This window comes from Sorex fumeus, unplaced genomic scaffold, assembly GCF_029834395.1.
Source record: "Sorex fumeus unplaced genomic scaffold, SorFum_2.1 ptg000013l, whole genome shotgun sequence".
Taxonomy (NCBI): Eukaryota; Metazoa; Chordata; class Mammalia; order Eulipotyphla; family Soricidae; genus Sorex; species Sorex fumeus.
Window position 1 is genome coordinate 2,196,593 of NW_026606070.1, and position 69,935 is coordinate 2,266,527.

General features: G+C 51.7%; 2 protein-coding genes across 3 annotated transcripts in view; both read left to right on the forward strand.

The window, feature by feature from the left end:
* Positions 1 to 6,014: 6,014 nt before the first annotated feature.
* HSD17B11 (hydroxysteroid 17-beta dehydrogenase 11) lies at positions 6,015 to 27,289 on the forward strand. The gene is made up of 7 exons (XM_056111526.1): positions 6,015 to 6,308; positions 14,470 to 14,577; positions 17,518 to 17,649; positions 18,904 to 19,010; positions 21,657 to 21,794; positions 23,989 to 24,105; positions 26,571 to 27,289. Exons 1-7 carry the CDS (start codon positions 6,099 to 6,101, stop codon positions 26,659 to 26,661), a joined length of 903 nt encoding a protein of 300 aa, XP_055967501.1. The 5' UTR covers positions 6,015 to 6,098; the 3' UTR covers positions 26,662 to 27,289.
* Positions 27,290 to 57,559: 30,270 nt separating this feature from the next.
* KLHL8 (kelch like family member 8) overlaps positions 57,560 to 69,935 on the forward strand; it is a 12,970-nt gene continuing 594 nt past the window's right edge. The window contains exons 1-8 of one of the 2 annotated variants that reach the window (XM_056111524.1): positions 57,560 to 57,790; positions 59,080 to 59,547; positions 62,932 to 63,118; positions 65,109 to 65,252; positions 66,630 to 66,741; positions 67,758 to 67,926; positions 68,037 to 68,196; positions 69,292 to 69,493. In XM_056111524.1, coding sequence (XP_055967499.1) covers positions 57,575 to 57,790; positions 59,080 to 59,547; positions 62,932 to 63,118; positions 65,109 to 65,252; positions 66,630 to 66,741; positions 67,758 to 67,926; positions 68,037 to 68,196; positions 69,292 to 69,493 — 1,658 coding nt within the window. In that variant the 5' untranslated portion in view covers positions 57,560 to 57,574. Of the gene's footprint in view, positions 57,791 to 58,998; positions 59,548 to 62,931; positions 63,119 to 65,108; positions 65,253 to 66,629; positions 66,742 to 67,757; positions 67,927 to 68,036; positions 68,197 to 69,291; positions 69,494 to 69,935 lie in introns of both variants that reach the window. The other variant, XM_056111522.1, reaches the window with a different exon arrangement.

The window sequence follows — 69,935 nt, forward strand, 5'->3', positions numbered from 1 at the left end:
TAAAGAAACACATCTCAAATAGACAGGCCCTTCTCTCTGCTTCATAGTACTCATGGTGTCTTGCAAGAGAATATGTTGAAGTGGAAACGTTTCTTGGGGGATAAAGTAAAGGAAGAGGGGCTGGAGCAATAGCACAGCAGGTAGGGCGTTTGCCTTGCAAACAGCCAACCCTGGTTCAATTCCCAGCATCCCATATGGTCCCCTGAGCACCGCCAGGGGTGATTCCTGAGGGCAGAGCCAGGAATAAGTCCTTTACATCGCAGGGGGGTGACCCAAAAAAAAAAAAACGGAAAAATTTCTTTCTGTCGTTCTACAGTCCAAAAATGGCCTTAAAAAAATTCTTATCAGCCAGTCCTGTCCTCTCCACCCCAATGAGATCTCAAGTCATCGCCCACGAATGGCCTCTCTGGCTCCTGATCAAGCTGCTTAACGGCCATGATCCCAGAGACTCAGAAACAAATCTCGAAACCCAGCGGCTTTTGGCAGAAATGCATCCAGACCCCACAGTAGGTTACTGTCGCTTGGCCACCCCAGGGGGGAAAGGGTGCTGTCCCTCCACCTGCTTCCCCCTGGTGGCTCGCTGGTCGTCATCCTCCAAAGGCCATTGGACAGTCATGTTTGGGCCCTCAGTGACGAGACATGTGGGGCCTCGTGGGATGGGGCTGGAGTCGGCCCTTTCCTCCCATTTCAACGAGACCTCGAGTCGCCGCCGATGAACAACCTTTCTGGCTCCTGACCAAGCTGCTTAACAGCCATGATCCCAGAGACTCAGGAGCAAACCTTGGAACCCAGCAGGTTTTGGCAGAAATTCCTCTAGATTTAAGTGCTAAAATTTCAGAATTTCAAAATTGCGCGGCCACTGCTGCAGCCACATGACATCATATGTAATGTATAACCAGCAATAGAAAACAAATTGTCTACTGTTGACTTTTCAGCAGATCTGAGTGTTGGGGTAAAATCTCAAATAATAATGGTGGGTCTGGTGTCAAAACATTGAATGTGATCAAAGTAGAGAGAGAGTAATGTGGAAATCATCTGCCCCATAGGTCGGGGGAGAGAGTGGGATTGGTGTATACTGAGGTTGTTGGGGGTGGAGAATGGGCACTGGTGAATGTACAGTGTTTCATTGTATGACCAAGACTTAGACCCGAAAGCTTTGTAACTGCTCTCATGGTTATTCAATAAATAAAATTATAAAAAATGAAAAAAAAGTAAGGTGGAGCTCATGCACAATTCAATCAGCTAATCAGTGGCTGAATAAATAGCAGTACTCCTACATAAAAAAAAATTCTTCTCTTCTGATTTGGAAATCTCGTTTCCTTTTTTATGGAAGCATTTTTATTTTTATGTCTAATACAGAAAGTAATTTTAAAACGAAGCCAATAAATTACATAATATTATTTGCTTTTCAATAAATGAATTACTGAGCTTTGCAATCTGAGATTTCTCAATGGATCTTCACCTATTGTCAAGGACAACTTGTGACATTGCGGTGTAGTTTTTAATAATGATTTTTGTTTTCTTTACTGTAGACTACAAAATGAAATAATGTAATGTAACATAAGTTTTTAGGAAAAAAAAACAATACCAGAGAGAGTTTAATTGAGTCTTTTGTTTAATATTAAATAGAGAAAATGGGTGCCTTTAGGTTCAGCCCTCTTAAAAAATATCATAATAACTGGGAAATATTCCAAGAAAAACATGGGGTAATGGCATAAAATAACTTTGCCAAATAACCTGAGGCCAGCCACAGCTGCCTCTACTAGTTCCTACTCTTTCATAAGAACCCAAAGTCATTAATTGCTCCCCTTACCCCTGTTTATGTATGTAGCACTGACAATGAACCGGCATTGTTCTAAACACTTTATAAATGCTCTGAATTCTTCTCTCGGACTAATATCCTCATCCTATTATGACGTTTTCTAGGTAAGCAAACTGCAGGACTGAGAGTTAGAACGATTTGTTTGGACCAGGTCATGACACTTCAGAATGCTTTGCTTTGTCACTGCTGTCAGACTTCAGCAATGACTAGTTCCAATGACAACGCGTGTTCGGATGAGAGCAATTCGCTTCTCCTAATGCCTAAGAAGGCTGAGCCACAGAGTGTAAGAACCGTTTGCTAGCCTCCAACTTTCAGGCAGAGCACAGGAAAAGTCATTGCTGAAGGTCTAAAGGCTTTTTCCTCAATGGAGAAGCCTGTTTTCTCTCTTCAACACAGTCTTTTTCTTCTCCTTCTCCTTCTTCTCCTCCTCCTTCTCCTTCTTCTTCTTTCTCTTCTCTACAACATGGAAAGCCTATAGTTGCTGGAAAGGCACAGAAAGTATAAATATTTTCAATGTCACCAAATGAAAATTCACAGGGTTAGAGCAACAGTACAGGGGGTAGGGCACTTGCCTTGCAAGTGGCTGACCTGGGTTCGATTCCCGGCAGGGGATGCTCCTGGCTCTGCACTAGGGAATCACTCCCGGCAGTGCTTCAGGATGCTAAGATCCAGTCCAGCCCTGATCGGCCATGTGCAAAGCAAACGTCGTGCTCTCAGACTATTGCTCCAGCCTCCACACTCATCAAGTATATTTCTATACAAGATGTCCTCTAAATTTATCATTTACACGACCAGGCTATTCTCCAGATGGCATCACTGAGGTCTTGGGGGAAGTGAAATGACAAATTTCCAAAATTAGTAATAAAATTTTTCGATGACTTGGCAGAAATTCAAATTCACAGGAAGAAAGAAAGAAAAGAAGAAAGAAAGGAAGAAGAAGAAGAAGAAGAAGAAGAAGAAGAAGAAGAAGAAGAAAAAGAAGAAGAAGAAGAAGAGAAGGAGGAGGAGGAGGAGGAGGAGGAAGAGGAAAGAAAGAAAGAAAGAAAGAAAGAAAGAAAGAAAGAAAGAAAGAAAGAAAGAACAAAGAACAAGGAAATTCAAACTTCCTGTCTAATACCTGCATCCAATTTCTGGCTAAATAGGCAATTAAACTGTGTGATGGTGTGCGAGGGAGGTACGAGGCTGCTATAGGAGTTGCAAGGAGTAGGAGTTACTATAAACAGCAGGAGGCTTGATCATTTTGTTAAATTTCCAAAGTGATCTAGAACTGGTTTAGCTTTTCCTCTCTCCACTGAAAGAGGAAGCCCTGAAGCATGGTGGTAGTTGCCTATGTTTAAGTCCAGCTCTATCTTTTATTATACTGTGACCTCAGCTTAGTCCTTCAAATCTCTTCATCCTTATTTTTCTGTTTAGAGGCATCACAGCTGCACCAGCTGCTCAAGGTTATCGAAAGGATGAAGTGAACTGTGTGTGTATGAGAAGTACTTAGCTTTCTGCCCTGCCAGGGGTGTTCTCAGGACATCCCGAAAGGGCCCTCCTCCTTCCCTTTTTAAAATACCATTTCAACTGCTGGAAAGGCAACACGGAAGGAGGATACACTACCTTGTAAAAAAAAAAAATTTAAACTCTCCCAGTGAAAAGCAAATACTCATTCAGAAAACCTTTTGCATATAGTTATATTAGTGTTAATAATAATTCAGAGTTGATCAGTCTATCAAGGCCTAACATCATTCACCCCAATCCTACAGAGTACTTAGTTACATGTCGGCTTTAAGTAAAGGGAACGTGTTGGGGAAAGTGAGGCCACATACACGGGAAGGATTCAACAACGTCCACCCCAAACCACCTTCTTTCACTAGGTCTTTCACTTGGTCAACTTAGTGGCTCAAAACCAACCAGTTTTTACTGGTGAGGGGGTTGGTATGGAAACATTGTATCCTGAAACCCCATCATGAATAAATTTGTAATTCATGGTAAATTGGTAAAAAAAAAAAAAATGTTTACTCCATTTTGGAAAGCCAGTCTCCATGTCTCCATTTTGTGCCTTAGTAAGAAAAACATGCCAGCCCCCGAGGGCTGGCATAAGTGCTCAAAGTTTTGGGCAGATAACAAGGATTACTCAAGTCAATGGAACAAGATGTGTGAACCTCTGTGGTTCGCTTCTGTACACTCCACTTGCTTGCTCAAGGCCCTGCGGGTGGCAGGCGGCACCAGGCACTTGGCAGCAGGGCACTGTAGCCCTGTAGCACTGTCCTCCCGCTGTTCATCGATTTGCTCTAGCTGGCCCAGTAACGTCTCCATTGTGAGACTTGTTGTTATTATGTTTGGCATATCGAATACGTCACGGGGAGCTTGCCAGCCTTTGCCATGCGGGTGAGATACTCTCGGTAGCTTACGGGGCTCTCCAAGAGGGACGGAGGAATCGAACCCGGGTAGGCCACGTGCAAGGCAAACGCCCTACGTCGGTGCTAGGTAGGAGGGCAGAGGGTTTAAAAACCCACTGCGATCAGGGTCCCAAGGCTGGTTAACCCTCAGTGCTGACTCCCTTGTATGTGTGTGTTTTGGTGTGTGAATAAAACCTTGACATTATCAGCGGGTGGTTGAGCCACTTAACATTTGGGGGCCCCACCAAGCCCTCCAGCCTCTTAATAACTGCAGAGCCAGCTCCCAGTTAAGCACAGAAGTCACACTCTCTGGGACACCTTTTGAAATGTAAACAAGCTCCAACACCAGGAGTTCACAGTTACAAGTTGACTTGTTTTGGGAACTTTTATCATTCTAATATTTTACTGCTTTATAAAATAGGAATATAACTATTTTTTTTTCCTCTACTCCCCCGAATTTTTTTTTTCTTTTGGAAAATCAAACGAGACCATCTATGTTGGGAACAGTCTGGAAACTGGAACTTTACAAATAATTGTACAATATATTGTAAACTTGGAGGGAGAGAAAGACGCGGCTGACATTCACAGTTGTAAAGAAGGTGACAGAGGGCCATTGCCAGAGCCCACCACTGTCCTGCGTCACCCAAACAAGAGCTGAGCTGTAGGTCAGAGGGACACAAGGAGGAGCCATTTGTGAGCTTAGATTTTTCGGGACCTTCCTGTCTCCTAACTATAACTATAAAGGATGGCCATCGGTTATCGACGCGGCAGAATCTCTATCCAACCGCTGCAGAACAAGCTCCAAAGTCCAGATTTGATTATTGTCGGCGATCAAGTTGAAAAAAAAATATGCATGCATCAGTGATTAACCTCTTCCTGCAGACAAAGGCTGGAGTTTAGCTCTTCTCTTTCAGGGACCAAACCCACAACGGCATAGGGACTGTTGCAGCGAGGCGGTTCTATTTCCGTTTGTTTTGTTCTTGTTTTGCGGGCTTGGGGCCACGCCGGGCGATGCTCAGGGCTTTGCTCCTGGCTCTGCACTCCGGGATCACTCCCAGCGGTGCTCAGGGGACTCTATGGGGTGCCGGGGATCGAACCCGGGTCGGCCACGTGCACGGCAAGCGCAGGACACGCTGCCCTTGGGGGAGGAGTTCTGGAGCAGCTCCAGGGTCACAGGTGTCCTCGCTGTCCTTGGAGAGATCACTACCGGGCAGGGCTCCCGGTGCCCTCCCCTGCAGAGGCCGGAGCTGGGGGTCGGGGTGCAGGAAGCCCCTCTGCCGCCCAACCCCGCCCCGGACTCCGCCCCACGCGACCCGCCGTGGCCCGAGCCAATGGAAAGGCGCGGTCCAGGCCTAGCCCCGCCCTTAACTCCGCCCATGCTGGAACCCCGCCCTCGATGTAACTCCGCCCCTCAGAGGTCCGAGCCAATGGAAAGGCGCAGCACGGTCCAGCCCGCCCTGAACTCCTCCCATGCTGGAACGCCTCCCCTGCTGGAACTCCGCCTCTCAGAGACTCGAGCCAATGGAAAGGCGCAGCACGGCCCAACCCCGCCCCTGGACTCCGCCCCCTCCTGAAATTCCGCCCCTGCTGTAACCCCGCCCCCCTCTAAGCTGCCCGAGCCAATGGATAGGCACAATCCTGCCAGCTGCACCCTGGACTCCGCCCCTCCTGAAACTCCGCCCCGATGGAACCCCGCCTCTCTCAGCGGCCCGAGCCAATGGAAAGGCGCGTCCCGGCCCCGCCCCGCCCTGGACTCCGCCCCTCCTGGAACTCCGCCTCTCAGCGCACCCACTTTCACTCCTGCGCTGCTGCGCTCTCGGCCAGCGGAGCTGCTGGGGGCTGAGTGCTGAGTGCCCGGAGCGCGGCCCGGCAGCCGCTGCAGCACGGCCGCGATGCTTTTCTTCCTGTACGGCTTCCTGCTGCTGCCCCTGCTGCTCCTCTTCTACGTGGAGTCGCTCCTGAAGCTTTTCGTGCCCAAGAAGAAGAAGTCGGTGGTCGGGGAGATCACCTTGATTACTGGCGCGGGACACGGGATCGGGAGACTGACCGCCTATGAATTTGCCAAACTTGGAAGCAAGCTGGTTCTGTGGGACATAAACAAGGTAACGGTGCCTGCTCCGGTCCGCTTCTGCCGCCGTGCAGTCTTGTTTTGCAGCAGGTCCGGGAGGAGCTAAGTTCCTGCGTTTGCATGCCTCTTTTCGGGGTGCAGGGGAAAAGAACCAAGGATGTGTTAGCAATCACCCGGTCAACAGACCCTGAGGATTGAAATGCCTCCGCGATGATTCATCACTAGTTGCGCTGTAAATCGATCCTCTTGCCCTGAAAATAATTCGGAAAATAACCCCGAAACTGGTCCCAAACCCTCGCGACCCTCTACTTCAATCATAAGGAAATAGTTCTGCTCCTATATTGAAAGAGGTTTGTACCTATTTAAAAAAAAAATCCTACTTCCCATTTCTGAGATAAATGAATTTTAAAATATCCATATCCAACCTAGAACAATATTTATGTTTCCTTAGTGATTGCAGACAGTACATTTTTCAAATCTTAGTTCCAACACCACCAATCCCTTCCATCTGTTGTTTTTTTACCAGAAAGGTGTAAAGTTTAAGTAAAAGAGGCTTTGCTTCCCTTTATTTGCCCAAAGGCAGACAAAGAAGTTCCTGAAAGGCACCCAAGGGCTGAACCCCACCCCGTGGGGAATCAGTCAACGCCCAGGGCAAATGGAGCTAAGGGCATGCGTTGGGAGATGGGAGATAATACTGAGTGAGCGGTGATAAATAAGGGACAAATCATTGTGGGGATCCTTTTCCTGATTCTCAGACCTCTGGGGCCAACAGGCACCAGGTTGCATAGTCTCAGTCCAATACAAAGGAAAAGACATTCATTAACCCATGCTCAGTGAAGGACAAGCTAAGTCCAGCTGGCAGGCTGGGTGGGACTGGTGAGGAAGGGTGGTGGTTAGATAGATGCCTTGGGACTCTCCTCTTTTTCATGGCCCCGCACTAAGCATTGGGGGTGACTTCCTCAAATGTCAAGTTCCTTCTTTTCTGAAAAATAAAGAGAAATGGATAAAATAACCACAGAGGAATGGGGGTGGGGGGGGTGGGGGATTATACCAGATCATGCACACCAAGCCTTGAGCACATTGCCTAGCATTTTTTTTTCATCTGGCAGTATGCCTAGTTCATATTCCTTCACAAAGCGGAGCTTGAGGTAAGATTTGAGGTGCTCGGCATAGCTTGGTGGTTGCCTCCCAGCGCCTGTTGCTAGTCTGTGCACCGTTCTCTGATCCAGAGTGAGTGTATTGGTAAAGGTAAAGGCCCTCCCGTTGATCGTCGATTTGCTTGAGCGGGCCCAGTAATGTCTCCATTGGAGACTTTGTTGTTACTGTGTCTGGCATATCGAATACTCTCGAGTAGCTTGCCGGGCTCTCCGAGTGTATTGGTCCCACAAATATTTTTTGAGCACCTCCCTGCTGCCAGCCACCGTTCTAATGCAGAGCTGAGGCTACAGAGCAGGAGAAGACCGACTTGATGAGCTCTGGACGGTAGACTAGACACACAACCAGACATGTAATTGTGAGTGAGAGTGGCAGTTGTGTTTCCTTTTTTTTTTTTTTTTGCTTTTTGGGTCACACCCGGCGATGCTCAAGGGTTACTCCTGGCTCATGCACTCAGGAATTACTCCTGGTGGTGCTCAGGGGACCATATGGGATCCTGGGAATCAAACCAGGGTTGGCCATGTTGGCTGCATGCAAGGCAAACGCCCTACCCACTGTGATATCGCTCCAGCCCCAATCGTTTTTGCTTTTGGACGGGGGTTCACAGGTCACACCCAGCAGTGCTCTGGTGCTGTCCCCAGCTCTGTGCTCAAGGGTCACTGCTTTTGCTACTTAGGGGACCTTGCAGTGTCGGGGATGGAACCATGGTTGACTACGTGCCATACTAGTATCTCAGCCCATGGTCAAAACAAACAAAAAAGAACTCTGACCTGCCTCTCTGGCCCAAGAGTGATCATAATCAACGATGTCACAATAAGTGAAATTATTGGTGGTGATAAGTGGGGAGATGCAGCATGACCCAGGGGGAGGGACTGTGGCAGGGAGGGACGACAGGCAGGCAGTGGGTGTTGACCTTACAGACACCTTGCTGGGATGGAGAGGTGAGGTCCACCCAGAGGTGGCAGGGGACATGAGAAGTCCGGTGCTTATCTGCGCAGTGGTCACAGGTGGTGGAACCCTGGTTCAGAGTGAGCCCCGGGCTGGCGCTGGAGTGCTCATTCAGCAGTTGATGCGTGGCTCTTCCGGATGGAGAAGCTTTTGTATGATCAAAAAAAGAGTGCAGCATATCTCACTAAGGACTTTTATAGGTCTTACGTATTGGATAATAATACTTTGGATGCATCTAGTTAGATAAGATACATGATAAATAGGTTATGTATTCTCGGGGCTGGAGCGATAGCACAGCTGGTAGGGCGTTTGCCTTGCACACAGCCAACATGGCCAACACAGGTTCGATTCCCAGCATCCCATATGGTCCCCCAAACACCGCCAGGAGTGATTCCTGAGAGCATGAGCCAGGAGTAACCCCTGAGCATCGCTGGGTGTGACCCAAAAAGCAAAAAAAAATAGGTTATGTATTCTTAACATGGCTCATAAAAAAATCACGCGCACACATTATATTTCTAGGGGACAGAATTAACCTCGAGACTGAAGGGACAGTGGCTTCAGATCACACAGGTTCCCATGGGCTATTTTACGTGCTTCTGTTTCATCGTCCCACAGTGAAGCTGCGTTGTCTGTTAGCCAACATGTCCCCGCTTCCTTCTCTCCCGAACCCTGGCAGCCAGAATTCTACTTTCTGTCTGAAACTCCGCGAACAAGAACGGTATCCTCCTGGTCCTTGTATGTTTGACTTAGTTCACTTATTATCCTTGTGACTCATTAGCTGTGTCACAATTGAGTTCCCCCACCCCATCCGAGTGCAGCCAGTCTTTGTGCTGATGGATTCCACAGCTGATGGACCTGGACCAAATCTCAGAGCCAGGCACACGTGGTCTGGACCAAGCATGTGCAGGCTCGCCTCGTGAGGCTTCCCTCACCGGTACCATACATCTCTCACGTGTCTGCGTTGGATTCCGTCTTCTAAGTGCCTTAGGGATGATGGAAAGTGTGCAAGGGAAGGTGTGTGGGCTGGGACGCAAGCTCTGTCGCTCTGTGCACGAGCGTCTGTGAAGGATGCTGGGGTCAAACCCCATGATTACTGAGTGCATGTGTGTGGAGTGAGTGCTTGTGAGTGTGTTCGTGTATATGTGACTAAGTAGATCTGCGTGTGAGTGTGTGGTGCATGGGAGTGTGTATACGTGTAAGTATGTGTGTTTGTGTGTGCGTGTGAGTATGTGTGTATGTGTTCAAGTGTATGCGTGTGTGAGTGCATATGTGTGCAAGTGTGTGCATGTGTATGAGAATGTATGTGTGTGTGAGTGCGTGTGCATGTGTGACTGTATGTGTGCGAGTATGGGCATGTGTATGTGAGTATATGTGTGTGAGTGTGTATGCATGTGTGGGTATATATGTGAGAATGTGTGTGCATGTGAGTGTATGTGTGCGAGTGAGTGAGTGTGTATGTTTTGTATGCACATGTGTGTGCATGTGAGTGTGTGCATGTGAGTGGGGTTGATGGGTGTGTATATTGGTTTGTGGTATTGTGTTTCTGAGTGTGTATGCTATTAAATGAAGGTAAAGGTAAAGGCCCTCCCATTGATCGTCGATTTGCTCGAGCAGGCCCAGTAACGTCTCCATTGGAGACTTTGTCGTTACTGTGTCTGGCATATCGAATACGTCACGGGGAGCTTGCCAGGCTCTGCCGTGCGGGCGAGATACTCTCGGTAGCTTGCCGGGCTCTCCGAGAGGGGCGGAGGAATCGAACTCGGGGCGGCCATGTTGGCTGCGTGCAAGGCAAACGCCCTACCGCCAGCAATAGCACAGCGGTAGGGCATTTGCCTTGAACGCAGCCAACATTAAATGAAAATGTTTTAAAATGTTTTGATCATTAAGTTAATGTGGCTATACCAGTGCTGATGCTTTTGCTTTGACTGTCTCATTATTCTCGCACCCAGTGCCACTGAGGAGAGCGCTGAGGAGCTTGTGAGGGACGAAGGGCAGTGGGGGATCATCTCTGAGTTTGGTAAATCGGGGGACCAGGGCTCCGGCCAGAGGAGTGCACAGTTTGGGTAGGAGATTTCAGTAAAAGGGAAATGTCCGGTTTGCTTTCATTGTCCCGGAAAGTGTGGCTTGCACACTGCCAGCTCCTTCCAGAACTGCTCCTCTTTCTTTCCCAGAAGAAATTGCTGTTCGCTAGCGAATTTCCACACTAGTGTTCCGCTTTGCCCTTCTTTCTGTGAGTCCATGTAGTAACTTCTCTTTCCTTACAGGTAAAAGTGCTCCGTCCACTTCTGCATTGGCCAGCAGTCGTTTTTAGGCTTGCAAAGCTCACAGACTAACCCTCAATCCAACATATTCTTGGGGCACTGTAGCACAGTAACACTGTCCTCCTGTTGTTCATTGATTTGCTCGAGCGGGCCCAGTAACGTCTCCATTGTGAGACTTGTTGTTACTGTTTTTGGCATATTGAATATGCCACGGGGAGCTTACCAGGCTCTGCCGTGCAGGCGGGATACTCTCGGTGGCTTGCCGGGCTCTCCCAGGGGGCAGAGGAATAGAACCCGGGTCGGCCGCGTGCAAGGCAAACACCCTACCCACTCTGCTAACATTCTCATAAAACTAGAAGCTACAAAATTGGGTCATTAAAACAGCAGCAACAGCAAAGATAAGGGAAGGGGGGAAATCACCAAAATTATAAATTTTTAAACTGCAAAAATGATCAAAAGCAGCCCAACAAAAAAGCAAGCATAGACAGAGGGAAAAAAAAAGACAACAAAGTCTGAACCCTGTGGTCTGCTCCTGAATCATGGCCCAAATTGGACTCATCACCCTTCTCTCTCCGTGAACTCTGGAGCTGGTGTTTGCTACTGCCGGAGTTCCATTTCCCCAACCCCAAGCATGAATGTCAGTGTGGGCTCTTTCTCCCCTCTTCCAGTCCCCAAGCCCTGATCTGGCCTCCTCTAGAAGTCGTTTAAAGAGTCTCGGGGCTGGGGAATATAAAGTAACAGAATGGGAGACGAATACCCAAGAATAGTTGAGGTAAGTACCAGGAGGTTTGCTCCATGGCTTGGAAGCCGGCAGCACATGCTGGGGGGAAAGGCAGCTCAGATAGAGAGGGGACCACCAAGTAAAGAGGGTTAGGAGGGCCTGCTCAGGATGGGAGATGCGGGCTGAAAGTAGACTATAGACCAAACACAATGGCCACTCAATACCTCTATTGCAAACCACAACACCCAAAAGGAAAGAGAGCAAAAGGGAATGCCCTTGGGGCTGGAGCAATAGCACAGCGGGTAGGGCGTTTGCCTTGCATGCAGCCAACATGGCCAACACAGGTTCGATTCCCAGCATCCCATATGGTCCCCCGAACACCGCCAGGAGTGATTCCTGAGAGCATGAGCCAGGAGGAACCCCTGAGCATCGCTGGGTGTGACCCAAAAATAAAAAAAAGGGAATGCCCTGCCACAGAGGCGGGGTGGGGTAGGGGGAATGGGGTGGGGGGCGTGGGCGGGATACTGGGACCCGTGGTGGTGGAGAATGGGCACTGGTGGAGGGATTGGTACTCGATCATTGTATAACTGAAACCCAAGCACAAAAGTTTGTAAGTCTACAACTGTACCTCATGGTCTTTCACTAATAAAAAAAAAAAAGAAATAAAAGAGTCCAGGGCTGGCCTGCTAGAACAGTGGGTAAGGTGCTTGCCTTTATGCAGCCAAGCTGAGTTCAGTCCCTGGTTCCCCCAGGCGCTGCCAGGAATGATTCCTGGGTGCAGAGCCAGGAGCAGCCCCTGAGCATCGCCGGGCATGGTCCCCCCCCCCAAAAAAAAATAATAAAATCTTCCAGCTTAGGCAGCACATAGCCTGAATGAAGTTAGCATGACAGAACCACACTCTTCATGCAGGAAGCAAGCTGACGAAGCCTTCCAGATTGAATGCTTGTACTCCGAGCACCGGAGAGAGAGTCCAAGGACTGTACTTGTTGCAGCTGTTACCCAGCATTGGCAGTAGTGCCACAGTTCAAGCTCCGTGTCGTTTCCTGCTCACGTAATCTGTTGCCTCGTTTTTCTCTCTTCCTGCACTGTCGACCCGTAGGCCTGATCAAGAGTCATGAGTGGCGCACACATGTAACTCTACAGTTTTATTGAGTGGGTCCCCATTTTTCCTCTTTGCATAGAACCTGGCATGTAGATAAAAGGCAGAGAATGCATAGAACCTCGTGAGTCGATGTAGTGGAAAGAACCTAGTGTCAAGCTAGAACACCTTCTGACCTGAACTCCCGCCCCGGTCGGCCTCGAATGCCCTCCCCCTCTTCCTGACTGTTCTGCTCATATGTAAGACCCAATTCAGGGGCAGGAGAAATGACACAGCGAGTAGGGTATTTGCACCCAGGTCACCCTTGCACCCAGTTGATGCAGATCTGATCCCTGGCACCCCATATGATCCCCCAAGCACAGAGCCAGGAGTAAGCCCTGAGCACCACTCAAAAAGTATGCCTCCCCCTCCAAAAAAAAAAAAAGAAGAAGATTAAAGTCACGTCTTCTTGTCAAGTTGCATTGCTCACCCATTCTCCCGTTCCCATAACATCTGTACATAGCTCTGTCACTATCCGTGCAATATTCTGGCAGTGGTCAGCCTTGTACTCCAGTGCAGTAGCCATTTTCTGAGATCTGCCCCAGAAAGCAGACTTATTTGAAGTTTCTCCTCCATCATAAGCTCCCTGGGGCGAGCTTTGTCCCTCTCGAGTCTGTGTCCACATGGCCGGAAGCACTGTGACCTGTCCTACCTGCCGATATACGGAGGGAGGGAGGGAGGGTGGGAGGGAGGGAAGGAGATGAAGGTTGGACTCAAACCATTCGATATTTATTGTGTAGCCAGAAAATTGAAATCCGTGCATTGTTTTTCAGTGATGGAGAAAAGCTCTTTAAAGCTCCATCTGGATTATACCCACATGCATATATCACAAGGAACATAGTTCATGAAGATGAAGCTGGTATTTCAAGAGTTTTGCCTTCCCTGATAAGACTTTGTTTCCGGACTGAAGTGATAGTGCAGTGGGTGGGTGCTCGCCTTGCATGTGGCGGACCCGGGCTCCGTCCCCGGCATCTCATAGCGTTCCCGAGCCCGCCAGGAGTGATTCCTGAGTCCAGAGCCAGGAGTGAGCCCTGAGCTCTGCCAGCTGTGGCCCCCAGGCAAAAACAAAATCGAAAGATCTTGTTTTAAATTTAGTTCCAAATTTTATGACACAAAAAAACCAAACCCTGGACTGGACTGTTAGCACAGCAGGTAGGGCGTTTGCCTTGCACGCAGCCAACTCAAGTTCAATTCCCAGCACCCTATATGGTCCCCCTGAGCACTGCCAGGAGTAATTCCTGAGTGCATGAACCAGGAGTAACCCCTGAGCATTGTCAAGTGTGACCCAAAAAGCAAAAACAAAAACAAAACAAAAAACCCTATTTTGTAAAACTGAGATTACCAGGTAGTGACGGGATGGGTGGGTTTCGGGTTGTTGGTGGTGGCAGAGTGCAGTGACCACATCCAAAGCATAGGGCTTTGCAAGGGACCAGCCCAGTGGGATCCCTGGCGCCATGTGTGGTCCCCAAGCACCAGCAGGACTGACCCCTGAGCACAGGCGGGTGTGGCACGACCACAGCCCCAACCCATAAGTACATGTCAACCATAACATAAGCATGTTACCTCAACTATCGTAAGAAGCCATGGTTGACTGAGAAATGAATTTCATTCTAAATAAAAGAAACTAGGCAGGGCTGGAGTGATAGCACAGCGGATAGGGTGTTTGCCTTGCACGCGGCCGACCGGGGTTCAATTCCCAGCATCCCATATGGTTCCCTGAGCACCGCCAGGGATGGTTCTTGAGTCCAGAGCCAGGAGTAACCTCTGTGCATTGCCGGGTGTGACCCAGAAAGCAAAAAAAAAAAAGAAAGAAAGAAAGAAAGAAAGAAAGAAAGAAAGAAACTAGGCAAAGTACCAAGAGCTAAGTGTGCCTGACCCAGGTCAAAATAGGGTGCCACGAGTTCCGGCTCAGACTGCCCTGGGGATGGATGTCCAGCTGGGTGTCTAAGCCTCTCCTCTGTCCTGTTTCAGGCTGGGGTGGAGGAGACGGCCGCCGAGTGCCGGAGGCTGGGCGCCAGCACCCACAGCTTCGTGGTGGACTGCAGCAAGCGAGAGGACATCTACAGCTCCGCCAAGAGGGTGAGTGCTGGCCCTGGTGGGAACGGACGACCAGGTAGCCGAATGGGCAGCCCAGGGGGCCGGACAGTGGGGTCTCACCCCCAGCAACGTCCTTCGTGGCCAGGCTGGTTTCCTGCAGGGCAGGGCTGGCCCTGGTGCCCACTGCTCGCCCATCAAATTCCGAGATGGGCAGATTCTTGGAGGACGTGGCAGAGTGGGGGGTTGGGGGGCCGGGGAAGCCCCCTTTCATTGCACACAACCTGTTCCTGTAGAGCACATTCTGCTCTCGCCTGGTCCCCGGGGCTGTCCCAGGGGCTGTCACTCCCTATTGACCCTGCACTGTGGATTTGGCCTTAAGGACAGGGCTGCCGGGTTGCTACCCACAAACGCCTCCTCCAGCTCCTGAAGGACCATGATCCCAGAGGCACACAAACCAATCTCAGAACCCAGGGGCTTTGGGCAGTAATCCCTCTAGGCTTATGACTAAAATATCAAAACTCCAAATCTATTGCGGCCACACGACATCCTGTGGTCTTCATCATCAGCAATAGAAAACAAATTATCTAATGATGTCTATTTGGCAGGTCTGAATGTTGGGGAAAATTCCAAATAAGAATGTTGGGGGTTTTTGTTGTAATATTGAATGTGATCAACGTAGAGAGAGAGAATAAAGTGGAAATCTGCCACACAGGCAGGGGGTGGGTGGGAAGGGGGGGTATACTGGTGTTCTTGGTGGTGGAAAATGTGCACTGGTGAAGGGACGGGTGTTTGAGCATTGTATGACCGACCGAGACTTCAACTGAAAGGCTTTGTGACTGTTGTCACGGTGATTCAATAAATAAAACTTAAAAAAATAAATAAAGGACGGGGCTGAAAAATGGTGGACGGGAGTCATTCACTTGCACACACCTGGCCCTGCCACGAGGCAGATGCCGCCAGGCTCACAGCAGTGCCTGCCCCCGAGGGTGCTAATGAGGACCACCAAGTGCAGCAGTGATGTGGAGCTTTTAGGACAGAACCTGAGACATGGCAATCACGTGCCTCATGGCAGGGCCGGGCTCAGAGCCTCTGCTGCGGGAACTTGACATCTGGGGAAATTTTTCACCTGGACGATGGCATCTTAGCCAGCGATTTCTGACAGGTAGTCGGTTCGTAGGTGAGGTCGGAGCTCGGTGCGAGGCTCACCAGGGTCCCCTGTGAGGGGCACAGTGAGAACCATGCTTGTACCTGCTCACACAGGAGCACTGCCCAGTTAGCACCAGCTACAGTGCCAGGCGCCGGCTACTGAAACTCTCTGAGCCCAGTTTTCTCACAGCAGTGCCTGCCCCCAAGGGTGCTTATGGGAGGACCAAGGGCAGCAGTGATGTGGAGCTTTTCGGACAGAACCTGCAACATGGCAATCACAGCCTAAGCCTTAGTTTTTGCTGCTAGTGAAAGAACTCCCAGGATAGTGGATATGAATTACGAGGCAGCGTTAAGGGCATCTGCTAGCCTGGGATTCTTCAGTCACACTTCTGTTCACTCCCACGTGGTTTTTTTTCCCCCCACATGAAGGGGAAAAAACAAAACTCACTGTTTTAATCAATTTTGTGTTTTTTTTTTAATTCTAGTGTTCTTACTGGAATTCTTTGGTCACATAAGAGAGTAATTTCTATTTTGATTTCAGAGAATTCAGAGTCTTTATGCTATTTTTCATCAGTTGGTCTCCCAGAATGCCCGTTTTTTTTTTCCCCCAGTAGCTGACAGTCCATATTCTGATTAGTGGGTATGTGAATTGAGGAATGAAGACTGTGGACCTCGGCCGTAGAGTTCAGCTGGACTCTTCATTTAAATGCTCGTTGATGCTGGTGGTCCGGGCTGCACCTCATTACACGCAGGAGTGGACAGGCCGTTGCCGCTCGCTTCCTTCCTGTTCAAGATTGGATACTGCACTAAGCCCCGAGCTCTGGTCAGGCCCTTCCAGCTTGGCGGCATCATGAATAGCCCTGTGTCCCGGTGGGAGGTGGGGGGCATCTGTGATTCATGCATCTCAGGTTTACATCGTCTCATGCTTACTCAGAGTTGTTTGTTCAACCCTTTTGAGAATAAAATATGATGAAATAGAGACATCTTACAAAGTGTAAATCCCGGAAAAGTTCTTAGGAGGCTGTTTCCTTATTCCCTTAGTTTCACCCCCCCCAGAACTATATAAATAATTTTAATTCTATTAATAAAAGCTAAGTTGTATTTGGAATAGAATGTAAAATAAAATGTGTAACTAAGTTGCCAAGAAACTTGGTTACTCGGAGAGCCGTGGGTTTTGCAACAGAGTATTCCTGTTACTGGCTCCTGAGTCCACTGCCACCTGGTGGACAGCAGTGGAATTGGCGATAATGGCGTGAACGCAAAAGTCAGTGCATGTTCTAAGTGCATGCTAACTTAATGCATGTGGCATCTAAAACGTTTAACGCTGTTCCATCTTAAAGTCCCCGCATTTTCCAATGAGGCAGCTTTTGAAAAATCACCTCCTGAAGTCATATTTTAAGAATAAATGCTGGGGTGGGGCTGGAGAGATAACTCAGCAGGTAGGGCGTTTGCCTTGCACGCGGCCGACCCAGGTTCGATTCCCAGCATCCCATATGGTCCCCTGAGCACTTCCAGGGGTGATTCCTGAGTGCAGAGCCAGGAGTAACCTCAGTGCATCACTGGGTGTGACCCGAAAAGAAAAAAATAAATAAAAAATAAATGCTTATTTGCTGCTGGAAGCCTCCTGCCTGTAATCAATAGAGCAAAGTCTGCATTCCAAAAAAAAAAAAAAAAAAAGCTCTTCCTGGGAACCTCAGAGGCAAAGCGATATTGAACATTCAACGGTGTTTTTCTCCTGTGTTGACACAAAAATTACAAAACCCGTTCCCCTCCCTCATCTACTAGAAAGGCATGTACTTCCTAAACAAATAAACTTCTCCCTCTTATTTTTTAAAGGTGAAAGCAGAAATCGGAGATGTCAGTATCTTAGTGAATAACGCTGGTGTGGTCTGCACCGCAGATTTATTTGCTACACAAGACCCTCAGATTGAAAAGACTTTTGAGGTCAATGTCCTTGCACATTTCTGGGTAAGTGGACGTCCTGTAGAGAACCATCCCCTCCCCGCGGGATTCAGGAATCAGGAAGGCTCGGTGGGACTGCAGGGTTAGCAGAGCCAGCCCTGGGGTTGGGGCCGCGTGGTGCCAGGCCAGCCCTGCAGCCCTTTGGGAATCTCCAGAAAGATCCTCTCCGCCCCAGAAAGGAAGTATAAAATGGAACTCCTAGCAGACATGCGAATCGCTACTAAACTGTCCTGTGTAAAGCAACTGGTTTTCACACTGTGACCAGATCCCATCAGTATTTCTTTCTCTCCCCCTCAAAACTCTCAGTGATGATGATGATGATGTAATAATAAGCAGGTGTGGGGCTGGAGCCACAGCACAGCGGGTGGGGCGTTTGCCTTGCATGCAGCCAACATGGCCAACCCAGGTTCGATTCCCAGCACCCCATATGGTCCCCTGAGCACCGCCAGGAGCAACCCCTGAATATCGCTGGGTGTGACCCAAAAAGCCAAAAAAAAAAAAAAGAAAAAAGAAAAAAAAAGCATCTGCATCTGGTGGTGGCCGTGCTGAGCTGCTGCCTCTCATGTGATGCTCCAAAAAGTGCCCTCAGTTTGCTTTTACGTTCTTGGTTATTTCTGGCCCTGAAATCGCAAATTCCAAACTCACACTCGGGGCCTTGATATATTATATATTTAAGTGTATTTAAGCATATGTAGTCTATTTAGTACGTAAGACTCCGTAATATAATATATTAATCCTCTACTGACACCCCCCAAATATCAGCCGTTGTGATATTACATGTTGCTATCCAGAACTTCTTCAGAGCTCAAAAAGTGTCCAAACACCCAGTTCTTCAAGAAGCCACCAATTTTCTTGAATGTGCATTTAAGATAAGCAATCATAAAAGAATCTTGAGGTTCTTTGGAAACACGTTATGATTTTCATATTCTCAAGTTCCTGACATTGGCCTTTGTCTTTCTCTGGCGTCCCTTTGCCTCTGCTCTGCACCGTCTCATTTCTAATCCCCAGCACATGGGAGTGATCAGTGCAGTGTGGGCAAGATACTCTCAGTAGCTTGCCGGGCTCTTCGAGAGGAAAGGAAGAATCGAACCCTGGTTGGCCGCACCTGCGGCAAGGCAAACACCCGACCTTCTGTGCTCATTTTCTCTCTTATGTCAGGAACAGCATGAATGCAACGTGTCCTTGCTTTGAAATAGCTCCAATGGATCTGTGAACCAAAAATAAAAAATATTTCTCTCCCTCCATGCAAACGGCTTCTAGACTACCAAGGCCTTTCTTCCAGAGATGATGAACAGCAACCACGGCCATATCGTCACAGTGGCCTCGGCGGCTGGGCACTACGGGGTCCCCTTCTTAATGGCCTATTGGTGAGTATGTGTCTTCTGTGAGTTCCTGTGCTTCACTGCAATAGACGTGAAGTGGCTGAAGCAGCAGAGTGGCCTGCAGAGCCTCGTACACAATCGCTTCACCAGCCAGGGGCCCCTCCACGTGAGCTTGTGGGAAGTGGCTGCAGTAAATGATCCCGTTAGAAACCAGCCTCTTGAGAGCATTCCTCGACTCCTGGAGGGTGTTTTGTTTCTCTGTTTTGGTTTGGGGCCACACCCTTGCAGTACTCAGGGCGTACTCCTGGCTCTGCACTCAGGAATCACTCCTGGCAGTGCTCAGGGGACCTTACAGGAGCTCAGGGATTGAAACCAGGTCGGCCACGTGCCAGGCAGACGCCCTTGCCACTGTTCTATGGCTCTGGCCTGTCCCCGCCACTTTTATACAAAGCTGGAACAGTGTTTTTGTACTGTGATCAGTAGCTACTATTGTCACTTTTGTTGTTGTGAGCCAGGAGGGACCCACACTCGGTGGTGTGGAAATGGGGAGTACTTGGGAGCTACCTGGTGCCAGAGGTGAACCCACAACCTCACGTATGCGTGAGAAAAAAAAAACCCTGCAAACATTATCTGGTTATTTATCCCACCAAATTGAATACTCACTTAAAATGATGGCCCAACAAAAATGTTTATACTTGAAATCTTTATGCACAATCTAAAAAGTAATAATGTGGTATTCTTTAGACCGCTGAGTTGCACAAGTGAAATGTTGGGTTCTGTGGCATGTGCATTTCTATCCTAATAAACTTGTTATTAAGAAAAGAAGCAGGGGCTGGAGCGATAGCACGGCGGTAGGGCGTTTGCTTTGCACGCAGCCAACACGGCCGACACAGGTTCGATTCCCAGCATCCCATATGGTCCCCCGAGCACCGCCAGGAGCAATTCCTGAGTGCATGCGCCAGGAGTAGCCCCTGAGCATCACCGGGTGTGACCCAAAAAGCAAAAAAAAAAGAAGAAACAGAGGGGCCTGGAGAGATAGGATGGCAGGGAAGGCGCTTGCCTTATATGCGGCTGGTCCGGGTTCGACTTCCAGCACCTCCAGGAGTGATCTGAGCACAGAGCCAGGAGTAACCCCTGAGCATCGCCAGGTATGGCCCAAGAACAAAAAAAGAAACAGGTGTCGCAAGTGCCATAGCACCTGCCTAAGCTTATCCCCAGCACCCGCTTTCCGCCCCTCCCCCCGCACCACAGACTGTCACCCCATAAATAGAAATTAACTGGGTAACTGCTATTTCTTTTTATTTATTCAGTTCTTTCTGGTTCTCATTCCAAAAATGGGGGCAGTGACGGTGTGAACTGCTTTGTGTTGGATGAATTTATTTGTCGAGCAAATCGAGCAAATCGACGAATTTATTTGAAAAGTATTTACTGAGCAGGTTGACTTTAGGTTGACCTTCCGACCACTCACTACTTTCGGACTAGGGCTGGAGCGATAGCACGGCGGTAGGGCGTTTGCCTTGCACGCAGCCAACATGGCCGACCCGAGTTCGATTCCTCCGCCCCTCTCGGAGAGCCTGGCAAGCTACCGAGAGTATCTCGCCCGCACGGCAGAGCCTGGCAAGTCACCCGTGATGTATTCGATACAATGGAGACGTTACTGGGCCCGCTCGAGCAAATCGATGATCAACGGGAGGGCCTTTACTTTTACTTTACTTTACTGAGCACCTAGTATAGACCAGGTATAGACCTGTTAAAAAAAAATCACAGGACACCAAACAGCCATGGAGCTTATAAAAGAAAGTCCAGGAATGGGGAGTGAGTAGGGGGACAGGCTTTTTAAAAATCCCCCCACTTAACTATTTATTTAGGAGTTTTAGGTGAGTTCCCATGGGAACTGCAGCTGACTTAGACCTAGTTTCAAGAGAGGCTTAAAGAAGGAAGACTCCAGGGCCGAAGCAGTAGCACAGCGGGGAGGGCGTTTGCCTTGCACACAGCTGACCCAGGTTCGATTCCCAGCATCCCATATGGTCCCCTGAGCACCGCCAGGACTAATTCCTGAGTGCATCACCGGGTATGACCCAAAATGCAAAAGAAACAAAACAAAAAAAAAAAGAAGAAAAAGAAAGAAGACTCCACAGGCAAATCTCGCACTTCCACGAGCAAATCTTTGCAAATCATGAACAACCTGTAGCGGAAACAGAGAGAGTAAAGGCAACCACCCAACAACTTTGTTTTGGTTTGGTTGGGGGGACCCACACCTAGCAGTGCTCAGGGTTACTCCTGACTCTGCTCTCAGGAATTACTGCTGGTGGTGCTCAGGGGATGAGAGGGGATGCTGGGGATCGAACCCAGGTTGGCCACGTGCAAGGCAAACGCCCTACCCGCTGTGCTCTGACCCCTAAACACCCAACAACTTTGTAACAGCCACAATAAATCTTCCTCACTTCTCACTGTGGGAAGTGGTGATGGGATGCAGTGTATGCTGTGTTGTGTGCTCAGGCATGAATATTCACCTGGGAACCTTCTAGAATGTGGATTCTGATTCAGAAGCACCGGGCTGGGCTTCTGTGCTGTGCAAGCCCACACCCCCCACACACAGGTCTTTCCCAGAGACCACCATCAGGAAAACTCCCCTGAGTTCAGTAGCTGCAGCGGCTGCCCTGGCTTGCTGTGACTTCTGCTTCTTCTCAGTTCTAGCAAATTTGCTGCTGTCGGATTTCATAAGTCTCTCACGGAAGAACTGGAAGCCTTGGGGAGAACCGGAGTCAAAACCTCGTGCCTCTGCCCGAATTTCATCAACACCGGCTTCATCAAAAACCCGTCTACCAGGCAAGTGGGGCAGGAACGGGCCCGCGGGTGCTGGCCGGGTCTCTGTCCTGCGGGTTCCGGCAGGCGTTGGGGTCCGTGTCTCTGGGATTGTCCGTCCACCCCCGTCCCGGTGTCTGCAGCTTGGGAGCTGCCCGGGGCCACTGTGCTGTCACCGGCTGTGCCGCTGACTGTGCCATCTCCCGCTCCTTTGATCTCCCTCGCCGTGGCCCAGACTTTAGTTCATACCCCGTAAGTCACACCCGGAGGGAACCACGTCGGGGCTCCCCACCCCCCAAACCCTGACTTGTCAGGTTTGCTGGCATAGAGTGGTGCTGGCAAAAAGGTTACCCAGGGCTTACTCACCTCTAGTGCTCTGGTAAAGATGAGTCTGTACAGCCCTTTCCTGGGCCGGTCTAGAAACGCTTCTGCAAAGTGACAACCAGACTTGGCAAAAATCACTGACGTGTAGGGGTGGGGGAGGCAGCGCCAGGCAGACTCAAAGTCAGGTCCATGCGGGCACCCCTGGGCTAGCTGGAGAACCCCCTCTCCCCCCGCCCCCGGCCGCCTTGCCCAGCACTGCTTGGAAAATCCAGAATAATGGACCGACTTGGAGAGGGTCAGCCCCGAGGTTAATGTTTGGTGTTTCCTCCCTCCGAGGAATCGTCACTACTGACATACGCAGCACGCTGACTTGGTTTTTTGAAATCTATCGTAGAAAAGGACACACACATTCTTCTCTCAGTTTCCTTAACCTCCAGCCCACTCCCCAGCCCCTCAGTTGTGCCCAAGTTTCAGATTCCCAATTGCGGATAAACCAAGTCCGCACACTATATTGCAAAAGCAAAGGAACTTGGTTACGAGCCTGAGCTAGGGTCCAAATCTCAACCAATGCAGTGGAGTCTTGACAAGGACCCCGATTCCAAATCACAAGCAGTTTCTGTAGGGTTCTGTGGAGTTAAGAGCGGTTTACCTACTGGTCTATTTTTAGCATTGGCCTGATTACAATGATGGTCAGCAACAGTTTCTAAGGAGGGGCCAGTGACCCTTCATGGCTGGCCAAGACCCAACTGCCCAATTCCTTATCTTGGCCAATTACTCAACTGGGAGTTTACCAGAAACTGCAAGTAAGTCCTGCTTTGGGGAAACAGAAACTGAGGCCTAGCTGAGACTTCATGTTAACTGCAGCTTGTCATGGCTTGAGGATCCTGCTTTTGGGCCTCACACCTCAATGCACTGTCACTGTCCTCCCATTGTTCATCGATTTGCTGGAGCGGGCCCAGTAACGTCTCCATTGGAGACTTTGTTGTTACTGTGTTTGGCATATCGAATACGTCACAGGGAGCTTGCCCAGGCTCTGCCGTGCGGGCGAGATACTCTCGGTAGCTTGCTGGGCTCTCCGAGAGAAACAGAGGAATCGAACCCAGGTCAGCCGCGTGCAAGGCAAATACCCTACCCGCTGTGCTATCGCTCCAGTCCAAATTCTGATGAAGTATCTTTTTATGATGAAGCAGAAGATGAAAACTCAGGAGTACCTCCTGCAACTGGTACCCTTGGGGTACTTGTTCTGACACTCTTAGGACGGTTTCCACTTGGCAAGAGCTGTCTGCCAGAGTGATGGCGCAGTGAAGACGCCACCTGCAACTCAGTGCCAAGTGGGAGATGAAATTGCTCCGTAGCGGACTGAAAATTGTTGCATGCGCCTGTGTAGCCTCAGATACGACCTCGAGCCAGACATATTTCTATCATGTCTTAATTCCATACACATTTTAGAAATTGTTCACTGGTTTTAGTATCCAATTAAACTTCTATCATGATACTGATTCCCTCCCCAAGTCCTCTAAGGGTTCCTGAGTGAGCCTGTCAGTTCTAGTCTAAATTATTTTTTGAGTCCGAGTTGCTTCTGTAAATCCCATTTGCAAAATAACAACGATCCTAGTTCGCTCGCTGGGAATTTGCACGTTCCTATTGCAGTGGCCTGCGTGGAATGTTTGTTTAGCGCAGAGTGCAGTCCAGGGTCAGCACTAAATAATGTCGCCCGTTATTACTGTTATTGGTCTTCGTTGTTGTTGTTGAAGCTCCCAAACACCCGGAGCAGGCTGGGCTCCGTGCCCGGCTTGTTGCAGTTTCTCCAGTAACAGGACTTGCTCGAGTAGCACCAAACTGCCGCCGAGGCCTCAGAGCCAGGTTTTGTTCTGAAGATTCTCTCTGCTTTCAGTCTCGGCCCCACGCTGGAACCCGAGCAAGTGGTCAGGAAGCTCATGCATGGGATCCTGACGGAGCAGAAAATGATTTTCGTTCCCTCTTCTCTGAGCGTGTTAACAGCGATAGAAAAGTAAGTGGCACATTGGTCGGCGTCATCTGTTTCATGGTTTTCACTCAGATGCAAAACCTGACATTCGCCAAAGTACAATAAAATGAAATTAAAGAAAAAGAATGGGCTTTACAAATCCAGCTGTTTGGGGGCTGGAGCGACAGCACAGCGGGTAGCGTGTTTGCCTTACACGCGGCCGACCCGGGTTCGATTCTCAGCATCCCATATGGTCCCCCGAGCACCGCCAGGAGTGATTCCTGTGTGCAGAGCCAGGAGTAACCTCTGTGCATCGCCGGGTGTGACTCAAAAGGCAAATAAATAAATAAATAAAGATCCAGCTATTTGGGGGCTGGAGCGATAGCACAGTGGGTAGGGCGTTTGCCTTGCAAACGCCAAACATGGTGCAGTCTCTCCAGCCCCCTCGTTTGATTGTTTGGGGCCACACCCAGCTGTGCTCAGGACCTGTTCCTGGCTCTGTGCTCAGGGTTCACTCCCGGCAGCCTGGGGGACCATCTGGGGTGCCGGGGATCGACCCGAGTTGGCCGTGTGCCAGGCAAATGCCCTCCCTGCTGTCCTCTTGCTCTGACCCCATTTCTAAAAGACTCATCACAGATGAGACCTGGGATAGTTTGTGTGTGTGTGTGTGTGTGTGTGTGTGTGTGTGTGTGTGTGTGTTTGCTTTTTGGGTCACACCCGGCGATGCACAGGAGTTACTCCTGGTTCATGCACTCAGGAATTACTCTTGGCGGTGCTCGGGGGACCATATGGGATGCTGGGAATCGAACCCGGGTGGGCCGCGTGCAAGGCAAACACCCTACCCGCTGTGCTATTGCTCCAGCCCCCAGACCTGGGATAGTTTTAAAGCATTTTCACTAACAGAATCATGAGGCAACAGGATGGGAGGGGGCGCTGGTTACGTTTTAGCAGCTCTGAGCTCGGTGCACATTGGTAATGGACCTGGTACTTGGTAAGAGCTGATGCCTGAAACCCAAGATTCTGGTATAGTTGGGCTAGAGCGGAATTTCTAAACCTTCTTTCCCTCTGGGGCCCCCCCATCTGTGAGTTCAAAAAGTGTGGGCGCGCGCCACGTGCCATAGGCTGCCTCCCCACCCTGGACGGCTGACGCCGATGGACGCGTGAAGGAGGGAACAGGGCCCCCAGGCTGCTGGGTGGTCAGTCGCTGTTTATTCCGATCTCCGTCCGTCTCGTCCCAGTCCCACACACCCCATAAACTTCACTCTCCCCCATTCCCGTCTTCCAGCCTTAGTTCTCAAGAGCAATCACCAGGGATTGGGATAGCAGTTCCACCTAGGTGAGGTAGCACAACCAACAGATGAGAGAAAGCCCTTCCTCCCGGGGAAGCTCGGACCAAGTCTCCTCCTGCTAGGAGATCATCCTCTCAAGGGCCGAATTTCATCTCAGTGTATATTTCTCCTTTCCTTAGTCCAAATCCGTTTAAACAGTCATCTTAAATTTACTTAAACTTACTTCTTAATAAGCTTCCTAGGGGCCGGAGCGATAGTACAGCAGGTAGGGCATTTGCCTTGCGCGCGGCTCACCGGGGTTCAGTCCCTGGCATCAATCTCCAGCATCCCCTATGGTTCCCCGAGCATCACCAGAAGTAATTCCTGAGCATAGAGCCAGGAGGAACCCCTGACCATCGGTGGGTGTAACCCAAAAAGCAAAAAATAAAATTAAAAAAGCTTCCTAGTCATTTTGTATGAAGACAGTAAAAGATATATTAAGTTATCTGTATATAAGATATATTAAGACAGTAAGATATATTCAAGAGTGGCTCTCCTGGAAACACCTCACCGTATATCCCAGACTTCAGTCCTCGGGCCAGATCAGTCCTTCCTAACCCCACCAGGGTCCTTATCCACTTACTTCTTTTTGGGTTGTGACAGAGTTAGTCGATGAGTGTGCTCTTAACTTAGTATAAGTTTTATGACTCTTGGTTTGTCCCGTTTTGATGCCAGGGTAGCTTACAGCTTTCCCTGGGTCCACCCAGTCCCATTGTCAGGACCTTCCTCTTGGGGTGCTCAGAACTAAGGGCAACTGAGGCTTAAGTCAAATAAGTATTATTCAGAGTCAACGCTCAAGTAGCAAGAGCTCTGTCTCTCTGTCTCTCCTCTCTGTCTCTTCCTCCTTGTCTCTCTTTCTGTCTCTGTCTATCTGCCTTCCTCCCTTCGTCTGTTCTACATCTTAAATTTCTTTAAAATTTTGCTTAGTTTAATTAAATAGTTTAAATTTCTTTAACTATTTTGCTTTACAAAAAAAAAAAAGCTTGGATATAATGCAGGATAAATATCAAATATTATGTCTGGTCATGAGTTCAAAGCCCTGGTGTCCCACGTGAGCCCAACACTTGTGCACATGCTATAATATAATAATATTAATAATATGTGCTATTAAATAGTCATTTAAATGTAATATTAATTTGTAATTGTTATCTTGATTTTTTTTTTCATTTTTCTGTCTTCTAGGCTTCTTCCTGAGCGATTCCTGTCAACTCTGAAAAGAAAGCTCAATGTTCGGTTTGATGCAGTGATCGGCTATAAGCCAAAAGAACAATAAGTGTTTGTCTTTGTTAAAACACTAATCTACCAGATGTAAAATTATTTCATTCAAATCAAAAGCAATCTTTGGTTTTTCAGATTTGCTTTTCTTAATTTTTATCACTTTTCTTCAGTCTCCTCTTTGGGGGATGTGGGCAGTCATCATTTATTACTATTTGTTCATCAGCTGAAAACTAATAAAGAGAGAGCAATGTTAGGAAGCACCTTTACAGAAACAGAGAAAAAAAAGGACAAAACGGTTTTGTAATAATTTCTATGCGTTTGTGGCTCACCTGAGGGCTTTACAAATTTTGTACGTAGCTTCAGAGATATTTTTATTTTCAATGACACTTAAACTTTTTTTATAATCTACCTTTCCTTTTCTAGTCCATATAGAATGTAAACTTCGTCATGTCTAGGGAGAGTAAAGGGCTCTGCTGGTGGCGTCTCACAGTAAATACCTGTGCCCTGAGAAACGGCCCTGGGTTCCCCGTCCTCTGCACGACCGTCTGCTTCTGGGGTCCCCTCCCGTCACACAGTTACCAGAGATGGGAACACGATGCAAAGATCAGAGCATCGCCTGAGCTGAAAGCAGCCTTGGGAGACGGGCCAGAGGTGACGAGAATAATAAATGGACCAAAGCTAAACTCTGTGTTCCCGCCCGTTTGTCTGCAGTGGGACGTGCCTCCAGCTGGGGGGGTGGGGGGAGGATGTGCTAGGCAGCGAGAAGTCTGTATTGGATGGTGTTGTCACTGTGTTGACCAGGGAGTGGGACCAGTGCCCAGCCATGTGGGGCCGTGTGGTGCTGGGCTCTCACCCAGGCCTCCTGGAGGCCGGTCCTTTGCTCCTGACCGCACCCGTCTATAGGTTCTCGGTGTCTGAAAACGCCTTGGGTATCAGTGAGATGATTCTGGAACACCAGACCTAGAAGTGGAAAATAAGAAGATTCACTGGGTTTCCTAGAGAAAACTATTTTCTGAGATGGATGTTGGGCACATACTAAGTAAAGAGGCGAAAGTGCTGCTCATGTGCATGTCCATGCGTGTGTGTGTGTGTGCGCGCTCACACACGTGTGGGGAGGGTATGCATGTGTGTGAGCGCAGATACGTGTGTGTGCATGTGTGTGTGTGCTAGTCCTGGGGCCACCCCGGCACTTCTGAGACCTGCAGGGCTGCACCCGGTGACACTGGGCGGGGAGTGATGACCCTGCCGGCCTGTGCCGTAGCCTCTGCCTCTGTCCCCAGCACTCCCCCCTCTCCCTAATCCTTCTCCTCTGGTACGGCACCCTCCTGGAGGGGCTCCTGAGCTGTCCCAGGCCCAGTCGGTGGTGCTGCTACAGGCATCAGGGGGCCCCCTGCCCATGGCATCCACCTGGCCAATTGTGGTGCAGTTCTGGCCTCTCCTGGCTCCACTGAGACTCTTCCAGGCTGGCTTCCGGAAACACTCTCCAGCCAGGGCAGGAGTGCAGTGGGGAGGGGCCTTCTTGCTCTTTCCCGCGGTAGACCTGGGTTCAAGCCCCGCTCTCCAGGAGTCAGCCCTGAGCACTGCCAAGTGTGGCCTAGATACAAAACAGAGGCACTGATGCCGCTACCCTTCTCACTGGCCACAAGCACACTAGTGGAGGTGAGGAGCAGAAGGAAGCGGGGCAGGGGTGAGGGTCACAGGGCAGGGGGGCAGGGGTGAGGTCAGAGGAAGGGAAGAGGGGTTGGGTCAGAGGAAGGGCTAGGGGTGACGGTTCGAGGGAAGGGGCAGGGGTGAGGGGCAGAGGGAAGGTTGATCCCTGCTGCATCCTCAGTGCCGTCATGGCTAGTAAGGAAACCATCACTGCCCGGGATTTCGATGTGGGGACGGTGAGTGTAGCCTCCTAGCCCAGGCTGAACAACAACGTTTCCTTCCTTGGACAGTTCTGTCTAGTGACAGCACCGCTAGCTCCATTTCATGAGGGTAAAACTAAAGTCCAGAGAGGCTGGACACGCTTGCTAAGGTCACGCAGCTACCTGGAGGTCTGGCCGGAGGTCTGAACCGACCAGCCGGCCTCACTCTCGGCGTCTGTCACTAAGGTCTTCCCGGGGCTTCCCAAACCTTGGTCCTGTCGGCACTCAACACAGTTTGGTCCGTTTCTTCTCTCTCCTCACTCTGTCCCCGCATGGGCACGGTGATGGCTTTATGCGGCTCTCCGGCCAAAGCGATTGCTGATGTCTTAGCTGAGGACCCCACATCTTTGTCTTTGGACCCAAGATGCAAAAAGACAACATCCGGACGCTTTATTGGATGAAAACGCAGATGAAAATCAGTACAGATGGCCTTCGGGTTCCAAAGGGCTTTTAATAAAATAAGCAGCTGCGTATTAAAAATAAGAGCATGACAGAATAGGCTGGATCCGAGAACGGGTCTCTGAAGCCAGCCAACATCTCACATTACTGACATCCGCTTAGTTTCCCCGCCTGGGGAGTTTCTTTTTCTTTCTCCTCTACTTTCCAACAAACTTTCCTACCTTTCAACTGAGTCTGAGCATCGTTTTTTTTTGTTTGTTTGTTTGTTTGTTTTTTTTGCTTTTTGGGTCACACCCAGCGATGCACAGGGGTCACTCCTGGCTCTGCACTCAGGAATTATCCCTGGCGGTGCTCAGGGGACCATATGGGATGCTGGGAATCGAACCCGGGTTGGCTGCATGCAAGGCAAATGCCCTACCCGCTGTGCTATTGTTCCAGCCCGAGTCTGAGCATCTTTATTACACAATATATCTTTTTTAATTTTTATTGCGAGCGAGATACTCTCGGTAGCTTGCCGGGCTCTCCAAGAGGGGGGGAGGAATCGAACTCGGGTCGGCCATGTTGGCTGCGTGCAAGGCAAACGACCTACCGCTGTGCTATCGCTCCAGCCTGCACGGCAGAGCCTGGCAAGCTACCCGTGATGTATTCGATATGCCAAACACAGTAACAACAAGTCTCACGATGGAGACGTTACTGGGCCCGCTCGAGCAAATCGATGAACAACGGGAGGACAGTGACAGTGAATTTTTATTAGTGAAACACCATGAGGTACAGTTGTAGACTTACAAATTTTTGTGCTTCGGTTTCAATTATACAATGATCAAGTACCCATCCCTCCACCAGTGCCCATTTTCCACCACCACGGATCCCAGTATCCCTCCCACCCCCCATCCCCCCCCCATCCTCCCCTGCTTCTGTGGCAGGGCATTCCCTTTTGTTCTCTCTCCTTTTGGGTCCTGTGGTTTGCAAGAGAGGCCTTGAGTGGCAATCATGTTCGGTCTAGAGTCTACTTTCAGCATGCTTCTCCCATCCTTATAGATGCTTCCTATCTGAGCTCCCTTTTCCCCTAGAGTGTGTGGCTGGCCTCCAAGCCATGGAGCAAACCTCCTGGTACTAATCTCAGCTATTCTTGGGTGTTAGTCTCCCATTTTGTTGCTTTATGTTCCCCAGATGAATGCAATCTTTCTATGTCTATCCCTCTCTTTCTGACTCATTTCGCTTAGCATGATACTTTCCATATTGTACCACTTATATGTAAATTTTATGACTTCATCTTTTCTAGCAGCTGCATAGTACTCCATCATGTAGATGTACCAAAGTTTCTTTAACCAGTCATCTGTTCTCGGGCACTCAGGGTTTTTTTCCAGATTCTGGCTATTGCAAAGAGTGCTGCAATGAACAAACAAGTGCAGATGTCACTTCAACTATACTTTTTTGCCTCTCTGGGATATATTCCCAGGAGTGGTATTTCTAGGTCAAATGGGAGCCCAGTTTCTAATTTTTGAAGAATAGTTCATACTGTTTTTCAAAAGGGCTGAACCAGTCGGCATTCCCACCAGCAGTGAAGGAGGGTCCCTTTCTTGCCACATCTACGCCAGCACCAATTGTTTTTGTTCTTTTGGATGGGGGGCAGTCTCTGTGCTGTGAGATGATATCTCATTGTGGTTTTGATCTGCATCTCCCTGATGATTAATAATGTAGAGCATTTTCTCATGTGCCTTTTTGCCATTCGGATTTCTTCTTTGAGAAAGTTTCTGTTCATTTCATTGCCCCATTTTTGATGGGGTTGGATGTTTTCTTCTTGTGGAGTTCAACCAGTACTTTATATATCCTTGATATCAACCCCTTGTCAGATGTGTATTCGGCGAATATCCTTTCCAATTCTGTAGTCTGTCTTTGTATTTTGGTCACTGTTTCTTTGGAGGTGCAGAAGCTTCTTAGTTTAAGATAGTCCCATTTATCTATCTCTGTTTTCACTTGCTCGGCCAGTGGCGTGGCATCTTTGAAGATACCATTAGCTTCAATGTCATGGAGGGTTTTGCCAACTTTGTCTTCAATGTACCTTATGGATTCTGGCCTGATGTTGAGGTCTTTATTGTACATGGTATTACACAATATTTTCATTCTTGAAAATGTTGAAGAACCTGGGAACTGGGAACAAACACAGAGATGCGCCCTCACCATTCCCGCATCCTCTGCGTCAATCCAGCCCAGTCATGCCAGCCCTTGGCATCTATCCCCAAGGCACAAAAACGTTCATTTGAAGGGATAATGCACACATATGCTCATGGCAGCGCTTCATACAATAGCTGATTGATTACTTATTAGGCTTTCCTAGATTAACATTCTCGTTCCTGATGTTCCATTCACTCTCAACGGAACGAACATCTCTGAATGTAACGGTTATGTGTACTAGGTCAAGAAGTCAACATGATGGGGGGTGGGGGGTTTGGTGCCGCCAGCAGGTCAATCTGTAACTGTGAGGCAAGTGCATTAGCAGCCTGATGGCGCCTTCAAACTTCCAGATATCCCAAAATTGCTGCTGTGCCTTTGGCCAGACCCAAAAAACTTGGGGCAAAGTTTACCATGAAAGTAAACGGCCAAAAGTTAGGTATGTGGGAGACACACCCACAAACCACCTCCGGCTCAGCTATATGCTTGGAGACATGGCCTCTCTGGTTCCTGATCAAACTGCTTAATGGCCATGACCCCAGAGACTCAGAAACGAATCTCGGAACCCAGCGGCTTTAGGTAGAAATGCGTCCGGTCCCTGCAGTAGGCTACCGGTGCTGGGCCAACCCAGGTGGGAATAGGTTTTGTGCCTTGGCCTGTTCCCCCTGGTGGCCCAGTGGCCGCCATCCATCTGAGGCCACTGGAGAGTCACATTTGGGCCCCCAGTGATGAGACACACAGGGCCTCACGGGATGGGGGTGGAGCCGGTCCTGTCCTCCTCGTCCCAACGAGACCCCAAGTCATCACCCACAAGGAGTGGTTCCTCTGTACAGAGCCAGGAGTAACCCCTGAGAATCCCTGGGTATGACCCAAAAAGCAAAGGGGAAAAAAAAAAGAAAGAAAAGAAAATGTTGCCTGTGCAAGAAATTTTCTTATCTGTGATTGAAATTTTATTGTGGGGAAGGGGGTGATGAGCTCAGGGGCACTAAAAATCAGACCCGGGCCCTTTTCCACACGAAACAATAGTTCCCACTGAGCTACATCCAAATCCCCACTTACGTGGCTGTTTATAGCTACTACGTTCAGAATTATCTGCAACGCAAGCTTAATATTTATAAATAGAAGTATTCTTTAACTAGAATTAACCCCGTGTCTTCAAAGAAAATAAACTGCTTTAGGAGCTGGCAAATTGCTCCCAGGAGAAAAATTGAGCATCTGCTTTTTCTAAATGTGACTTCAGAGTCCATTTCACTGATGAGCAACACACATCTTCATTGAGAATAGAAGTTTTCTGTTTCAGGATCAAAATTTTATGGCCGCATATAAAACATAAAGACCTTCCTGTTGTGAAACACGCCAGTTCCGTGGGCGTGGAGGCTTGGAGCCCGAGGACTCTGTGCACCAAGCCAGAGGAATCGGTGCACAGAAGGCAGTGTGCAAAACCGCTCTAAGAAATAAAGAGGTCTGTGTCAGACGTCGAGGAAGATAAAGGGCTTTGCAATTCCGCGCCTGACAGCTTCATGTTTGCCAGATTCTTAGCGCAGAGGTGACTTTGGTCGACAGTTCCAGCCAGCCACTGGGCATGCTCAGAGAGCGCAGCCCTGAACCTACTTCTCTTTTCTCCTCATTATGCACAAAATACTTATTAACTTATATGCCACCTACTTGCGTAACCAGATACTCACATGACTTATGAGCAAGGATGAGCAACTTATATGTGTGTACAATTTTGACACCACCACAATCATGCTACTCACGCCCAATCACCTATGTGGATACCTCGCCCTTAGTCAACTCACTCCTTTAAAAAAAAAAAAAAGACTCCTGAGGGCCAGAGCGATAGCACAGCAGGTGGGGCATTTGCCTTGCACATGGCCAACCCGGTTTCAATCCCCGGCCTCCCATATGGTCCCCCAGGCACCACCAGGAGTGATTCCTGAGTGCATAGCCAGGAGTAACCCCTGAGCATTGCTGGGTGTGACCAAAAAAGCAGAAAAATTAAGTAAAATAAATAAATGATGACTCCTGGGCTGGAGAGATAGTACAGTGGGAAGGGAGTGTGTCTTCCATGTGGGCAACCCTGGTTCAAACCCTGGCATCCCATAAGGTCCCCTGGATCTGTCAAGAATGGTCCCAGAGTGCAGAGCCAGGAGTAAACCCTGAGCACCACTGAGTGTGACCCAAAATCCAAACACACAAAACTGACTCCTAACAATAGAAGAGCTAAAGCAATCTTTGAAAAAAAAAAAAAAGATGAGAGCCATCACTTTTCCCAGCTTCAACCTGTACTACAAAAGAATAATTGAAACAGCATAGCATGGAATTGAGACAGACCCTCAGATCAACAGAATAGCGTTGAGTATCCTGAGATAGGGCTGGAGCGATAGCACAGTGGTAGGGCATTTGCCTTGCACGCAGCCAACATGGCCAATTCGAGTTCGATTCCTCCACCCCTCTCGGAGAGCCCGGCAAGCTACTGAGAGTATCTCGCCCGCACGGCAGAGCCTGGCAAGCTCCCAGTGACGTATTCGATATGCCAGACACAGTAACAACAGTCTCCAATGGAGACGTTACTGGGCCCGCTCGAGCAAATCCATGATCAACGGGAGGGCCTTTACTTTTACTTTACTTTATCCTGAGATAGACCCTCAGGTGTCTGATCAGTTAATAAAGGAGCAAAAATTACAAAGTGGAGCAAGTGTAACCGGGGTGTTGGCTTAACCAAGCACCTGAGATGATCCCTGGCAGGGAACGAGGAATCTTTCTTACACCAGCTGATCAGGTCTGGGGAGTGAGGCTAGGCCAACGCTTGGAGCCCTGGAAAAGCTCAGTGGTCCCAGAGCCTGTTTTTCTTGGGCATCACTGCAAACTCATCATCACTTTGCTTCTTGCTCAAATAATGACGCAGGTGCGTGAGCTCCTGACGGCCTCTTATCAGTAGGGCTCCAGGGAGTATCCTCAATTTAACCTTTTCTCAGCAGAACAGGGAAGTTCATCTAAGTGCAGACAGGGAAGTCCGTCTTTTGTTTTGTTTGTTTGTTTTGTTTTTGCATTTTGGGTCACACCCAGCGATGCACAGGGGTTCCTCCTGGCTCTGCACTCAGGAATTACTCCCGGCGGTGCTCAGGGGACCATATGGGATGCTGGGAATTGAACCCAGGTCTGCCGGCGTCTAAGGCAAACACCCTACCTGCTGTGCTATCTCTCCAGTCCTAGAAGGACGTCCTTTTACAACTTTCCACCCACAAGCAAAATCATCACTGTCAAGTACATTCTATAAACCAGTTATAAAACCAAAGATGTAAATTTCCATCATTACGCCCTGACTCCGGGCGGCAGGGGTGAACTGTTCACTCAGGCAAGGGCTCATTTCTAAGGCCCAGCACAGCAAGCCAACATAGGCGTGGACTGACAGAGGGACTGGGGAATCCTCCTGACAGCAGAAACTCCCTGGGGGACCTCCTGTGCCTTCTCTTAGGTTCAGGAATAAGCAGGGATCTGTCCCAAGTCTCCTTTACTGCTCTGGCCTCCCTGAGACAGCCTAAAACTCCTGCTGCCTCCAGCAGCCTAAAACTGTTTCAAACGTTAATTCTTCTATTTCTTTCCTGTACCAAGTAAAAATGCTAGTGAAAAAAAATTAAACTGAGCAACCAACCAAGTTCACACCACACACACAGACACATAGACACAGATACACACACACACACAGACAGACACACCAGACACATACACACAGACAGACAGACAGACACACACACACACACACACACACACTCTTTTCAAAAGATAACTGAATGGCTGAATCATAGCTCTGCTCTCCGACAATTAGATGAATCAAAACCAATATACTTGGAGAAAAAAATAAATTTTTCTTTTTTAAATAGGAGAAATAGGAAAAGTGCAAAAGAGTCTTTTGTACATATTGCAAGTCTCTCTTCTAAAACTTTTTTTCATGCTAAATTATCTTACCCTGACAACCTTTAATTACACAGATCTACAAAAATTCCTTCCTGGGGCCAGAGCGATAGCACAGCGGGTAGGGCATTTGCCTTGCATGCTTGCATGCGGCCGACCTCGGTTCGATCCCTGGCATCCCATATGGTCCCCCGAGCACCGCCAGGAATAATTCCTGTGTGCATGAGCCAGGAGTAGCCCCTGAGCATCGCTGGGTGTGACCCAAAAAGGAAGAAAAAAAAATTCCTTCCGGTTGCATTTTCTCCCATCTTCTCACCAGCCCAGGATACCTAAATCGAGGCTTTGTGCTTGCATACTCAAAGACTAGAGCAGAGGCTGAATAATCATTAAATGTACGTCTCAAGGTTGAGCCTGAGGCTTGTACCACCTTTTCCCCCAGAGTCAAATTTCCGCTGCCAAGAGTGCAAGCAAAGGATGTGTGGACAGAGTGATGTACAGGGTGCATGGAACTCACAGCTGCCCACCCCCAGTGTGGCACCAGAGAGAAGGTGCTCTCTGCCTCCTCCATGCAGCCCTGTTTGATGTCTTCATGCATCACTGCCCGCAGTTCTGGAACTACAGGGAGTTTCAGGCAACGCTAGACTGAAGTGTTTCAAGAGTGGAAGAAGGAAACAAAAACTAAACAAAAGAACCATGCAAACTGCAAATGGAAGGATCAGCAGAAGCCTGCTGGCATAAAATCCCATTCATCCTGGCCAATGCACTAATTAACAGAATAAAAACCCACAAAGATCTTGCTTAAAATGAAGGGAGCCGGCAGCCCACACGGCAGCCCACTGCCCGAACAAGCGTCGAATGTACCCGATTGTCTCCTTGGGAGGCTCAAGGGAGGGACGGAAAATCGCTTTGCCGGAGGCTTTGACCGTTCACTGTGCCCTTTTGGAAACTAGAATTCTTACCCTGCTTTTAATGCCGAGCACATACAATGTCAAGTAAATCAGTCTTACTCCAAAACACGCAGAACTGAGCCAAAGAGTGGGAGGTGCCACTATTTCCACGAACAGGAGTCAGAGGGGGAGAGATGTGGAGCCGCAACCTCACAGTGTCAACCAGTATTTTGAAACTTTCCTTCCTTCCAGCTTGTATTCTTCTCTCTTCCTGACACAGAGCTCAGGACATTTTAGACACAGAAGAAATACGGTATTTAATAACATTCACTTAAACCTGTAACGCAAGGGAACCAGAGAGAAAGCACAGGGGTGGAGGCACTTGGCCTTGCAGGGAACCGACCCTGGTTCCACTCCAACTCCGCGTGTGGTCCCAGACGCTGCTCCTGAGCATTGGACCAGGAGTAGCCCCTGACCACCAGCAGGGGTGACCCCCAGATCCAAAAACAAACAAATCAAACCATCACCTGGGATCTAACTCAACAGTCAAGCACATGCTTTGCGTGCATTGGACCTGAGTTTGATCTCTGTCCTCCTGGCCCCTTCTCACCCCTGCCCCGTACACTGTCAGAGTGAACCTCACTTGTTTGTAGTGGCCCCCTCTGCGCAGATGTAAGGTGGACATGGCCAGGCTCCCCAGTAGGACTCAGCCCAGTCTGCAACGCCGGACTCGGCAGCTGTGAACGAAACTCAGCCCTTGTTAAGATCCCGGTCAAATACCTCATCCTGTTCCTTTTCCAACTTCACTTTCTATCTCTAATTCCGTTGAGCACTGCCAATAGAACTCAAAGGTTTAGCAAAAAAACACTTTCCAAAAAATAATTGATTATTGGGACCAGAGGAATAGTACAGCAAGTGGGCGTTTGCCTTGCACGTGGCTAGCCAAACCAGCTTTACTCCCCAGCACCCCATAGGGTCCCCCAACCCTGCCAGGTGTGATCCCTCAGTGCAGAGCCAGGAGTAAGCCCTGAACATCGCTGGGTGTGACCCCCAAACCAAAAGTTAATTAATCTACTAATTATTTATGGAAGGTGTGCCTTTGCATGCTGCCAGCAATATCTGGAAAAGTACATGCCAGCAAAGGACTTTCCTGAACCAAGGATGATGAATAATAACTTGCTTTATTCTCTTTTAGATGATTGCGTTTTCTAGGGGCTGTAGAGATAGTACAGCAGAACAAGCCCTTAGCTTATGCATAGATGACCCGGGGTTTGAACCCGGAAACCTTATAAGGTCCCCCAAGCGCCACCAGAAGTGGCTGAACAATGCTGAGTGTAGCCTCGAAACAAAAGTATAGGTAAAAGGCGAAAGATTTATGCAATCTGAAGAGAAACCAGAGTATTCTGCAAACCACAACACCCAAAAGGAGAGAGAGAACAAAGGGGAATTCCCTGCCACAGAGGCAGGGGGGATGGGGGGGATGGGGGGGTGGGAGGGATACTGGGATCGGCGGGGGTGGAGGATGGGCACTGGTGGAGGGATGGGTACTCGATCATTGTATAACTGAAACCCAAGCACAAAAATTTGTAAGTCTACAACTGTACCTCATGGTGTCTCACTAATAAAAGTTAAAATAAAAGAAAAAGAAAACTATGTGATAATGCCATTGGACACAAAAAGAGAATTTGACAATACCGAACTTCCATTCCTGATAAAATTATAATAAAGTGGAATTAGAAAGAAAAAAAGTATAGGTAAATAATTACATTTTCTAGTCCTCTCTAGAATGCACAATAATTTTGTCACTATGAGGGATTTGTGGGGCTGGAGCAATAGTATAGTGGATAGGGTGTTTGCCTTGCATGCGGCCAGCCCGGGTTCAATTCCCAGCATCTTGTATGGTCTGTGTGTGTGTGTGTGTGTGTGAGAAAAATAGTTTTTATTGAACAAAACTTATAATTCCTAGGACCGGGATCAGATAAATAGAAGTTTTTGCTCTGGATTGTGTTATTTAGATCACTTTTTTTTTTTCTTTTGAAAAACTATCTACCAGGATCCTAATAGCCCAAGGAAAGCGTAACACCTCCATCCTCGACATTTCACCCATGTGGCATTGTACAGTTGAAGTAAGCCCGGAGACTAGTTCTGTGATCACATATCCAAAGAAACTCCAATAAACTTTTATTTAGCTCTTGGATCTCCACAAGAAGAGAACTGGATGTTTTTGTTTTTGTTTTTCAGGGCGATTTTTCCACTCCTAAAGAAGGCCATGGCTTGTGTTACCCCTGCCTTCAAAAAGTTGGTCAAAGCCTGTCTTTCTCTCACAAGCTTTGAAAACAAAAAACAAGACATATTCCAATGAATGAAGCACACCAGGGGTCAGAGCCAACACACACACACACACACACACACACACACGGACACACACACAGAGACACACACTCCTTTGGGGAAAGGACTGTTAAATAAACAAAATGGGGGGATGGGAGGGCAGGGACGGAGACTAAGTACAGCGGGTAGGGTGCTTGGCTGACCTGGGTTCAATCCTTGGCACCCGATGTGGTCCCCAGAGCCCTGAAGCAATGACCCCTGAGCACAGAGCCAGGAGGAAGCCCTGAGCACAACCAGCTGTGCCCAATCCCATCTTTTCCCTCTCCCCCACCAAAAAAAAAAAAAAAACAATAACAGCAAGTATGACAAGAGTTGGCAAAGATGTGGAGACAAAGGGACACTGTGACTTAACAGGATGGCGGGTCTGTGGGGGTTGGTTCCTGGCACTGCCGGAAGAAGGAGGGAAAGGAGCTTCTGGGTGCTCGCCCAGCAGTGAAAACCATGCCACCGATCTGGAAACTGAGACTTCCTTAAGAAGCTGAGGATGGAGCCGCCGCTGGCCCAGTCATTCCCCCCACCCCACCCCCACCCGGCTGACGTGTCCTGAGACTTTGGAACCATCAGTGTGAGCAGTGACAGCCTCCCCGGAAGAAAGTCTTGGATGGTTTCACATGGACACACAATCAGGGTCTGTCAAATGGACAATCTGGTAACAGGAAGACATGCCCCTTGGCACTGATACCAGGGAAGGTTATCCGAGATGGGGTTCAGGGAGGAGAGATAAGGTGGGAAGGTGGTGAAAGAAATGCTAAAATAGGAGCCAGAGCGATAGCACAGCGGGGAGGGCGTTCGCCTTGCACCCGGCCAACCCAGGTTCAATCCCCGGCATCCCATAGAGTCCCCCGAGCACTGCCAGGAGCGATTCCTGAGTGCAGAGCCAGGAGGAACCCCTGAGCACCTCTGGGTATGGCCCAAAAAGAAAAAAAAAAAACTAAAATACAGGAGCTACAGAGATAGGACAGCTGGGAAGGCTGTGGCCATGCCCTACCCAGATTATTATTCCTGGCACTCCATATGGTCCCCGAGTTCCAGCAGAAGGAATTCCTCGCTGCAGAGCCAGGAGTAACCACATGGCGTCACTAGGCCGCCAAACCGAGCCCCCCACCAAATGCTAGAATCCCAAAATTAACAAATAGAGAACAAATGTTGAAATAAAAAAAAAGAATGGGAGGAGTAAATCCTCTAAATTCATTCTTTATAAAGATTGTTGACTCATCTGTAGGCTTGACATTTCCAGTTAAAATCTCCACTTTCTTCATTTATGAATATTTTTATATATTTTTAATTTATTTTTAATTTATTTATTTTTTTTGCTTTTTGGGTCACACCCGGCGATGCACAGGGGTTACTCCTGGTTCATGCACTCAGGAATTACTCCTGGCGGTGCTCAGGGGACCATGTGGGATGCTGGGAATCGAACTTGGGTCGGCCGCATGCAAGGCAAACGCCCTACCCGCTGTGCTATCACTCAAGCCCCTATTTTTTTAAAATTTTTAAATTTTTATTTTTTTCTGAATCTTTTTAAAAAGGGAAGGAAACAACGAAGACATGTTTGGAATGATGTTGAATGTCTAGATTAATACCATAAGAACCTTCATCTTATGGTATTAGGAATTCCAACTACAGACACAAGCCATCTTAATTTAGCCTTCTCTATTTTTCACAGTTTGGGGGTGGGGGGCGGGGGAACGCCCCAGCTGGTGGTTCTCAGGGCTTCCTCCTGGCTCTGCACTCAGAATCACTCCTGGCAGTGCTCAGAGATGCCGGGAATCGAACCTGGGGCTGGCCACATGCGAAGCAAAAGCCCTCCTCACTGGACCAAGGCTCCCGCTCTGAAAAAGTTGTTTTTGAATGAAAATAAATAAGAAGTGTGTGCGGGAAAGACTCCATCCATTACCCCCCAGCTCAAGTACAGGCATGCTTGGGAGTCCTCCTCTCCCAGGGCACACGGTCCACGCTCTCGGGCTCCTTTCTCTCAGTGACCCTGTGCTGCTGTTGATGATGATGGTGACATTGCTGCTGCCTCACCTAGGGTCTGGCTGGGGGTTGGGGTGCTGTCACACCAAGTCCCTGGAGTCACCCACCAGCCACTCCCTCCCGGGACACCAGCCCTGCTAGCAGCCTGCTGGGACTTGGCCCAGGAGGGACTTGCACTTGGCAGATTTGTCTGTTGCCAGTCCAGCTTGCGTTTCCCTGCCTGCTTATAACCAAAGATGCTTCACTTTTCTTTTTTTTTCTCCTTTATTGCGTCACGGACTGGAGTGATAGCACAGCGGTAGGGTGTTTGCCTTGCACGCGGCCAACTTGGCCAACCTGAGTTCGATTCCTTCGCCCCTCTTGGAGAGCCCAGCAAACTACTGAGAGTATCTCACCCGCACAGCAAAGCCTGGCAAGCTCCCCATGACGTATTCGATATGCCAAACACAGTAACAATAAGTCTCACAACAGAGATGTTACTGGGCCTGCTTGAGCAAATCGATGAACAACAGGAGGACGGTGCTACAGTACAGTGCTACTGGGTCACACCCGGCAATGTTCAGTGGTTCCTCCTGGCTCTGCACTCAGGAATGACTTCTGGCAGTGCTCGGGGGACCATATGGGATGCTGAGAATTGAACTCGGGTCGGCCGCGTGCAAGGCAAACGCCCTCCCCGCTGTGCTATCGCTCCCTAGAGAGATTCTAGGGGAGAGGAAGAGAGGGAGAAGTGCACGTCTGGGAGAGAACACAGGGTTCTCCGAGGTGGGACAGGCAAGGAACCGAGACCAGCGGGTGAGTGACGTGCCTTCGAGACCCTGGCCTGGAACGGAAAGCCCATGGCAGAGACAAGCTGCAGGCTGGGCAGGAGCTCCAGGCTGAGGAGGAGTCTCGGTCCCCGGCTCTGCAGTGACCTGGGCAGGACACCTCCAGCGCTGTGAGCGAATCCCAGGGAGAAAGACAAACTGTCCGCAAGGTCTCTGCGTCTCTTTGAAGCTTTCCCGTGGATCTAGGGCCACACGAGCTTTGAAAGAGCATCTAAGAATGGGCGCTGGTGGAGGGATGGGTACTCGATCATTGTATAACTGAAACCCAAGCACAGAAATTTGTAAGTCTACAACTGTACCTCATGGTGTTTCACTAATAAAAATTTAAAAAAATTAGAAACAAACAAACAACAAACAAAAAACTTGCCTGGAGTTTGCTGCTTCCTCAGCGGCGGTTCTCGCCAATGAGGAGGCGTTTCCCCTGACGTCCCAGCAGAGGGCGCTCCAAGGGCACCACAAGGTACCATTCTAACAGGAGGGGTCTTCCTCTTCCTATCCCTCCTCCTCCTCCTCCTCCTCCTCCTCCTCCTCCTCCTCCTCCTCCTCCTCCTCCGTATTCCTCCTCCATCCTATTCTTCCACCTCCTCCTCCTCCTCTTCCTCCTCCTCCTCCTCCTCCTCCTCCGTATTCCTCCATCCTCCTCCTCCTCCTCCTCCTCCTCCTCCTCCTCCTCCTCCTCCTCCTCCTCCTCCTCCTCCTCCATCCTCTTATTCTTCCTCCTCCTTCTCCTCCTCCTCCTCCATCCTCTTCTTCTTCCTCCTCCTCCTCCTCATTCTCCTCCTCCTCGTCCTCCTCCTCCTCTTCCTCTTCCTCGAGACACCGTACTTTACCAAACCTCAACATACTGATCATGCAGATCATACTATCATACATAATTGTGCAGTATAAAACATGAGGCATGAGGCTTGGCGATCCAAGCAGCGTTCAGGGGAGCTGGGGACCCTTATGGGGGTGCTCCAACTGGGCCAGTGGCTCCTTGCAGGGTCCAAGGATGTGGGGTTGCTCTGGCCCTGTGTTGTGGGCTTACCAGGCTTTCTCAGCAGGACCCAGGATTGCACCACAGGGCCCCCAGGACCATGTGTGCCGGGGATGCAACTGGGGTCCCAATGGGTGAACCCTGTCCTACCTCTCCAACCCCAGGCACGCTTTTATTGTGCAATCTGCTCCATCCTGAGGGTGATGCAATGTGCTGTTGATCCAATTTATCGCAAAGGAAGTTTTCCTTATCTAGCACGGTTGGAGCAATAGCACAGTGGGTAGGGTGTTTGCCTTGCATGGGCCAACCTGGCTGACCCAGGTTTGATTCCTCCGCCCCTCTCGGAGATCCCAGCAAACTACCGAGTGTATCTCACCCTCATGGCAGAGCCTGGCAAGCTCCCCATGACGTATTCGAGATGCCAAAAACAGTAACAACAAGTCTCACAATTTGTTGTGAGACATTATTGGTGCCTGCTCGAGCAAATTGATGAACAGCGGGAGGACAGTGACAGTGACAGCAGGTAGAGATTGATTTTTTTCTTTTTTTTCTTTTTTTAACCTTCAAACAGATTTTATTTTTTTATTTTTTATTTTTTTAATTTTTATTAGTGACAAACCAAGAGGTACAGTTGTAGACTTACAAATTCTTGTGCTTGGGTTTCAGTTATACAATGAACAAACACCCATTCCTCCACCAGTGCCCATTTCCCACCACCACGGATCCCAGTATCCCACCCACCCCCATCCCCCCATCCCACCCTGCCTCTGTGGCAGGGCATTCCCTTCTGTTCTCTCTCTCCTGTTGCGTGTTGTGGTTTGCAAAAGAGGCAATGGGTGACATTCATATTTGGTCCATAGTCTACTTTCAGCATGCGTCTCCCATCCTGGGAGGATCTTCCCAACACCCTTTATTTGGTGCTCCCTTTTCTATGTGAGCTGCCTTTTCCCCTAGCATGTGTGACTGGCCTCCAAACCATGGAGTAAACCTCCTGGTACTTATCTAGAGATCAATTTTAATCGCTACAATTGGGGTCAGAGCATTAATACAGGGGCGTAGGTGTTTGCCCTGCGTGGTGGCAACATAGGCTTGATCCTCGGCATCCCAAATGGTCTCCAGAGCCTTATCAGGAGTGATCCCTGAGTGCAGAGTCAGGACTAAACCCTAAGCACCCCTAATGTGACCCCACCTCCCCAGAACCTCCGCCCACACCCCTAGCCCTGAGCAGACTCCTCCCACTCCTGCACATACACGACCCCCCCCCACACACACACCCCTGCCACTCACTCCTCCTACCAAATCTGTACAGAATAGATCTGTCCAACAATTGAGTGTTGATTGTGGTGAATTGTTGGCTTGCCTTGTCTGGGGTAGTTTATTGACAAATACAAGGATAACAAAGAGTGCATCGTGGAGCGAGTAGGAATGCCTCCAGGAGGAGGGAGCTGATTTTCGGAGGAGTGGAAGTTCAGCTGGTGTGTAATTTCATCAAGCTGCAACTCTACACGGATAGGAGCGCCAAGGCGGGTCCTGCACTCCTGCTCACTGGGAAGATGAGTGTGAAAGGGCATCGGGAAACTCCAGCGGCCAGGGCCAAGCTGGAACCCAACAGGAGGGAGGCTGCTAGGTGTGGGTGGGCAGGGGACCCACGGAGGCATGACCACAGCCTCAGGCAGAAAAGCAGCCGTCCAGGTTCCCACAATCAGGAGACGGAAGCAAGTCGGCTCATGGGGAGAGACATGACGGGTAGGTGGGAATATTAAAAAACGCCTCCTTATTGCCAAAGGAAATAAAATACTGGTAAAGACTTAAGAAACAGGAAGCGTGAGGCACAGTGGGGCTAGGGAGAGTATGTGTATAAGGCGCTGGCCCCACGTGGAGACGCTCCCGCTGACCCAGGCTCAGTCCCCACAGAGCCAGACAAGGCCCTTCCTTGGGGTCACAGCTCTGGACACGTTTCTAAACACAAATATTTTTTGCATATCCTCATGTGACAATGTAAGGGCTAAATTGCAATTTTTTGCTCTTTTTTTTAAATTTTTTGCTTTTTGGGTCACACCCGGCAATGCACAGGGGTCACTCCTGGCTCATGCACTCAGGAATTACTCCTGATGGTGCTCGGGTGACCATATGGGAGGCTGGGAATTGAACCTGGGTCGACTGCCTGCAAGGCAAACGTCCTACCCGCTATACTATCATTCCAGCCCTCAATTTCTTGCTCTTTTTGGATTAAGAAATGCCATATCCCATGACCCAGAGACACAGAGGTTTCCCCAGACCTTAATTATCTAAGATTTTAGAATTCCAGGAGCAAGGTCCCATTCTTGAGGTCACGTGACATCTTATGCTACTCTAACAAGCAATACAAAAGAGAGTATGGGGTAGATTGTCTGCGATAGAGGCAGGGAAGGGGGGATGGGGGGAAAATACTGGGGACATTGGTGGTGGAAAATGTAAGTTGATGGAGGGTTGGGTGTTCGATCATTGTATGACTGAAACTCAAACATGAAAGATTTGTAACTATATCTCGCGGTGATTGAAAATAATAATAAAATTAACCTTCTGAATAAAAAGAAAAGTAATGTGGAGTTCAAGCCCAATTCAATCAGCTTAATCAATAGTTGAATAAATAGCAGTACTCCTACATTGGGAAAAAAAAAAACAGGAATGCCATATCTTGAAAGTATTCTTACAGAGATGGGAAACTCGCGCGACATCTCTCTCTATACAAAGTGATCAATGAGAAGTAAACCACCCAATCTTTCTCCCTGAAAATCAGAGTTAAGTTTGGAGCATGGCCACAGCCCCAGAAACACAAGGACTTAATGCAGAAACCAGCAGCTTAGAGCAGAAAAGTGAACGGACGATGAGTTAACCCAGGCCATCATTTCTGCCCAGAGGGGAAAGGGTGTTGCCCCATTCGCCCTCTCTTCTCTGGAAAGAAGGATGGCGGCCACATGGGAGCCTTGTGGACAGCAGGTATGAGCCGGGGGTGTGGGGGCGACTAAAACCTCATGGGAAGAGGGGCGTTCTGGTCCGTCCTTCACGCCCTACCGAGGTCACCAGTTGCCCCCCACGAGCGGCTCCCCAGCACGGCCACAGTCCCAGAAGCACAAGGACTTAATGCAGAACCCAGCAGCTTGGAGCAGAAAAGTGAACGGACTATGCGTTGATCCAGGCCATCAAGTCTGCCGGAGGGGAAAGGGTGTTGCCCCATTCGCCCTCTCTTCTCTGGAAAGAAGGATGGCGGCCGCATGGGAGCCTTGTGGACAGCAGGTATGAGCTGGGGGTATGGGGGCGACTAAAACCTCATGGGAAGGGGGGCGTTCCAGTCCGTCCTTCACGCCCTACTGAGGTCACCAGTCACCCCTCACGAGCGGCTCTCCAGCACGGCCATGGCCCCAGAAGCACAAGGACTTAATGCAGAACCCAGCAGCTTGGAGCAGAAAAGTGAACGGACTATGCGTTGATCCAGCCCATCAAGTCTGCCGGAGGGGAAAGGGTGTTGCCCCATTCGCCCTCTCCTCTCTGGAAAGAAAGATGGCGGCCACATGGGAGCCTTGTGGACAGCAGGTATGAGCCGGGAGTGTGGGGGCGACTAAAACCTCATGGGAAGGGGGGCGTTCTGGTCCGTCCTTCACGCCCTTCCGAGGTCACCAGTTGCCCCCCACGAGCGGCTCTCCAGCACGGCCACAGCCCCAGAAGCACAAGGGCTTAATTCAGAACCCAGCAGCTTGGAGCAGAAAAGTGAACGGACTATGCATTGATCCAGCCCATCAAGTCTGCCGGAGGGGAAAGGGTGTTGCCCCATTCGCCCTCTCCTCTCTGGAAAGAAAGATGGCGGCCACATGGGAGCCTTGTGGACAGCAGGTATGAGCCGGGAGTGTGCGGGCGACTAAAACCTCATGGGAAGGGGGGCGTTCTGGTCCGTCCTTCACACCCTACCGAGGTCACCAGTTGCCCCCCACGAGCGGCTCTCCAGCACAGCCACGGCCCCAGAAGCACAAGGACTTAATGCAGAACCCAGCAGCTTGGAGCAGAAAAGTGAACGGACTATGCATTGATCCAGGCCATCAAGTCTGCCGGAGGGGAAAGGGTGTTGCCCCATTCGCCCTCTCCTCTCTGGAAAGAAAGATGGCGGCCACATGAGAGCCTTGTGGACAGCAGGTATGAGCCGCGAGTGTGGGGGCGACTAAAACCTCATGGGAAGGGGGGCATTTCCGTCTGCCCTTCACGCCCTACCGAGGCCACCAGTTGCCCCCACGAGCGGCTCTCCAGCACGGCCACAGCCCCAGAAGCACAATGACCTAATGCAGAACCCAGCAGCTTGGAGCAGAAAAGTGAAAGGACTATGCGTTAATCCAGGCAATCATTTCTGCCCAGAGGGGAAAGGGTGTTGCTCCCTTCCGCCCTCCTCCCTCTGGAAAGAAAGATGGCGGCCACATGGGAGCCTTGTGGACAGCAGGTATGAGCCGGGGGTGTGGGGGCGACTAAAACCTCATGGGAAGGGGGGCGTTCTGGTCCGTCCTTCACGCCCTACCGAGGTCACCAGTTGCCCCCCGCGAGCGACTCTCCAGCACGGCCACGGCCCCAGAAGCACAAGGACTTAATGCAGAACCCAGCAGCTTGGAGCAGAAAAGTGAACGGACTATGCATTGATCCAGCCCATCAAGTCTGCCGGAGGGGAAAGGGTGTTGCCCCATTCGCCCTCTCCTCTCTGGAAAGAAAGATGGCGGCCACATGGGAGCCTTGTGGACAGCAGGTATGAGCCGCGAGTGTGGGGGCGACTAGAACCTCATGGGAAGGGGGGCGTTTCGCTCCGCCCTTCACGCCCTACCGAGGCCACCGGTTGCCCCCCGCGAGCGGCTCTCCAGCACAGCCACGACTCCAGAACACAGAAACCAATTTCTTAACTATCTGACTTTCAGTAGAAATACTTCCAGGGTCAATAGGTAAAAGAGCAGAAACCCAAAACCAACATTTAATTCTTGAACCCAGCCGTAGAAAGCAAATCACTTCACAATGCTTTTTCAGCATGTCTGATTTGGGGGGGGGGGTAAACTCTAAATAATAGTGGTGAATCTTTTATTGAAACAATGAATCTAATCAAAGCAGATAGAGTGTTAACTAGAATTCATCTGCCTCACAGGGACGGGGAGGGGTGGGGGGTGGGGTTTTATTGGGGTTCTTCATGGTAAAAAATAAGTATTGGTAAAGGGAAATGTGTTTGATATTTGCATGACTGAGACATAAACCTGAAAGCTTTGTAACTTTTCCCACAGTGATTCAATAAATAAATAAAAAAAAATTAAAAAAAAAAAAAAGAAACACAAACCAGGGAAAAGTAACTTAGGCGCCTAGAGCCAGAAAAAAAAAAAAATCGGCCAGAACCACACTTCCCAGGGTGCCTTGCGCGGCGCGGCGTGGGTGGAGTCGGCAGAAGCCACACCTCCCAAGGTGCTGTGCGCGGGCGCAGCTCCGGCGCCTGGAGCGAGGCGGACTCGGCCGGAGCCACACCTCCCAGGGTGCTGTGCGCGGGCGCGGCAGGGGCGTGGGCGGAGCCTCCCTAGCCACACCTCCCAGGGTGCCGTGCGCGGGCGGAGCCGGGCGGCTGGCGCGCGCTGGCGGGTGGTCGCGCGGGGTCTTCGCGGCGCGGCTCGGGGGCGCGGAGCCTGGGGATCGGGACGGCGCGGGAGCCGGCGGGAGCCGCCCTCCTTTGCCCCGCGAGCCGGGACCGCGCGGCCCACACGGATCTCCTCGGCCGGGGTGAGCGGGGCGCGGCGGGGACGCCCGGGGGGGCCCCGCCTGGGGTCCCGGGGAGGGGCGTCGGGTCGCGGGGGGGGGCGGGGAGCCGGCCGGACCCCGGGGTCTCACTGCCGCGCTGTTGGGGCCCCGCAGGGCCCTGAGGTCCGGCTGCGGTGTCCGGGGCCCCGGGGGTCGGGCTGTCCGGGGTGTCCTCTGGGGTCCGGCTGCGGGTGTCCGGGGCGACCCCCGGAGGTCGCGCTGCGGGTGTCCAGGGCCCGTGGGGGTCGGGCTGTGGGTGTCCGAGGTGGCCCTTGGGGGTCGGGCTGCCGGTGTTCAGGGTCCCGGCGGTCGGGCTGCGGGTGTCCGGGGTGGCCCCAGGGGGTCGGGTTGCGGGTGTCCTGGTGGACCCCCCAGGGGTCGGGCTGCAGGGCCCCGGAGGTCGGGTTGCGGGTGTCCAGGGTGGCCCCTGGGGTCCGGCTGCGGGTTTCTGGGGGAACCTCCCGGGGGTCGGGCTGCGGGTGGCCCGGGTGTCCCCAGGGGGGTCGGGCTGCGGGCGTCCAGGATGGCCCCTGGGGTCCAGCTGCTGGTGTGCGGGACCCCCTCCCCTTCCCTGTGCGCTGCCCCCGCCCAGCGTCCGGCTGTCCAGCCCCTGTCCCTGGGCACAGGATGGCTCGGATTTGCCTTGGGAGCGAGTGGTGCGTCCTGGGGCCCGAAGGACAGGGCGAGGGGGTGGGCAGGGGGCCTGCCTCGCACAGGGCTCACCTGGGACCTGTCCCCGGCATCACCAGAGCGACCCCCGCCGGGTTGGCCCCTGCCCACCGCCAGGTATGGCCCCTCCCCCAAGCACAAGCATCTAAGCGATAGCGGCACCTTTGGTCATCCTGGCCGGGAAGTGGACAGGGCGGACTTTATGGGGCAACGGCGCTTCCTCCTCCTCTAGTGGAGGGAATCGGGGTTTGGGGGTCTCGTGCCCCTGTCCCCACTTTGAGCGGAGTTTGCCATGAGAAAAGGCTGGGTCTGGGGGGATGGAGCAGCTGTGGGGACTTAGGGTCTCCGAGGGGCTGGGAAGCTGCCTGGCCACCTCTGCCCTTGGGTGTGCAGGCCCTACTATGTGCAGGCCTTTGTGTGTGCACGCCCTGCCCGCCCTACTGTGTGCACGCCCTTCTGTGTGCAGGTCCTACTGTGTGCAGGCCTTACTGTCTGCAAGTCCCCACTGCCCATCAAACCCCACCTGGCGGTTGAACCGGTTCCTTGTACCCCCCGGGCACTGAACCCGCGCACACACACAGGCTCTGATTTGCTTCTGGTGGGGGCTATTCAGGGTGTCCGGACAAACTACCTTGTAAAATTTTTTATTTCAATTTTTGTTTTCTTTTGGGGCCGCATCTGGTGTGCGCAGGGCTGACTCGTGGCTCAGTGCTCAGGGGTCACTGCTGGCGGTGCTCAGGGGACCCTTTGGGTTGCCGGGGATTCAACCCTGCTGTACTGTCTCTCCACCCCCTCCCCCGCCCCCCAATTGCCTGTTTTAAAGTTGAAAATACTGACTTTCCCCCTTTGCTTTTGCTGCGCCGGAGATCCAGCTGGTCTCGGACTGGTGCAGGACCGCTGGGCCCCGGCCTGCCCGGGCTCGGGTGCGAACCCGAAACCAACACTCTTCAACAGCCTTCCTGTGGGCTGCCCCAAGTACACATCAGAGTGTCTGCCTGGCCCGTAGGAACGCTTCTTTTTTAAAAGTCAAAAACCGAAAACTAATTTTAGAGAACCGAAATAATATACTCAGGAGATTCAGAGGACTGAAATAGTTGCGCAGTCATTTGTTAATAGAGGGAAATATTTTTAAACACCCTAAATCTTAAAAATAAGACCTTTGGCTTTGAGAAATTAGAAATTTAAACCCGGTTTCTTCTATTTGAAGTTTCGAGGCCACGCATGGTAAAAAGATGAGAGAAGAAATGCTTCATGAGATAATGAATATCATTTTATTATTCAGCCCTTAATAAGTTTGATCATTTTACTTTCCTGAAAAAGGCGTAATATTAAGCAATGATGCAACAAGAAATCCTGCATTTACAGAGAGTAATGCTTTTTTCGTGGATGTGTGACTAAGAGCATCTTTTCCGTTTTTTTCTGGTGAAGAAGGTGTTTGGGAAGCTTGAAACGGAAACGCAGTCAGCTCTGGAGAAAGGCACGGTTCTGGGTTATTACCTGGGACTCTGCTGAAGTCTGTGTTGCCAGGGCAAGACGGGACGAAATGTGAAATTATAATTGGGTCTGGTGTTCACTGGTGTCGCGAGATGCGGGCGCGGTTCTAAAGTGCTGCCCGTGGGGGCAGGGAGAGAGGCAGGCGGGCAGAGCCGGGCTTCGTGCTGGTGCCCAGCTTGGACCCCGACCCTCTTGGTTCCTCAAGAATTCGCTCCACAGCGCTGCTTGGATGCCCGCCCTTAGCTAAAGCAAACAAGAAATGCTGCCCGTGTGGGAAGTTAGAACGTTGGTGGTTGTGGGCTGCCCAGGGAACTTCTCGGCGTCGGCAGCTGGGGCGGCGGGACCCTGTGCTCTTCCCCCCACACCTGGTCCCCCAGCCCACGGGGGGATCCCTGGGCACCACTGGGCACCGGGGCCTCGTGCCTTCTGCAAAAATGAAAGCCGGACTTTCTGGTTTTGTTTTTGTGCTGCTCAGGGCTGACTCCTGGCTCTGTGCTTGGGGTTCACCCCTGGCTCTGTGCTCAGGGCTCACTCCTGGCTCTGTGCTAAGAGTTCACCCCTGGCTCTGTGCTCAGGGCTGACTCCCGGCTCTGTGCTCAGGGCTGACTCCCGGCTCTGTGCTCAGGGCTCACCCCTGGCTCTGTGCTCAGGGCTGACTCCCGGCTCTGTGCTCAGGGCTCACCCCTGGCTCTGTGCTCAGGGCTGACTCCCGGCTCTGTGCTCAGGGCTGACTCCCGGCTCTGTGCTCAGGGCTCACCCCTGGCAGGACTTGGAGCTCCAGCCTAGAGATTGAGCTGGGGGTCATCCTTCACCCCTGTACTCCCCTCTCCAGCCCCCCCAACTATCAGACTTTCTAAGGGGGCGTCTTTACAGGAGAGGTCACGTCCAGTTATGAATAATTTCGTCCTTGTGTGTCAGAGCTAAAAGTGGACAAAAGGCAAAAAAAAAATGTCGGCTTCATCTCTCTGCTCCTAACCTGGTTCTGGGCCTGAGGGAGCTCCCAGGAGGCTGGGAGAGTGTGTGCTGGTGCGTCCCTGGGAAGAGCACTGTCCTCTGAGCATGTGCATTAGCCCTGACTGACTAGGCAGGTAGTAGTTACTTTAAAACTTTGCTTGAAGAAAATTGGTAGTTTATTTTGAAAATAAGTTACGTTTTTGAGACAGGAAAGTAAGCATAATTTTTTGTGTGTTTGCTTTTTGGGTCACACCTGGTTATTCACAGGGGTTATTTCTGGCTCTGCATTCAGGAATCCCCCCTGGCGGTGCTCAGGGGCCCATATGGGATTCTGGGAATTGAACCCGGGTCAGCCACGTGCAAGGCAAACGCCCTCCCCGCTGTGCTATTGCTCCAGCCTCTGGAACAGAACTTTTGAAGTCCTGGGAGTGCCGGCTTTTGGAGCAGCAGAGTTTAGGAGTAAGAGCGGCACCCTAGACCGGAGGAGGGAAAGTGAGATGTGCGATGACCTTCCTGTATCAGTGCTGTGGCCACAGGGCTAAAAGGAAAAACGGGGGCGGGAGCAGGAGAACGGCAGGGGACGGAAGGTGGGGACACCGGCGGAGGGAAATGGACACCGGTCAGGGGACTGGTGCTGGAACTTTGTAGGACTGACACCCCGTCACGAGGGACTCGGTAACTGATATCTCACTGAGATTCGAAAACCTAAGCTGAAAAAAAAAGATTAAGAAAAGAAGGGAGAAGGTCACCTTAATACAACCCAGCATGTTTGAGTTTAGTCCAAAATTATGATCTTTATTTTTTTTTCTCAATAAAATACCAATGGTAAAGGAAAATGAAACTAGTAATTTATCTTACTGGTTTGATGCTGTGTAAGTGATCTTTATTGAACATTAAATTACCTTCCCAATTTGATACGTATGATTCATATTGTATCATTGTATCATATTTTTCTTATATGGGCTGGAGCGATAGCCCAGCGGGTAGGGCGTTTGCCTTGCACGCGGCCAACCTGGACGACCCGAGTTCGATTCCTCCGCTCCTCTCGGAGAGCCCGGCAAGCTACCGAGAGCATCTCGCCCGCACGGCAAAGCCTGGCAAGCTCCCTGTGACGTATTCGATTATGCCGAGAACAGTAACAAGTCTCACTATGTTACTGGGCCTGCTCGAGCAAATCGATGGACAGTGGGAGGACAGTGACAGTTTCTTATATAGGTGGTTATATTAAATCTTATTTGATGGTCATGTTTATGTTCAGTGCTGCCCTTTTTGAAAGAATTGGGTATTTATTTATTTAATTTTTGGGTCACACACGACAATGCACAGGGATCACTCCTGGCTCTGCACTCAGGAATTACCCCTGGCGGTGCTCAGGGGACCGTATGCGATGCTGGGAATCGAACCCAGGTTGGCTGCATGCAAAGCAAACGCCCTACCCACTGTGCTATTGCTCCAGCCCCAAGAATTGGATATATTTTTTTAAGGAATTTGTAGTCTATTTATATAGACTAGATTCTTATTTTGAATTTTGAACATTTCAAATTCCTCTTTTTTTGAGGGGTGGTGCTCAGGGCTTACTCCTGGCTTCGCACTCCAGAATTCATCCTGGTGGTGCTTGGGGACCATATACATCGGGTGCTGGGGATCGAACTCTGGTCGACCACATGCAAGGCAAGCAGCTTCACCGCTGGGCTGTCGCTTCAGCCCCAGAGTCACTCTTACTTGGATCTTGGCAGTTTCAGAACTAGGTTCAGGTTCTGTGTTTGAATTCATTCCTGGACTGAAATAAACCGTCCAGCTGCTGCCCAGTTGTCATCAGCAGAGATGCCTGAAGGGTTGGAGGGGTGGTGTGGGGTGCCCAGCTCGGAGCCACGCCAACTTCCACGCTGGGTCAGTGTCCTGTGGCAGGTGGCAGAGAGTGAGCAGTGTGTGGTGACTCGTGGTATCCTGCAGACGTGGAGCGGATCTGTCTGGCAGCGTGAGAAGCGTTCTGTCTCTTGGGACCTTGCTTTCAGTTTCCCTTTGAGACCGGTCAGTGTTTTCATTTGAATTATCAATGTTTTTCTCCGTTCCTAATCCGTACCTAGGGATTTATAGGATAAAGCAAGACCGTTGGCCATCTCGATTCGCTCTCTGCAGAACTTGAGCGATCTGTGTTAGAGGTGAGTCGCAGCATATGGAGAGAAGATGACTCACCGCGCTGGATTTGTAGTTATTTTAATGCCGAGGACTGCTGGCCTCCTCCCCCCACTTCTGGCTCGAACCCTTGCTCATGCCAGAGGAGTGCTCCGACACTTAATCTCTACCCCTGGCCTCCGCTTAGGACTTTCCTAATGATAGTTTGAGTTACATTAATGGATACAAGGTAGCATTTCAGCCAAAAACTTAACTCCTGGTCATACTATCATTTTAAGAAGTTAGTTGCTGGGGCAGGAACAGTAGTACAGCAGGTGGGGCGTTTGCCTTACACACGGCTAACCTGGGTTCGATTCCCAGCATCCCGTATGGTCCCTCGAGGGCACCAGGAGTGATTCCCGAGTGCCGAGCCAATGAGCTTCGCTGGGTGTGACCCAAAAAGCAAAAATTAAAAAAAAAATTTTAAAAAGTTAATTTTAGCACAAGGGCTGGAGCGATAGCACAGCGGTAGGGCGTTTGCCTTGCACGCAGCCAACATGGCCTACCCGAGTTCGATTCCTCCGCCCTTCTCGGAGAGCCCGGCAAGCTACCGAGAGTATCTCGCCCGCACGGCAGAGCCTGGCAAGCTCCCCGTGACATATTCGATATGCCAAACACAGTAACAACAAGTCTCACGATGGAGACGTTACTGGGCCCGCTCGAGCAAATCGATGATCAACAGGAGGGCCTTTACTTGCTTACTTTTTAAAAAGTTAATTGCTGTGATATAAATAGATATCTCTATATATACTTTTTTGAACTCTAAAAGGTTTGGGAATGTTCTTTGGGGAGATTATTATTAAAGACACCCAATTTGGGTTCTCATGAAGTCACTCTGTCCCTTTCAGAGGTCAGAGTTCAAGTCGGGTGAGCCCAGGCAGAGAGGAGGCTGGGGGCTGTAGCCAGTCGTCACTTGGCACTTGGTTTCTTGGTTTGGGTCCGTGGGTTCAGCCTAGCACCTTACCCAGGTGCGGCTCACACTGAGTCGCGTCTCTCTTCAAGACAAGCGCCCCCTCCCCCCCCTCCCCCCTCCCCATTCCCCCCTGGGTCTACAAACTGTTCCTGATGCTTTGCACCTCACCGGCATTCAGTATCCCAGCGCCAAACCCACACCACCTCACCTTCCCTCCACCATGGTCCTCGTTTCCCCAACCATCCTGCAAGCTGGCCCCAGAGCAGGCCCCCAAGAATTCATTTTATATTGTCTGTTACCACAGAATGATCTAAGACAAAATACTTGACCAAGAAAAAAGCACTTCGATAAAAGAAAATTTGTAAAAAAAAAAAAAATCACTGTGTCTCACCATGGGGAGAGTGGGTCCTCGTCTGAGGGTCCGCTGAGCGGCTGCTGCCAGTCCCGCCTCCTGCGTCAGGGCTCTGCGTTGCCGAGTGTAGCTGGCTTCTGCGTCACATGCCGTCTGCCCTGCTGTGCTCCTGCTGGGAGCACTTGCAGAGTTTGGACACATCCTGTGGCCACAGGTGTGGCTAGGTGCCCCGGAGTCCCAGAATGTTTATGGGGTAGCGAGCTTGGCCCTTGCGGGTGTGGCTCTCGGGCCTTCCAGAAGCCCAGGGAGGCAGGGGAGGGACCCAGCCCAACCCCCTTGGGGATGGGTTTCAGCCCCCCCCAAAGCCAGCACGCCGAGATTGACGGCAGTCTGGCCTCTCTGTTGGCCTTGGGTGTGGGCCCCTCGAGTCCAGCTGTGGGCATGGTGGCAGCTGTCAGGATGCCCCTCGCCGCATTCTTGGGCTTCTCTGAACCTCGTTCCCCACAGCTGTAAGTACGGGAACAGCACCCCGGGGGCTTGTGTGAGGGGGGTATGCACACATAGGAAGTCTCCAGCTCGAGTCAGAGCAATCTTGTAGCTTTTTTTTTTTTTTGCCACACAGTTTATTTATTTTTTTTGCTTTTTGGGTCACACGCAGCAATGCTCAGAGGGTTACTCCTGGCTTTGCACTCAGGAATTACTCCTGGCACTGCTCAGGGGACCACCTGGGATGCTGGGGCTCAAACCTGGGTCAGCCACATGCAAGGCAAAACGCCCTACCTGCTGTGCTATCGCTCCGGCCCCACCACACAGTTTATTAACTCATTTTATCGTTTTAACTAGAGCAATAGCACAGCGGTAGGGCGTTTGCCTTGCACGCAGCCAGCACAGCCGAGCCGGGTTCGATTCCTCCGCCCCTCTCGGAGAGCCCGGCAAGCTACCGAGAGTATCTCGCCCGCACGGCAGAGCCCGGCAAGCTCCTGTGACGTATTCGATATGCCAGACACAGTAACAACAAAGTCTCCAATGGAGATGTTACTGGACCCGCTCGAGCAAATCGATGAACAACGGGAGGACAGTGACAGTGACAATGACAATGATCGTTTTAACAGTTCTGTCAAGTCATTTTCCTCAGTTTTGGAGATCAGGAACTGAAGCTAATGAGGGAAGGTAGAACTCAGCCGTCAGACAGCTAGTAGCACGAGAGTGAGCTCCCGAATGTGGGACATTGCCCTGTAGACGTAGGCCCTGAGGTGTGGGCGGTGCCCTGAACATCCCATGCGGGAAGGGACAGGCTGCATCGCCGGCAGTGCCCCGGCACGGCTTCCCTGGGAAGCTAGTGGCCAACAGAAGCAGGGTGTCCCCTGGTCCCAGAGCTGTCGCCCATCTACCCCATGTCCCCCTCCATGGCTGCTCTAATAGTGACCTTTTGTTCTTTGAGCTGGCTCGTGACACAGTGACGTGACTTGAAGGAGGGGCCTGGGGGTCGGGTTGGATGAGAGGCCAGCAGCTCTTTATCACGGGCTCCTGCGGCTGACCCGTCACCTGGACAAGCCACAGCCTGTCTCTGCTTTGCGACTGACCCCACCGATCTGCAGCAGACTCTGCTCTCACCGAGATAGTGCATTTCCTTTGAGGGGGGAGGGGAGCTCTGAGAGGAAATACTGAGGAAAACCTAAATGTTCTGTACAGTGAAAGACATTTTAAAGAAACGTTTATCTTTCACATACAGTTAATTAAAAATTGAATTAAGTTTCCATGTTAAAGTATTTCCCTGTGACTGTGATTTAAGTATTTGGGATATATGGTGTTGAGATTTCGTAGCTTCTAATTTAAATGTCATAGGTAATTTTGTAGCTTTCAAGTTCAATGTCAGGTAAAGGTACTCCCGCCATTTGGAAGGGTTTTGTTTTCCTTTTTAGGGAAGGTACCCCTTTAAAATCAGAGAATTAGGGGGCAACGAGATAGTATGCTGAACGGGGCACCTGCCTGGTGAGTAACTGACCGGGGTTCGATCCCTGGGACTTCTATGGTCCCTGGAGCTGCCAAGAGCGATCAGAGATGGTGCAGGGCTCACAGCAGGGGCTCTGCATTTATTCAAATGAGCTGCCTTGGAGGGAAGATCAGAATAATCTTCTCCTCCCGGACCACATCAAAGAACAAAAGCACCAGAAGGAAGACAGGCTTCCGGGCTCAGCCCGCGGCAAGCAGGGTGCCAGGAGCAGGCTGGCGAAGGCGTGTCGGAACGGGAGGGTCTGTGGACAGACACTGCACGTAGCACATCCGCGCTCCAGTTCCCATGATCCTTACGCGTGTGAGTGCAGCTCACTGAGGTACAGGAACAAAATGAGCCTCACGGCAGAGGCAAAGACCTCGCTCCGTAATGCCTACTGTATTCGTTCTTGAACTCCCCTCAGCTTGGTTTCACGTCGTCAAGCTCACATGCCTTCGGTTTCTTTTTATTGTAACATCCTGATTGATGAAGCTCTTTCAGACACTCACGGCTCCAAACCGGTCTCACCACCACCGAGGTCCTCAGTTTCCCTCCCACCACCCGCGCCGGCTCCTCTGCAGGGACTAGCACATCCACTTCATGTTGCTTGCTGGAACACAAAGGCAGAATTCCTTGTTCGTCTGCAGTTCGTGTTGCAGGTGTAATACCATATTACAGGTGTAATACCATGTTGCAGGTGTATAGCTATCACTGTCCTCCCGTTCTTCATGGATTTGCTCGAGCGGGCCCAGTAACGTCTCCATTGTGAGACTTGTTGTGACTGTGTCTGGCATATCGAATACGTCACGGGGAGCTTACCAGGCTCTGCCGTGCGGGCGAGATACTCCCGGTAGCTTGCCGGGCTCTCCGAGAGGGGCGGAGGAATCGAACTTGGGTCGGCTACATGGGCTGTGTGCAAGGCAAATGCCCTACCTGCTGTGCTGTCGCTCCAGCCCATTACAAGTGTAATACTATGTGAATTCCTAATGGAAGTGTTGGTTTTTTTTTTTTTTTTTTTTTTATCTTCCAGTGCCTTGTTGGTTCTGGTCTGGGCAATGGACGATGGCGTCTGACTGCTTCTGAGTGACACCTGGAGCCAGTGGCTCGCCCTGTGCCCTCCTGCCTGCTGCGAGAGGGTCTGGCATGCCCCCTGCGAGGCCTCTGAGGGGAGCAGCGGGTGCCGATGGCTTCCGAGGCCGTGAGTGGCGTGCGGGCCCGGGCGCAGCCGCCGGCCAAGGGCAGGAGGCAGCCCCCGGCCAAGAGCGCACCCCCCGCGGCCAGCGACGCCGACGATGGGGACGACTCTTTCCTCTTCGAGGCCCACGAGGCCTGGAAGGATTTCCACGGCTCTCTGCTCCGCTTCTACGAGAACGGGGAGCTCTGTGACGTCACCCTGAAGGTGAGACGGCGCTTCCCCCCTCTGGGCCTTGGGTGTCGTGTGAAGAAACGGTGGTCCCCAAAGCAACGAGGGCAGCCTTGTGGTGCTGGGGTGTGTGGCTTCGTGTGTTGTTTGCTTAAGACTTTGTTAAAGCTGGAACCACAGGACATCCCTGAGCACTGACTGGTGAGCCACCCTCCCCCGAAAAAAGGAAAAGAGAAAACCAAATAATAAATTCCATCAATATGCTTCGGAATTGACAGATTATCATCTTTTCTGACCCCTGTGCCCTTTTTTTTTATTCGAAAGGAAGGGGCGTTGGGGGTGTAGGTGAAGGGAGCTTAGCCCGCGGAGTTGGAGTGGGTAGGCTGCCTGTTTATACTAATCGAACGTGCTGCCCGGGGCTGGAGCAGTAGTGCAGTGGGTAGGGCGTCGGCCCTGTCGAGGCAGGCCTGGCTCAGTCCCCGGCACTCCCCGTGCTCCTGTGAGCCGGTCCCATGCCACAGAAACCGGCCCGTAAAACTCAAGGGCGCAGTTCACAGACTTGGCCACGCATTGCTCAGTCCCCGTCCCGAGCATACTGCCGAGCACTGTGACGGGAGTGGAGGGGTGGAGAGAGAGAGGAGGAGAGAGAGACACCTCTGCTGGTCGCAGCCTCAACAGAAGGAAGGGAAGGGGTCAGAAAAAATGATAATTTGGGGCTGGAGCAATAGCACAGCGGTAGGGCATTTGCCTTGCAAGCAGCCGACCTAGGTTCGATTCCCGGCATCATCCCATATGGTCCCCCGAGCACGGCCAAGAGTAATTCCTGAGTGCATGAACCAGGTGTAACTCCTGTGCATCGCCGGGTGTTACCCCCCCCCCAAAAAAAAAGCAAAAAAAAAAATGATAATTTGTCAGTGCTGAAGCATATTGATGGAATTCATGATTTGGTTTTCTCTTTTTTTGGGGGGGGGTTGGCTCACCTGTCAGTGCTCAGGGGTCACTTCCGATGGTGCTCCGGGGGACCCTCTGTAGCGCCAGGGGTCGGACCAGCCTCATGGTGGCGTCCCCGTGGCCCTGTGGTGGTCCCGTCCCTCCAGCCCCCCGCGGTGGCGATGCCCAAAATGCGTCAAGTGGGAGAGGGCCCGAAAACTCCCCTCCTGCTCGCTTGGTCCCGGGGCGCGGCGGGCCCTGACCGGGAGCCCCGCTGACCCCGGCCTCGCCCCCGCCCCGCCCCGCCCGGCCAGGTGGGGCCCAAGCTCATCCCCTGCCACCGGCTGGTGCTGGCCTGCGTCATCCCCTACTTCCGCGCCATGTTCCTGTCGGAGATGGCCGAGGCCCGGCAGGCGCGGGTGGAGATCCGGGACCTGGACGGGGACGCGCTGCAGGACCTGGTGCGCTTCGCCTACGCCTCGCGCCTGCGGCTGACGGTGGACAACGTGCAGCCGCTGCTCTTCGCCGCCTGCATCCTGCAGCTGGAGCCCGTGGCGCGCGCCTGCTGCGGCTTCATGGCCCTGCACCTGCACCCGTCCAACTGCCTGGCCGTGCGCGCCTTCGCCGAGAGCCACCACCGCACCGACCTCATGGCCGCGGCCGACCAGTTCGCCTGCGCGCACTTCCCCGAGGTGGTGGAGTGCGAGGACTTCGCGGGCGTCTCCCCGCAGCACCTGCGCCGGCTGCTGGCCTCCAGCGACCTCAACGTGGCCGACGAGACGCAGGTCTACGCCGCGGCCATCAAGTGGCTCCTGGCCAACCCGCAGCACCACTCCGAGTGGCTGGACGAGACCCTGGCGCAGGTAGGGCTGCGGGGGGCGGGCGGCGGGGGCGGGGAGGACCGGACGGACGGACGCATGGACGCACAGACGGACGCACGCCCCTCCGGGTCCCTGCGCTCCCACGAGGTGCCCAGAGCTCTCCTCCTCCTCCTCCTCCTCCTCCTCCTCCTCCTCTTTCGGTAACAGCCGGCCGGGCACTTGCCTCGCACGCGGCCCACCCGGTTTGGTGTCCCAGGCATCCCCTAGGGTGTCTCCCCCCTCCCCCCCCCCAGCACCGCCAGGAGTGGTCCCCAGGAGTCAACCCTGACCACCGCGGCCAGGTGGACTCAGAACAGAAGCAAGCAAAGCAAACCAGTGATTCATTCAAAGCAGCGCTGACCTTCCGGCTGGCCGTGTCACTGCACACGCGCACCGCACCTGTTACTGGACACTGCAGAGTGCAGTGTCCCCCCACCCCCCACTGGCCCCGAGGCCCTTCTCGACACCCCCGACCTCCCCAAGCCACACACTTGGCAGACTCGGTCCCATAGACAGAATCTCGGGCTTTGTTCTCGTTGTCTGTTCTCTGAAGTTGTTAATTGTGGCCCTTCCCTTAGCACGACATCCTCTGGCTCCGGTGCAGTGGGAGCGAAGGGCGAGATCTCGTCCTTCGCAATAGCGGAGTCATGTTTCATTGTGATATATGCTACAGTATCTTGTTTTGTTTCTCTGTGGATATATGCTACAGTGTCGCCTTGTTTGTTTCTTTGTGAATATATGCTGCAGTGTCTTGTTTTGTTTGCTTGGTTTTGGTTAGGGGATCACACCCAGCAGTGCCCGGGGCTTACTCCTCACTCCCATTCAGGGTCACAGGCCACATGGGATGTAGGGGATTGAACCCAGGTGTCGTCCCCTCCCCTCCCCCGGCAAGGCAAGCACCTTACCCTCTGTACTGTCTCTCCAGCCCAGCCAATGTCTATTTTTTTAATTAATGTTTTTGTGTTCTTGGGATAGATGCCAAGAATGGTATGTCATAGACACATTCTGTTTGGGTGGTTGTTTTTATGAGGTTTTTTGTTGTTGTTTTTGGGGAGCCTGGCAGTGCTCAGGGGTCTCTCCTGGGGGGTGGGGGCTCGGGCACCATATGCGATGCCAGGGACCGCAAGGCCGATGCTTGCCAAGCAACCCCCTGAGCTGCTGTGCGATCGCTGTGGCACTGGGCAGCCTCGTTTCACGGCTGCTCTGTATATGACTGATTGTGGCCCGGCCCTCCCCGAGTCCTTATTTTGTCTCAAGCCACGTCCGGTGATGCTCTGGGACTGCCACTTCGGGGAGGGGCGTGTTCCCAGCAGTGCTCCGGGTGGATCCCCGGCTTTCTGCTGAGGGCCGTGCACTCAGCTGCCTGCCGTCGCGGCTGTTCCTATGTCAGCCGATAACGCTTTCTCGTCGCCCTTTCTGGAATCCTTTCTGGAACTGCAGATGTCCTTGATGTTCTCCCAGAGGTGCTGTTTCCTTCATTTTTCATCGTCCTTCACCCACCTCTCTTTCTTTTCCCTGCTGCCTCCCCTGTGTCCCCTCAGGCGCTCCCCTCCCCGCCGCCAGCCCCTCAGGCGATATCCCACCTCACCTACTGGGTTGTTTTTCAGCTCGGTGATTTCTGATCCATGTTTTCTCATACTCGATTTTTCCTCGTCGTGGTCAAGAATAGTCATATACGTTGACAGAAAATGGTTCTGGAGAAACAACTCCGATGGTTTTTATAGCATTTTGCAATGAAGTTTCTAAGTTTCACTGAATTATCTTGCTAACGAAAGGACATCTCTTCCTGATACATGTAGTGTATTCATAAAGATCTACGCATCACTTTCCATCTCTTTTTCCTTACTATAGTTTTACTTTTATACGCTCGGAAATGTGTCTTTTTCAGTTATTTTGACTGTCCAGGGGTTTCTTGGATAGAAAGTACCAAATTGGACCTTAGAGTTATGTTGAATATAAAGTGGGGTCCAGGAAGACAGCTCCAGTTGGACTGGGCTCCAAGTTCAACCTGGGTCTCAGCGGGACCCCCTCAGCCCCCCGCTCCCCAAGTATAGCCTCTGTAGTTAAAAAAAAAAAAAGGACAGAAAATATAATTTACATGTCTCTGCCCGTGCTTTTGTGTTTCTCTCTGCTGAGGGGCCAGCAGTGCTGGGGGGCCTCTCCCCATGGGGCTCGCTGGGTCGTGCCTGATGTGGTCACAGCCATGGCTCCGTCCCTTGGAGCGTTTACCCGGCCCCTCCCCGTTAGATGAGGATGCTGCGCCCTCCGCATGGTCCAGGCGACAGTCAGGTCCCTGAAGGAGAGAGTGTGTGTGTGTGTGTGTGTGGGGGGGGGTGGATCTTCTCTGACATCGAGGAGTCTTGATGGTCACATTGCTCGTTGGGAAGTAAGGAACTTGAATTAAGACAGTTCTTTGCATTTTTTTTTTCTCTATGTGGCACAGTGCTCCTGGCTCTGTACTCATGGATCCTAACGGGCCCAGGGGGTCCAGGGATTAAACCCAGGTTGGCACCTGCAAGGCCAGTAAGTGCTTTACCCAGAGTTAAGCCAGTTCTTCGATACAGGCCACTATAATCTACATATGAAGGATGTATTTGAGATATGATCTCATTTCATTTCACTGCAGGCTAGAGCGATAGCACAGCAGGTAGGGCGTTCGCCTTGCAAGCGGTCAGCATGGCCGACCCGGGTTCGATTCCTCCGCCCCTCTCGGAGAGCCTGGCAAGCTACCGGGAGTATCTCGCCCGCACGGCAGAGCCCGGCAAGCTCCCCGTGACGTATTCAAGATGCCAGACACAGTAACATTTGTCAGAATGGAGACATTACTGGGCCCGCTTGAGCAAATTGAACAGTGGGAGGACAGTGACAGTGACTGATACTAGAATTTTCTTTCTATATGACTTGGTACATTTCACTCACAAGTCAAACATTAAGAAGTCAATTTTTTGTTTTATTTCTTTGTTTATTTATATATTTATTTTTGGCCACACCCAGGTTTCCTCCTGGCTCTGCATTCAGGGGTCACTCCTGGTGGGCTTGGGAGACCATGTGGGGTCCCGGAGAGCAAACCTGGGTCAGCTACGTGCAAGGAAAATCGCCCTCGCCACTGTGCAGTTTTTTTCTGGCCTCAAGAAATCAATCAGTCTCGGGGACCAGAGAGTCTCACGGGTTGGGCTTAGCGTGCAGCTGGCCCTGGCTTGACCCTCAACGCCCCGTCTGAAGTCCCGAACACAGAACCAGGAGTAAGCCCTGGGCACAGCCAGGGGTGGCCCCAAACCGAACCAAACCACCAGGTAGAGTCGTTCTTCAGAGAACATCCTGCGGGGAAGGTGGAGCTGTAGCTCTCGGACCCGACCTGAGTCCTCTCTGCCTCTGGCCCCGCCGCAGGTCCGTCTGCCGCTGCTGCCGATCGACTACCTCATGGGCGTGGTGGCGAAGGAGCAGATTGTCAAGCAGAACCTGAAGTGTCGAGATCTGCTGGACGAAGCGAGGAATTACCACCTGCACCTGAGCAGCAGGGCGGTGCCCGACTTCGAGTACTCCATCCGGACCACCCCGAGGAAGCAGACGGCGGGTAAGGGCTCTGCTCGGCCCCGGGGCCGGCTCCCTTGGGCCCCGAGGGAGCTGGGCAGTGACGACGGCAGGTGCTCATCCTACTGGTGCCTCATCCCCGGCCTGTCTCTCGCTCTGCGGAGGCTTGTTTTACGGGGACCGCCAGTGACTGTCGGAGCTAGACAGGAAGCGGCATCAGAGGCGTGTGGAGACTTGCTGGGGAAGCCGAGGCTCAGCGCGGCCCCTCACGTACAGACTCAGGAACTGGGGGGGGAGGGGGGGCTGCAGCAGTCTGGCACCCTCTAGATGATCCCGAATGAAAGGGTGGTGTAAATATTGTGGTAGTCGAAATGAACATCTGTACGCACACGCATGTGTGTTGCTGCTGTATACCACAGATAGAATATATGCATGTATATGTATAACTATGTGTGTTTGTATCTGTATCTATATATGCAGTTCTACACACATGATGTCAGGCTTGCCTTTTTGTTTTGTTTTTTTTTTCTGGTGCTCAGGATGGAACCCAGGACCTCAGCGTGCAAGGCAAGTGCTGTACTACTGAGCCACGTTCCTAGCCAAAAAAAAAAAAAAAAATTACCATTTCTAACCGTTTAAAAGTGTTCACTTCAGTGGCATTCACTAAGGTTTTAAGAACTGCTGGCTTTCAAGAGCATTGTGATCAGATTTACTCTGTTGGTGACACAAGAGCCCAAGGATAGGGGCTGGAGAGATAGCACAGTGGGTAGGGCGTTTGCCTTGCACGCGGCCGACCCGGGTTCGAGTCCCAGCATCCCATATGGTCCCCTGAGCACCGCCAGGAGTAACTCCTGAGTGCAGAGCCAGGAGGAACCCCTGTACATCGCCAGGTGTGACCCAAAAAGCAAAAAAAAAAAAAAAGCCCAAAGATAGTGAGCACATGGGGGACAGGACTGCGTGGTGGTCAGCTGGCGCCGGATAGGGCCTGGCCAAGGCACAGACAGTGGGAGGAGGGAGGCGGGAGGACTCCAGGGACGACGCAGGGAGGACTGGCTAGGGAGGAAGGGTGGAAGGGACCTATAGTGTGGTGAGCTCCACTTGGAGGTCATTCTAATACAGATGCTGTTTAAGAATCAGTGAATTGGGGGCCGGAGCCGTAGCACAGGTGGGAGGGCATTTGCCTTGCACGAGGCTGACCTGGGTTCCATCCCCGGCATCCCCTCTGGTCCCCCGAGCACCAACAGGAGTAATTCCTGAGTGCAGAGCCAGGAGGAACCCCTGAACATCGCAGGGTGTGACCTAAAAAAAAAGAAGAAAGAATCAGTGAATTGGATGACGTTTTCTATATGAGCGGTGGAATCGAATTACTGGATAAAACATGGAAAGGATAGGAAAGATACGACTGTAGGAAAAAAGCCTTTTTTGGTATTATAAAAAGCAAGAGTGACCAGGACATCTGATGTGGCTATGTAGTTGCGTCCAGTGAGAAATGCAGTGGTTAGAGGATTCTGTTAGGACCTTACCAAGAGGGGTTTTTACAGTGTGCGTGAGGGCGTGAACTGGGTTATGGGGCATTAGCAAGCAGAGATTGCCAGTGTCTCTTCCTTGAGTCTCACCCGGGGAGCTAGAGAGAGTCTGGCAGGCGGGGCGCTTGTCTTGCACGCGGTGGTCACGCTTGTGGTTTGATCGGTATGGCTCTAGGGTCCCCCAAACCGCACCAGGAGCGACCCCTGAGCACAGAGCCGGGAGTAAGCCCGGAGCATCGCTGGGTGTGGGGGAGCCCCTCCACCCCCGCTGAGAAAATAAAGCTGAAGAAAAATGAATTTTTTTCACGTGAATTCACATGAATTTTCACATGGATTTTTTTTAATGACAGGGAGGAAAATATCATAACCTCACGACATTGAATGGTACCCAGACACCTGGGCTTTTGTTGCTGTTAATCAGACTATCGATTTCTCAGGCACTTTTAAATTCTGGTTTCCAGAACTAGGAGGCGTCCTGCCAATCTCTGCCTGTGGCTTTCCCCGTAGGTGTGCTGTTCTGTGTCGGTGGCCGAGGGGGCGCTGGCGACCCCTTCCGCAGCATTGAGTGTTACTCCATCAACAGGGACAGCTGGTTCTTCGGGCCGGAAATGAACAGCCGAAGGCGCCACGTGGGAGTCATCTCTGTGGAAGGTGAGTGTCTCCGTCCTCAGGACGCTCACGGGCGCCCAGAGCTCTTCCAGAGCCTGATCTCCGAGCATTTTTGTGATAAAGTCGGTCGATTTTATTTTCACTGTCTCAGGAAAAATACACTGGGAGAGTGCCAACTTCCTGCCTTGTTGGGCACCGTCCTTCTGCTTGTAGGCACCTAACAGGTGATGCATATGGGGCAAGGCGCTCAGACTTGAGCTGAAAGAATCTGTTCTCCAGGTATTTGCAGAAGAGTCACACTAAAGAAAAACGTTTATTGAACTCGAATGAGTATCAGCTCTTTTCTTGTCATACAGTTCTTAATGAAATGAAGGAAGGTTTTGTTTTTGTTTTTGTTTTTGTTTTCCAATGGGTCCTAAAAACTAATTTGTTTTGTCTTGTCTTTTTTTGGTGTCGGAATTATAGCCACGACCTCAAACAGGCATGCATAGCATGCACTCCACCACCGAGCTGTGTTCCAGGTGAAAGAGACTTTTAGAGGATTTTCTCCCCTCCCCTCCTTGGTTTGGGGGCCACACCCGCAGTGCTCAAGGTCCACTCCTGGCTCTGTGCTCAGGGCTCACTCCTAACGGGGCCCCTCTGTGGTGCCGGGGGTTGAACTCAAGCCAGCCATGTGCAAGGCCCATGCCCGAACCCTAAACCATCTCTCTGGCCTCACTTTCCCCCGCTTATTCTTCGAGTAGAAGTGCTCTTTTGGGAAGCATGAGAGCATTGTTTTATTCGTTCTTCGGGGGCGGCCCCAGTGGTGGTCAGGGGCCTGGTCCCTCCCAGAGGTGGTGGCCCGGTTGGCCCTGCTGGCTCTGTCTCAGCCTGGCAGTGGGGGGTGGCCAGGCCCCACCTGTGGAGCTGGGCAGGGCCAGGGCCAAGCCCAGGCTCTGGGCCTTGGGTAACCCCCCGACTTACTGTGGCCCCGTCGGCACGGAAAGGCCGCTTGGACCCACCCCCCAGAGTCAGCGGTGCCTGAGAGTGTGGTGTGGGCTCATTCAAGTTTGTCTCTGTGTATTTTTCGTTTAGGAAAGGATCGGTCGTGCTCTCTAGTCTTGTGTTTTCTTTACATCCCACATTCATTCAGAGCTTTTTTTTTTTCCTTCCCATTTTATTCAACATTCTTTGAAAACTTGATTAGTCAAAGTGACTTTATTTACTGATTACTAAAACACTGGGAAAGCTAGGGAAGGTTCACTGTTGGCACATTCATGACTGCATATAAAACAGGGTGCAGACTCTTGACGCAGTGGGGGTGTGCATTCATTATCGCTTGTCAGACTGACATTGTCCATAGTGTCGAAGAGAAAAATAGTCATTGAAAAATGACAGTTTAGGTGCTTGCAGTAAACGGAACGCCTCTCGGCCTGGCAGGTAAAGTGTACGCCGTGGGCGGCCACGACGGGAACGAGCACTTGGGCAGCATGGAGGTGTTCGACCCGCTCACCAACAAGTGGATGATGAAGGCCTCGATGAACACAAAGAGGTGCGGGGGCGTGGGCGTCGCCTTTGACGCGCTGGGGGGACGTCAGGCTTGCTGAGTTGGAAAGGGAAGATCCTGTGCTCTGCAGACGACCCGAACACAGTTTGTTCCCGCACTGGGCGTGTTCCCTTAACAGCGCGTCCTGTTTTCTTGCGAATCGGAGTCACGAATGATGTGCGGACAGTAGCAAATTCGACACCTTCTGTTTAAACCCGAGCATTGATTTGAGGGAGGAGGGGGGCTCTCCAAGCAGTGCTCAGGGCCCAGTTGGCTCCAGCCGGTGATACTCGGCCCCCCAAAAATGGGCTGCTCACGGTTGGTGGTGTTGGGGACCAGCAGGGCCCCCAGCAGTGCTCGGTGCCTCGCACGGCCGCGGTACGAGGGGCCTGTGGGGCTGGGACCGAGCCTGGGCTTGCAGCCGGCACCGGCCTGCCCGACCCCTCGGCCGTCTCCCAGCCCCCGAGCACTGATTTGGGGGAAGGTTTAGGCCAACCCAGTGGTGCTGTGTTGGGGTTGCTCCTGGCTGTGCTTGGGGTTGAAACGGAGCATCTCCCTGCAAGACACGCCCCAGACGCCCGTGCTCTCTCCCGCCCGAGGGAGCCCACATGGATTTGTGTTCTAAAAAATTTTCTTGATTTTAATTTTGTTTTTTTTTTCCCCCCAACAATTGCAAAAAAAAAAAAACAAAACAAAACAGAGCTCCTGTCTCTCAGTAGAGGTTTAGCGGAACTATTTCTACTCCCTCTGTGGAGCCCAGGGTGTGTGTGCTTGTCCCAGCTTCTGGGTGCACCGCCAGGCCCCCTTGCGGAGTTGGGGCAGGCCAAGGATACGGCCGGGGGTCCCGTGGCCCGGAGCTCCGTGTGCCGAGATGGACACTGTCTGTCCCCGACGTCACTCGCCTGGCTCCGGCGGCCAGGGCCACATTCTCGAGGAGTGGAGACGGCGCAGTAATGGGGGAGGGGGCTGAGGTTTCACTTGGGGGTCCCTTTCGTGATGCCTCTGTGCCCTGCCGCCCGCAGGCGTGGGATCGCCCTGGCGACCCTGGGGGGCCCCATCTACGCCATCGGGGGCCTGGACGACAACACCTGCTTCAGCGACGTGGAGCGCTACGACATCGAGTCGGACCAGTGGAGCGCGGTGGCGCCCATGAACGCCCCCCGGGGTGGGGTCGGCTCCGCGGCCCTGGCGGTAAGTCGGCCGGACCCCCTGCCCCTCCCCCCATCGGTGCTTCCCGCCTGCCCCCCGCCCCCTTCTCGGCCAGTGCATTGACCCCCACGCTCTGCTCTCTCGGCGTCCAGAGCCACGTCTACGCGGTGGGCGGCAATGACGGGGTGGCCTCGCTCTCCAGCGTGGAGCGCTACGACCCGCACCTGGACAAGTGGACCGAGGTCAAGGCCATGGGGCAGCGCAGGGCAGGCAACGGCGTCAGCGAGCTGCACGGCTGCTTGTATGTGGTCGGTGAGTGGGGGCGAGGCAGTGCCGCGACCCAGAGCAGCACACCGGGACAGGTCAGAGTGCAGAGAGGCCCCGGACTCGCGGCTGCCCGTGCTTAGTAGGGCTCTTCCTGGTGGCCGTAGCCAGTGGCACCGGGCAGGGGTGGGACGGGGCGGGGCGGGGCAGAAGCCTGGACTCTGGCCTGGCGCGGCAGCACTGGAGAAAGAGTCAGCCCTGAGCTGGGCGCGGTGGTTTCCGTTTTCCCCATTTTGGGGGCCACACCTGGCGCTGCTCGGGGGCACCAAATCCCGGTCGGCTCTGTGGGGCAGGTGCCCTCCCCGCTGTGCTGTCCCTCTGGCCTGTCGGAGTTGGTTTTAAGTGGAGTCCACGCCGCGTCAGCCAGTTTAGCCGGAGGTCGAATAAACAGCGGTAGCACTGTGGCACTGTCCTCCCGTTGTTCATCAGTTTGCTCGAGCGGGCACCGGTAACGTCTCCATTGTGAGACTTGTTACTGCATTTGGCATATCGAATAAGCCGCGGGGGGCTTGCCAGGCTCTGCCGGGCGGGCTTCTCGGCCTTTTGACTAAGATCAAGTGTAAGCAGCAGCACTCCTGCTTAAAAGAAGATGTTTTTGGAAAGTGGGGTGTAGACAGCGGACATTCTGCGCCAGTGAGACTGGGCACAACTCCTCTCTTTTATTTGATGACCGCCTCCCCTTCCTTTCTTTTTCTTTTCTCTTTTCCTTCCTCTTCTTTCTGTTGTTGTTTTGACTTTAGGGCCACAGCCAGCTGGGCTCAGGGCTTACTCCCAGCTCTGCACTCCGGGGTCACTCCTGGTGGTGCTCAGGGGCCCGTATGGGGTCCCAGGAATCGAGCCCGGCAGAGACACGTGCAGGGACTTGCCCTCCTCGCTGCACTGTCTCTCAGCCCCACTGCGGCACGTTTGCCCTCCGAGAAGCTCATGTTCTCTTGGGAGACGTTTTCCACGTCTCCCGTTGCCCCCGGTTCCCTGGTGACCCCCGTGACAGACCCCGGTGACAGTCTCCTCCAGCAGGAGGGTGTGGGCGGCCCCTGTGGAGGGTGTCGGCCGCCCAACCCCGTGCCCCTCCCTCTCTCCCAGGCGGGTTCGACGACAACTCTCCGCTGAGCTCTGTGGAGCGCTACGACCCTCGGACCAACAAGTGGGACCAAGTGGCCGCGCTCACCACGCCCCGGGGCGGCGTGGGCATCGCCACCGTCATGGGCAGGATCTTCGCCGTGGGTGGCCACAACGGCAACTCCTACCTGAACACGGTGGAGGCCTTTGACCCCGGGCTCAACAGGTGAGCCTCTGCCTTCCCATCCTACGGCAGGGGACAGTCCACGCTTAGGGCATGCTTAGAACATGCTTGGGGCATGCCTAGAACATGCTTAGGGCACGCTTAGAACATGCTTGGAGCATGCTTAGGGCATACTTGGAACATGCTTGGGGCACACTTAGAACATGTTTGGGGCACGCTTAGAACGCGCTTGGAGCATGCTTGGGGCATGCTTAGAACATGCTTAGGGCACACTTAGAACATGCTTGGAGCATGCTTAGAGCATGCTTAGGGCACGCTTAGAACATGCTTGGAGCACACTCAGAGCACACTCAGTGCACACTCAGGGCCCACTCAGAGCACCCTCAGCTCACACTCAGCACATACTCATAGCACGCTTAGTGCACACTTAGCATGCAACAACTGGCCAGCTTTCCCCCCGGTACCCCGTCTGGTCCCCAAGCTG

Bases quoted from the DNA above. Each gene is read 5' to 3' on its own strand.
- HSD17B11 (XM_056111526.1), top strand. From the start codon at position 6,099: ATGCTTTTCTTCCTGTACGGCTTCCTGCTGCTGCCCCTGCTGCTCCTC. The intron at 6,309-14,469 runs GTAACGGTGCCT...GTCCTGTTTCAG, and splicing joins TTCTGTGGGACATAAACAAG to GCTGGGGTGGAGGAGACGGC. The intron at 17,650-18,903 runs GTAAGTGGACGT...AACGGCTTCTAG, and splicing joins ATGTCCTTGCACATTTCTGG to ACTACCAAGGCCTTTCTTCC.